The sequence below is a fragment of the Cucurbita pepo genome, chromosome 14 (assembly GCF_057944985.1).
Source record: "Cucurbita pepo subsp. pepo isolate OVF chromosome 14, ASM5794498v1, whole genome shotgun sequence".
In the NCBI taxonomy this organism is placed as follows: domain Eukaryota; kingdom Viridiplantae; phylum Streptophyta; class Magnoliopsida; order Cucurbitales; family Cucurbitaceae; genus Cucurbita; species Cucurbita pepo.
The window spans coordinates 7,474,164-7,546,252 of NC_141811.1; the positions used below are offsets into that span (position 1 = coordinate 7,474,164).

The 72,089-nt window shown below is 38.1% G+C and overlaps 2 protein-coding genes and 1 pseudogene across 2 annotated transcripts; 1 reads left to right on the top strand and 2 right to left on the bottom strand.

Annotated features, from left to right (window-relative positions):
* Window positions 1–22,277: 22,277 nt before the first annotated feature.
* LOC111810485 (uncharacterized) lies at window positions 22,278–23,990 on the bottom strand. Its single transcript, XM_023697192.2, has 6 exons — window positions 23,767–23,990; window positions 23,275–23,387; window positions 23,024–23,068; window positions 22,849–22,922; window positions 22,683–22,732; window positions 22,278–22,603 (listed from the first exon to the last, which is right to left on the bottom strand). The coding sequence occupies exons 1-6, from the start codon at window positions 23,942–23,944 to the stop codon at window positions 22,506–22,508; spliced, it is 558 nt and encodes a 185-aa protein (XP_023552960.2). The 5' UTR covers window positions 23,945–23,990; the 3' UTR covers window positions 22,278–22,505.
* Window positions 23,991–47,162: 23,172 nt separating this feature from the next.
* LOC147789431 (uncharacterized) lies at window positions 47,163–50,815 on the top strand. Its single transcript, XM_087117594.1, has 3 exons — window positions 47,163–48,445; window positions 48,548–49,576; window positions 50,740–50,815. Exons 1-3 carry the CDS (start codon window positions 47,163–47,165, stop codon window positions 50,813–50,815), a joined length of 2,388 nt encoding a protein of 795 aa, XP_086973720.1.
* An 8,744-nt stretch (window positions 50,816–59,559) lies between these two features.
* Window positions 59,560–60,341, bottom strand: LOC147789432 (secreted RxLR effector protein 161 pseudogene; annotated as a pseudogene).
* Window positions 60,342–72,089: the final 11,748 nt, after the last annotated feature.

Genomic DNA, 72,089 nt, shown 5'->3' on the forward strand with positions numbered 1-72,089 from the left:
TGGCAGCTGGTTCTTTACCTAAGTGATCCTTGATGGTGTCTCATATCGTAGATTCAACTAGCTCTTTGTCCTAACAATTGAGAGCTTATCTCCTCTTGATTTCTTCAACAAATGTAACTTTTTTTTTTTTTTTTTTTTTTGAAAAGTTCAAGAAAAATGGGACTAAATTGAAATTCATTTAGGTACATCTATCCAGACATTATGATCGGATCATAATGAATAGTATGAGAATCTTTTGTACTAAAGTTAGTTGATAGAAAGTGGAATTGTAATCCAACTCTAAGCATAGTAAAATTTTATAAAATTGTGAGGTAAGAGGAGAAAACAAGACTATATTAGATATAGTCACGTATTAGAAAAAAAGAATTATACGTCATTACCGAACTCTTGTTAAGATATGCAATACGGATTGCATAGTGAACACTATTGCCTTTAAAATTGTCTATGAGATAAGTGTAGTCTACTCCTAAATAGAAACAAAATAGTCTTTTATTGAATTATAAATAGAAAAACATATTTGTAGGATAAATGTAATTTTCTAAAAGTTCAAATAAAAGGACATACCTTATTTAATTAAATAGTTCCAGCTAAAGCCGTTAACAAAAGTGGATAACAATTTAATTTTACTTGATAGTCGAGTGGATCCTAGTCATTAATTGAATAAGCGTCACCTTATTAAGACAATTATGAGATGTTTGTAGATATGTTCAATAGTTCCAAGTGAAGCCGCTAATAGTTAACAAAAATTGTTAACAATTTAGTTTCATTTGATAGTCAAGTGGATCATAGTCATCAATTGAATAAGGTAAAGTCATAAAATCTATGGATTTGTAGATGTTATTGATGAGGTTAAATTCATCCGATATGAATGGATCTACAAAAGAAAAATTGGGTATAGATAAGAAGTAGGGGTGTACAATGTCCGGGTTGGATCGGGTTGGGGGATTTTTTTGACCCAACCCAAAAGTTCGGGTTGGTTGGATTGGTAACCCAACCCAACCCAACCCAACCCTCTATGTTCGGGTTGGGTTGTCAATTTTTTTTTTTTTAAGTTTTATTTATCCACAATCTATAATTAATTCGGATACAGTCTTAAATAAAATATATTAAAAGTTCTCAAACAAACACAAATCAATCTATAATTATTGACAAAAAAAATAATAAAAAATCAATAAAAAATAACGAGCGAAAATTGTAACAAATTAACATAGTTCAATATTGTCATAAAATTAAAGACAACTAAATACCGACATTTTTTAGAATTGGTTAAAGTAACAAAAATACAACAGTAGATCAGTATGAAACAAAAATACAACGGTAGATCAGTATGAAATATTAAGGTATTTTTTAAAAAATATCTATATAAATAAAATTAAACAAAGACAAAGAAATTAAATAATAAAATAATATAAACAAAACAAAGAAATTGAACCCGGGCGTAAATGTTCATGGACTAACTTCAGTACCACTCTAGCAAACCCATTAATAAGAAAGAATCTTCATAATAATTCTATATATTTTATTTAGCTCGGGTCAACTCGAGCGTTTTGCCCATGAACTCGAAACCGAACCGATTCAGTTCGGGTTCAGAAAAATGAACCCAACTCTACCCGAAATACTAATCCAACCCAACCCAACCCTTATAGTTTCGGTTGGGTTGGTCCGGGTTGTCGGGTTGCCGGGTTGAATGTACACCCCTAATAAGAAGATATAGTTCTTCAAAATAGGACTTAGCTAGAAGTACTCTCTCCGGTTGTTATTTTAGAATCTATTATTATTCTCTAATTTATTTTTGCATATATAAAATATGTTAAATGAATATTTAGAAATCTTTTGTGAAAATATATCTAAGAAAATGTATGTACACGTGTTATTATATGGATTTATTGTTAAAGATCAAAAGCAAAAGGTTGGTTAAAAGAGTAAAAGTTCATTTCTGAAATGAATTTAACATATAGATGTTTGAATAGAAGGTTTGATAACCCATAACTTTGGATAAATTGTAATGAGAAAACAAGAAAATTATTAATTACTTAGTGGATTTTCTTAATTTTTTTTTTAGGTTGACAACGTATTACTTATTAGGAATGATGTAATCTTTCCATCTAAACATAAATGAATGACTACCTAACTAATTCCAAATAAATGATTTGGAACCAATTCCAAAAAAATGATTCGGGATAATTCTATAGGTCTTAAAAATAGAGATTTAAAGATAAACATTAATATTGTCTCATATATCTTGCATTGACAAAATTGTTGTCAAATATTTCATGCCAAACTTTAAAGAAGGATAATGATCCTTCAAATATGAAGTTAAAGGAATAGTATATCATAAGTAATTTCAAATGTTACGAGTATATAATTAATTATTTTTTCTGAGTGGGAGACATACATAGATGAGAATTAATTTTAGAAAAATTAAAGCATTCTAGTATGTATTTGATATTTAACCATCACAAAAAGACCTTAGAGTAGACAAATTTAAACAGGAATTGAGTGAATTACAAGTTATTAACAATGCGAAGTTAATGCAAAATCTAATCAAAATCTGCATTTCGGGACTACATATATCAACCGGTGAGAGCTGTAGCATATTTGATCCATTGAAGGACATGAGTCAAGCGCGTTATGGAGGAATGTGTCTGGTGCTGAAAAAGACACGTAGCGTACCTTTTTGGCCAACCTAACACGCGTTCGACCCACAACCTATATGCACAAACGAGAAACCCTACATACGAACCAGAACCGCGACCTGAACCTGACACAACGACCCGACTAGCTGACCCGCGAGTGTTGCACTTGCTCCTGCATGAAACCATCATCTAACGTAGGAAAGCGTACATAAACATTGAATGCGTACGCTAGTTTTTCATCCTGAATTTTATACTAATCTTATTTTAATTAGGTCCCACCCCAAGAAAATTAGAATATTTAGACACCTCCTTGGTAAGAAATCTTACTCAAGAAGGTAGTGACAAACAAGTAACCACACTAATTTAGGTAAGCAATTGTAACGACCCAAACTTTTCTACTTAATTTAAGGTCGCTACTGTATACGTACTATAAACATTGAATGCGGAAGATTTCATTTAAATTCCATAAAACATAACGTTTAACTTAAAACACAGTCATGGACTTACGTGTTTCAAAAACATCTTTAAAACGACACAACAAAAGACCCGAATTAAAATAAATAAACGTTTAAGTTTAAAACATCCTATTTTATCCCAAGTCTAAGAAAATAAATGTCATTATCCTATGCATGTACCATGATCTTGAGTTGTAATGCCGTCGTCAACCATACAGGAATGTCTTGCCTTAACCTGAAAAATGTAGTAGCACATGGCTTGAGTATTTAAAGAAATATTTAGTAAGTGACCTCACTATTGAGATTAAATGCAACCATCACATGCAATGAAATGATGGGACCTATCTTTCGTTTCGTTTCGTTTCGTTTTCCCTACAGTGCTGTCCTAACGGGTAATCGTGGACGTGTACCATATACTCTACACACAGCCCATACGCGCGAGTATGGGCTCACCAGCTAGTTCGCACACCGCTGGGCCACTGTCATTATCCGGTGGGCATACTCTGGGAGCCCCTTATGCCGGGACCCGTTAAAACTAGAACCGTCACGGCAGTGCTATGCATTGCATAACGATCGTTGTCCTGCCATTGGATGTACGCGTCCGTACCCTCGTGATGGGATGGGGGTATCCCCCCAGATGCATGAACACACATAATGCATGAGGTTCCCCTATTTCTACATTTATCTTTAATGACCATAACCCCCCTATCATGTTTCAGGCTTCATGTCATTCTCATTTTCATTTCACATTTCATACACATTTCTATCGGTGTTATGGTTCCAGACAGTTTACCGTATTTCATGTCATACAATTCATGCGGTTCACATTCACATATTCCATACAAACATGTCATAATCATCTAAGGACCTCATATCATTACATGCATTACACATCACATCAGACTAAAAGCATACATAGCATACATTTACTTTCACAGAACTAGGTACGTTCTATAACGTAAACATAGCACACATAATCTAGCATACAATGTATCATATCATAAACAAGTCATAACGTAAACACTTTATAGTCATATCGTTCTCTAACTTACCATAGCCTTAACGTTCTATACCTATCACAGACATATCATTACGTAACGTACCTTAGTCATATCGTCACAAGGACGTACCCTAACGGTATCGTTCTATCAATCTATCACGAACCTACCCCTTTCTACCCATAACCTAACCGTATTCTTTCATCAATCTCTCCTATCCATAGCACTCTGGTATGTAACCTAACCTTAACGTTTCATGAACGTATCTTACTCTTATCGTTACATTTCGTTTTGTGCATCCTTCTCGTATCCTATCTCAAACATATCCTTGAGCACATCGTACCATAATTATTATCATACAAACCACATATTATAACATAACATAACATATAGGAAGCATATCGATCCACAAACAATTCACACATATCAATATATATGACACGTGTAGAACCACAGGCTAGTAAGGTCACTTACCTGGCTAGCTTAAGTCATTGTCACGAATATATCTTTAATTAAAGTTCGATTCCGTCCTTTGAAATCCGAGTCAACCTATATGAGCCCATGACATTAGTTTCAGGTTCGAACTCTACAACATTATTTCTCTAATTTACACTGGTCCATTGTTAAAAGTATGAAATGTTATATATCTATAATTATATTTTTATTAAATATCTTATTTTTCATACTGTTGTATAAGAAAGTAGATACAGCTATTTCAAGTTATTCTCGGCTTTACTACTCTCTGTATTTACCCTCTGTGTTTACCTTTGTGGTTTTTAATTCCCTAATCTTCTTTCCTTTTAATTCTGTTCTCATGCATTACTACTCTCTGTATTTACCCTCTGTGTTTACCTTTGTGGTTTTTAATTCCCTAATCTTCTTTCCTTTTAATTCTGTTCTCATGCATTACTACTCTCGTATTTACCCTCTGTGTTTACCTTTGTGGTTTTTAATTCCCTAATCTTCTTTTTTTTTATCTGTTTCCTTATAATTCTGTTCTCATGCAATTTCTAGGGATCTCTGTTTCCAAATTTTTCCTTATTTTAGTGGTTCCTATTCAGAAATTTTCTTGGTCATTCTATTTTAATCTATTCATTTGGCTACTGATAAAAATTTAATCTAATATTACTAATTTGAGGTGATTGACTAGAATTGTATAAGTGATTGACATTTAGTTTCTAACTTAAGCTAGATCATTGTAATAATTCAATCAAGATCTAACTATAATTGGTTGTGATTTCTAAAAAATAAAATAGGATAAAAGAAAATGAAGATTTAATATATACCTTATTGATCATATCTATGTTCACGTAAATCTCCAAGTGAATCTCAACTCGGTAAAGGTCATTCTCATTTTTTTTTCTAAGTAAATCTGAGGATTATTGACTTTCTATTTCTTTTTGCAGTAATTGTTACTTTCGGTGTAAGATGGGTTGAGGAGAGATAATTATGGGAAGGGATGAGAGGTTACTGGAGAGAAGTGGGGAAAGATTGTTTTTTTTTTTTTCATTTTTAATTGTTTATGTATTTATTTATTTTTGGGCTATTACAGCTATACCTGTAGGAATCACTTGCTTTTCATGCTTGCTAATAAATCTACTTTTAACTCCAATTTGATAAGAACTTATAAAAAACAGATAAATATGTGAATAGTTGCACTTGATTTAGGAACTATAAAGTTGTATATTTTTAATTCTAGAAAGAAGGATGAGACGTTTGTAATTTGCGCTCTGGGTGTTTGATGGATGTTATTGCCTCACTGAGCATGTGTAACTATTTACATGACTTAATGTATGATAGCTCCAAGTGTAAGAATATGTGTACTCCCTATTAAAAGAATAATATAAAAAAAACTAGTTAAGACTAGTGTGGTACGGATAGGTTGGCTTGATGAAGAGTCAGGTTAGGACGCCTCCAGTAGACCGAGTACCATAGGATCATGAACGACGATTAGAGGTAAGAATCCTAGTGCTCTAAGAGAAACAAAAGGCCATGAGGACTAAATAGAGTAGACTTGGAGAGGAGGGTCCCTCAAAAGCCACCTAAACGACCCTAGAAGCTTAGCAGACTACCACGGCCTAAATATGGCCATGGAAGCTCCTAGCTACTGAGTAGTGGGAACGATGTCAACAAGTGCTCCACTATCCCTTCCACACCGATAAAAATCAAGCGTATCCGATGTCACGAAGTAACTAGTATCTCCCATCACGAAGTGTAACACGAGGCCCCTGTTCCACTTTAGGTGGGATGCCCTGTTATATGTACCATTAGCAGGATGCCATGATGGACTTATTATTTCCCTCAAGATGCCCTAAATCGCGATTTGCCAGCAGGACACCACCATTATGACGACGCCACCTATGACATGATAACCTTTGAGGTTTAGTTCCTAAAAATGAAACAAGAAGTCATATCTTAGCTCAAGGTCCAGACATGCTCCAAATTAACAATTATTTTCTATAAGGTCTATTCTATATGACAGGATAAGTTCAAGATTTCAAGTTGATTGGAGCAAGTTTGGAACCTAAACCAAGATAGAATTTAAGAAATGCTTAAAGGAAACACCTCAAGATTCAAGACCCTTCTAGAACCCTCTAAGGGATCCATTATGATTCTATGATGTTCTAGAATAACTCATGCTAGTTATTATGATAGGTTTATATGATTACGAATGTCTGTGAAAACTTATGCCTCAAGGAATTATGAACCTTAGGAACTTACAAGATTGTGAACCAAGAATAAACAAAACAAGCCCTACAACCACCAAAGCAAGAAGAATGCTAGTCCTCCGACTTAGAAACTAAAAAATGCTAGGTAATATTCTAAGAATGCTTCCTGGACATAAGTTGTCATAGGCATGCTTAGAATATTACCTAGCATTCTTGCACCATGGGATGAGATGCCCTGCACCATGTTATGGGTACCAAAAGATTTGCAGGATGCTATGTTCATGCATGCTGTAACGACCCAAATCCACCGCTAGCAGATATTGTCCTCTTTGGGCTTTCCCTTTCGGGCTTCCCCTCAAGGCTTTAAAACGCGTCTGCTAGGGGAAGGTTTCCACACCCTTATAAAGGGTGATTTGTTCTCCTCCCCAACCAATGTGGGACATCACAATCCACCCCCCTTCGGGGCCCAGCGTCCTCGCTGGCACTCGTTCCTTTATCCAATCGATGTGGGACCGCCCCCAAATCCACCCCCCTTTGGGGCCCAGCGTCCTTACTGGCACACCGCCTCGTGTCTACCCCCCTTCGGGGAACAGCGAGAAGGCCGGCACATCGTCCGGTGACTGGCTCTGATACCATTTGTAACGACCCAAATCCACCGCTAGCAGATATTGTCCTCTTTGGGCTTTCCCTTTCGGGCTTCCCCTCAAGGCTTTAAAACGCGTCTGCTAGGGGAAGGTTTCCACACCCTTATAAAGGGTGATTTGTTCTCCTCCCCAACCAATGTGGGACATCACACATGCGTCAATCATGTGACCTTTATGGTCTATCATGGGGAGTAATCAAGGGCCACGATGGAATAAGAAGAGTGTAAGTTACCTTAGCCAAGAATCAAGAACCTCCTAAGACCTCCCACGGTACATTATACTCATGACTTAGACCACACTGCTTGGAACGCATGAAACTTTGAGCGTAGGTACTAAAATTGTGTCGCTTGAAACGCATGAAACCTCGAACACAGTTTGACATGTTTATGACTAGTACCGTAAATCCTAAGGGGGAGTGTTTTGGAGAACGAATTAAGAAACAGAACAAGAGCCTAGAAAGAACCAAGAACAAGAGAAAGATCAAAGACTTGAACATGGATCAAGATCCAAGTTCTAAGGACAAGAGCCAAGAACCATAGTACTAAGGCCCGTAGAGGATAACCAAAGTTTCAGAGTCCAAGGACCAAGGTCCTCAGGATAAAACATGATAAGAACCCACAAGTCAAGAATGAGAACTAGAGGGCTTAAGTACTTGCAACAAGATCAAGAACAAGAAAAGAAAGACTGGGTACCCTAGCATATCAAGGATACGATTAAGAGTCTACAAGTAGGCTGCTTACTGAGTTTTTGTACTCATTCCTTATTTTCCATCTTTTTCAGGTAATAAGGAGCTGGTCGAGGTTGGGAGCGGACTCTGGAGCCGGTGTCATAGACATACCTCACCCATCGTCCTTCAACCCTTTTTATGTTAAAATATTTTGTGTTATTCCTTATTTTGTGTTTTAACTATTGTGTTGTGTTTTAAATACTTATGTATGAATTTTATTTTGATATAATGTATATTATGTTTTAAATTCCTTTGTTTTTATTTTACGAAAAATGTACTTGTCTCTTCAAAGTCATTCAGTCAGTCTGGTTCTTACAAAAATAGAACTTTGAAACTAGTGTCAAGACCAGAAGATATCAAACCTGTCTCTTGCAAGTGGATTTACAAAATAAAGTGTGACTCAGATGGATTAATCGAGAGATATAAGACTTAGATTGTAGCTCCATGGTTATCTCAATAATATAGACTAGACTATGAAACGCTTAGTCCAATGACAACAATCACTATATACAGGTTCCTCCAGCACATGTGCTTAGTAAAGATTGGAAATTATGGCAGATAGATAAGAAGAAAGATTTATTTTATGGAAAGTTAGACAGGAAGATTTATATAGACCAACCAAAGATATTTGAAAATGGAGTTGGAGTCATTAGTCGATACATGTAATGTAACGCCCCCGGTAGGTTTAATATATATATATATATATATATATATATATATATATGTGTATTAAAATAAAAATAACAAAATAAAGAAAAGAAAAAAAAAAAAAAACTAACCACCTCCTTTAAAGAATTAGATTTAAATGGCAGAGAGTGATTAAAAGAATTAGATTTAAATTGCCTCAAAGAATTAGATTTAAATTGCAGAGAGTGATTAAAAGAATTAGATTTAAATTGCTTAAAATAATTAAATAGGGAGGTAGAATTGAATGATTAAAAGATTTAGATTTAAATTGCTTAAAATAATTAGATATGGAGGTAGAATTGAATGACTTAAAAGAATTAGAGTTCAAAGAAAAAAAAAAACAAAACAGAGAAGATTTTAGGAAAGAAAAGAAAATTAGAACGAGTTGAAAATGGCAAGCACTGCTCATATGGCAAGTACTGTAAACAGAATTAAAATATAATATAGAAGAGAAATAAGTGAAGGAAGGAAAATGGAAAATATGAGAAATTATTATATTTGTATCTCTAGGATATAACATTAAAGGTTGAATTATACAAGCCACTTGAAATATTAATAATATTGACATATTATTAATTTAAGTTTTAAGTTTTATTATTCTATATAATTTAGAAACAATGAAAGCATGGAATTCGATTTTTATTGAGACCGTTTAGAGCCGTATTTCACACGGTTAGTTGGATTATTAATTAAAATGTGAAATACTAACAAAAGGTGACGAACGATGCGATAGGAAGCAAACCTTGGCAACATTTGGTGTAGTTCTGTAAGTGGTCTTACTATAGGATAGGCTAAAAAATTATATGAGTTATGATGATGTATAAACTATGTCGTACGATGCGGTATATGAGTTATAATGATGTATGAGTTATGATGATGTGTGAGTTATGATGCTTGATGATATGCGTAATATATATATATATATATATATATATATATATATATATATATATATATATATATATAGATTTCGATGATTGACGTACTTGATATGTTTGATGCACTTTGTGGCAATATGATGAGTATGATGATTGCGTGACGTTTACCTTAATATGATGATGTTTTCCATATTGAGCATGCTATATGATGATGAGTGTCATATTGCATCATGTCGTTAGATCGACATAGGACACAACTCTAAGAGCGTGAAAATGATATTAATATAAATATCCACGAGTATGTGTTACCTAGAGTAATAAAGAGATGAGACTAGAGGATTTTGTCAGAAGAGACATTACGATGGATTTAGAAGGACCTCATGCATATTGTATGTTCATAAGCATAGGGCTACTTCCCCTAGAGATGATGAGTGCGGACGCGCACCATACGATGAGCGCAAATGCGCACAGGTGCGAAAGCACACAGATGAGGGTGTTCATGAGGCGCATGACACTATGGGGTTCCGCTGACCTCCGGACGTCGCTACAGATTAGCTTGACCAGAGGGTCCAGGGGGTGTGCGAGCGCCCTGGGGATTCACACTCGCACGTGTGAGTCGTGTGTAGGGAAGTACTACACATCCAATTTATCCGAGACTGGAGGCCACCCCTAAGATGATTAGAGATAGGTCCCTAAATCATGATTGCATGTGTTTGCATTTGCATGACCCCTATAGTGTGGCCACTTACTGAGTATTCTTTGAAATACTCAGGCCGTGTGCCACATCATTTTTCAGGTAAAGGCAAGGCGCACTTGTACGGAGGACGGCGGCATCGCGAGCAGAGACTGTGGCACGTGCATAGGGTAGATTCATATTTAAATTTCTAGTCTTAAGTTAGAATTGGTTGTTTTGCATTTCATTGTTTTAAATTATTTTGTATTTGTTTTTGTTTTCTCTAAATTTTAAGTATTTCATATTTAAACACGCATATCATCAAGCATCATAACTCACACATCATCATAACTCATACATCATCATAACTCATACATCATCATAACTCATATACCGCATCGTACGACATAGTTTATACATCATCATAACTCATATAATTTTTTAGTCTATTCTATAGTAAGACCACTTACCTAGTTGGCCTTAACCGAAGTATTCCCTAATTTATTTAACGTAAGCTCCCGTTCCTCCAGAACTACACCAAATGTTGCCAAGGTTTGCTTCTTATCGCATCGTTCGTCACCTTTTGTTAGTATTTCACATTTTAATTAATAATCCAACTAACCGTGTGAAATACGGCTCTAAACGGTCTCAATAAAAATCGAATTCCATATTTTCATTGTTTCTAAATTATATAGGATAATAAAACTTAAAACTTAAATTAATAATATGTCAATATTATTAATATTTCAAGTGGCTTGTATAATTAACATTTAATGTTATATCCTATAGATACAAACATAATAATTTCTCATATTTTCCATTTTTCTTCCCTCACTTATTTCTCTTCTATGTTATATTTTAATTCTGTTTACAGTACTTGCCAGATGAACCGTACTTGCCATTTTCAACCCGTTCTAATTTTCTTTTCTTTCCTAAAATCTTCTCTCTTTTGTTTTTTTTCTCGTTCAATTCTACCTCCATATCTAATTATTTTAAGCAATTTAAATCTAATTATTTTAATCACTCTCGTGTAGGAGTTTAATTCTATAATTGTTTTAAGCAGTTTATTCGGAGGGGTATAATTTTACTACTATATCTAGTTTAATTCTGTTCACCAGTTTAATTCTAATTCCCAGATTGATTTTTTTTCTTTGTCTTTACTATTTCCAAATCTAATCTTCTTCTCTCTCCATGTATTACTCCCATATCTAAATCGTTTAATTCTCACATTTGTTTAATTCTGTTTAGAAGTTTAATTCTATTCCCAGATTTTCTTTAGCTTTACTATTCCCAAATCTTAGTTTTTTTTTTATTTGAATATGTTTTCCTGATCTTCCTTTCAATCATGTTTGCCAAATCTTAGTTCTTTTTTTTTTTTATTATTATTTATTTGAAACCAGATCTTCTTTTTCCCTATCTTCCTTCTCATCCTGTTTTCCAAATCTTCTTTTTATTATTATTATTTTTTATTTGGATATGTTTTAAAGATCTTCCTTCTCTTTCCAAATCTTCGTTTTTTTTTATTTGAATACTTCTTCCATCTTTCTTTTCTCTATCTTCCTCTCTTTCTATCTATCCTGGACCAATTTTAATGGATATCTTACTCTCTTTCTTATCTATCTATTCCTGGACCAATTTTAATGGATATCTTCCTCATCTTCCTCTCTTCCTTATCTATCTATTCCTGACCAATTTTGATGGATATCTTCCTCATCTTCCTCTCTTTCTTATCTATCTCTTCCTGACCAATTTTAATGGATATCTTCCTCTCTATCCCTGGACGAATTTTAATGGATATCTTCCTCTCTTTCTTATCTATCTATTCCTGGACCAATTTTAATGGATATCTTCCTCATCTTCCTCATCTTCCTCTCTTTCTTATCTATCTATTCCGGATCAATTTTATTCCTCATCTTCCTCTCTTCCTTATCTATCTATTCCCCACCAATTAATGGATATCTTCCTCATCTTCCTCTCTTTTTTATCCATCTATTCCTGGACCAATTTTAATGGATATCTTCCTCTCTTTCTTATCTATCTATTCCTGCACCAATTTTAATGGACTCTAACTAGATAGATAATTTCTAATTCAGATCATTCAACAGATAATTTCTAAATTTCAAACTCAAATCTGAATAATTGCTAATATCCTTTGTTAGATAAAACCTTTGTTTTTCCTTATTTAGATTCACACGTTTACATTTAATTCTCCATTTGACCATTTGACAAACACGTCGAATGGATTAGCTAATTCTTAGACGGCAATTTTCTAGGAAGTGGCACAGATTCAGTTGGCCACTCTCCACCCATTTTTAGGATAGGTTATATTTAAATAGGAAATCTGTTCAAAAGATTTAACAACCTGATTTTGAGCTAATTCTTAGACGGGATTTTGAGCTAATTCTTAGACGGCAATTTTCTAGGAAGTGGCACAGATTCAGTTGGCCACTCTCTACACAATGTTAGGATAGGTTATATTTAAATAGGAAATCTGTTCAGAAGATTTATAGGTTATATTTAAATAGGAAATCTGTTCAGAAGATTTAACAACCTGATTTTGAAGAGCAGTCAAACTTTCCGTCATTCTCTCTGTTATTTTACGCATTTTATTTTTCTTCCAACAACCCTGTCGACAATTTCCTCTCACCGAAAATAAAGGATTTCCCAGGCGATTATCGAGATCCAACATCCTTTGTATAAAAGGAATTTCAAACTCAAATCTGAATAATTGCTAATATCCTTTGTATAAAAGGAAAAGGTAAATCTGACTACTAACCTTTTCAAATGGCATCTCTCTTCCTCTGTCTACCATCTCTCCATTATCTGCCTTCCTTCCCAATCTCTCCATTATTGTATAACCATCTCTCCATTATATGCATTTTTTTCCTCCAGAAAACCATCTCTCCATTATCTGCCTTCTCCCCAAGCTCTCCATTATTGTATAACCATCTCTCCATTATCTGTCTTCCTTCCCAATCTCTCCATTATTGTATAACGATCTCTCCATTATATGCATTTTTTTCCTCCCGAAAAATATTTTTTTTCTATTTCTGTTTTTTTTTTTTTTTTTTTTTTTTTTTTTTTTTTTTTTTTTTTTTTTTTTTTTTGCTGAATTATTGATACTAAATAAAAGAGGTATTTTAGGGGATGGACCGAGAGATTAAAGGAGGTGGTCAGTTTTTTTTTCTTTTCTTGATTTTGTTATTTTTATTTTAATACATACATATATATATATATATATATATATATATATTAAACCTAACGGGGCGTTACATTATCTACCCCTAAAAAGAACTTTCGTCCTCGAAAGTCTCCAACTCGTATACTAACTCAGAGAATTTTTCTTTTATTTCGTCCTTACACTCCCACGTGGCCTCTTCAGTGTGGTGATTTTGCCCCAACACCTTAATGAACGCAATGTTTCTGTAGTATAATGGTTTTACTTCTCTTGCTAAGATTCTTATTGGTTTTTCCTCATAACTCAGATCTTCATTGAGTTGGAGTGGTTCATAGTCTATTACATGGATAGGGTTCGTAATGTACTTCCTCAGCATCGACACATGAAATGCATCGTGTACTCTTGAGTGGGCTAGAGGTAGGGCTAACTTATACGCTACTGGACCAACTCGCTCTAGGATCTCGAATGGTCCAATGAATTTAGGACTTAACTTGCCCGTACGTCCGAATCTCCAGACACCTTAAATAGGTGCCACCTTGAGGAATACTAGGCCCATTGTCTCGAACTCTAAGCTTCTACGCCTTACATCGGCGTAGCTTTTCTGTCGACTTTTAGCGATACGCATCCTCGCTCGAATTTTTCTGAACAGCCTCATTGGTGAGTCGAACCAGCTCGGGTCCTACTAACTCTCTTTCACCTACTTCGTCCCAACATAGTGGGGACCGACACCGTTTCCCATACAAGGCCTCAAATGGTGTCATACCAATAGTGGCTTGGAAGTTGTTATTATACGAGAATTCCATGAGGTGGAGTATGGAATCCCAACTTCCCTTAAAATCTAGTACGCAAGCGCGTAACATGTTCTCTAGAATTTGGTTTAAACACTCCGTTTGTCCATCTGTTTGGGGGTGGAAGGCGGTACTAAAGTCGAGGCGGGTACCCAGCGCTTTTTGAAGTCCAAGCTAGAACGCTGACGTAAAGCATGGGTCCCGATCTGACACTATAGATACTGGGACTCCATGTAGTCTTACTATTTCTTTCACATACAGCTATGCCCAATTGTCAACTGTATATGTAGCTTTCCCAGGTAGGAAGTGTGCCGACTTGGTCAACCTATCGACAACTACCCAATCATTGTATAGCTTTTAAGCGTTTTGGGTAATCCTACTATGAAGTCCATTGCTATGCTTTCCCACTTCCGCTCTAGTATGCTTAGGGGCTGCAACAACCCTGCCGCCTTTTATCTAGGAGCTTTCACTTGTTGACAAACTAAGCACTTGCTCACAAACTCGGCCACGTCCCTCTTCATGCTCTTCCACCGAAAGTGTTGTTTTAAATTCATCTTTGTATCTCCTGGGTGCATGGCAAATGGCGAGTTGTGAGCTTCGTTAGTATTTCTTTCCTTAGCTCCTCTATTGTCGAGACATATAGGCGTCCCTAATACAATAGCCCTTCATCTGAGGTCTTTGAGAATCCATTACTAGACTCTCAACTAGCTGGCTTAAGACTTTCTGTAGGTTTGGATCCTCTCGTTGAGAGGTAACATTTCTTTGCCTAAGTGTAGGTTGCACTGTAAGTTGGGCCAGTTGTGCCATGACTCTCTCGGTCGCTACAACTATGTTGGCTCCCTCGAATTTTCTTTGTACCCTTACTTCCTCGTAATGAGGGGCGAAGAGTGGGCCGCCTTTCTACTCAAAGCGTCTGCGACCACATTTTGCTTTTCCAGGGTGGTACTAGATATCTACATCGTAGTCCTTCACCAATTCTAACCACCTTCTCTGTCTCATATTTAACTCTTTCTGGGTGAAGAAATATTTAAAATCTTGTGGTCGGTTAAACTTTGAATTTTCTCTCCATACAGGTAGTGTCACCAAATTTTCAGCGCGAACACTACAGCGGCCAACTCCAGGTCATGGGTAGGGTAATTATCTTCGTATTCTTTTAGTTGACGGGACGTGTATGCAACAACTTTAACGTGTTGCATTAACACACATCCTATTCCATTCTTTGAAGGCATCACTATAGATTATATACTCTTCTGAGATCTTGAGAACCGTGAATACCGGGACGGTTACCAATCTCTCTTTTAGGTTTTGGAAGCTTGTCTCACAAGCATCATTTCATATAAATGGTACCCCTTTTCTCGTTAGCTGTGTCAAAGGCGAGGCTATTCTAGCGAAGTCCTACACAAATCTTCAATAGTATCTCGCTAGTCCCAAGAAACTCTGTACTGATGTTACCGAAGTTGGGCGTTCCTACTTCGTGACCGCTTTGACCTTAGTAGGATCTAGGATACTCCACCCTTTGTCGCATGTATCCTAAGAAAGAGACTTATCGTAACCAAAATTCACACTTTGAGAACTTGGCATACAACTTGTTCTCTCTTAGGGTGGCTAGGTCTTTTTAGAGGTGTTCCTGGTATTCCAAGTCTGTTTTTGAGTACACTAGGATGTCATCAATGAGCACGATCACAAAAGTGTCTAGACAGTCCTTGAACACTCGGTTCATTAACTCCATTAACATAGCTGGAGCATTGGTGAGGCCAAATGACATCACCATGAACTTGTAGCGATCATACCTTGTCCTAAACGCTGTTTTTGGTGCATCTTTTTCTTTACTCTTTATTTAATGGTAACCTGACCGCAGATCTATCTTAGAAAATATCGTTGCTTCTCTTAGTTGATCGAATAAGTCTTCTATTCTAGGCAGAGGGTATTTGTTCTTTATGGTTCTCTTATTTAATTCTCTGTAATCGATGCACAAACACATCGATTCATCTTTCTTCTGAACAAACAACACTGGCGCACCCTAGGGGAATATGATAGGTCAAATGAACCCTTTATCCCGTAAGTCTTTTAATTGCGCCTTGAGTTCTTTCAACTCTGCTAGCGCCATGGGATAGGGTGCTTTAGAAATAGGCCCAGTTCCCGGCTCGAGTTCGATGATGAAGTCGACCGCTCGGGAAGGGGGTATTCCAGGTAGGTCATCCGGATACACATTTGGGAAATCGTTTACGATGGACATGTTTTCTAGGGTCTTTTCTTTTCCTCTTATGTCTACGGCACATGCTAATATAGTTCAACAGCCTTGTTGGACTAGTCTCTTTGCTTTCATCATCGAGACTACCTTTGGGGTAGCCCCGACATTTGTGCCTTTAAATTTAAAGCTAGGTCCCACCGATGGTGAGAATATCACTTTTTTTTTTTTTTTGTGACATTCTATAATAGCATGGTTTGCAGCTAGTCAATTCATGCCTAGTACTACGTCGAAGTCGGTCATCTTTACTACTATTAGAACTACGCTTAGAGTTTGGTCGGCTACTATTGCTTGGTCATTCTTTACTCTATCCTTAGTTACTACGTCTACCCTCTCAGGGCTGCTTGCCGACCATACATACAATAAGGGTTCTAATTCAAACCCTGTCTCTAATCCCTCTCGAGGTGGGCTCTCTTCAGCCACACCTCGTCCTCTATCTCTAACAGGAGGTTGTCCCCTGCCTCGTCTTACTCTTTCGCATGGTCTAGGCAGCATGGTTCTAGAAACAAAGATAGCATCTCTTAAGTCTAAGGATCATTACCTATGAAATTATGCTATGCATCACATCTACTAAGTTCACATCATATTGCAAACAAAATCACTCAGCATGCAACACATCACATCATGCTCTTAAAAAAATACGTGAAATATCACAACAATTTCAGTAACATTAACATAAAAATGCATGCGAGTTTGAAAACGTTTCTCTTTTCTTATCTTGTGCAAGGCGTACCTGACAGTGACGGGGCATCGACGTTGGGACCATGGAACGTGCCAAGCCTACATTGTAGGCTAGTCTACAGAATCTAAAACCTAGAGCTCTGATACCAACTGTAACGACCCTAAATTTCCACATACTCAGAGTCGCTACTAATGTCTCATGCTCATCTATAATGGAGAAATATAACTCTTACATGAACATAATTGATAACATAAACTTCAAAAAACGTTCAAAACAACTTGTTTTCTGAAAAACACAGTCATGGTCTTACGTGTTTAAATATGAAATACTGAAATTTAGAGAAAACAAAAATAAATACAAAATAATTTAAAACAATGAAATGCAAAACAACCTATTCTAACTTAAGACTAGAAATTTAAATATGAGTCTACCCTATGCATGTGTCACAGTCTCTGCTCGCGATGCCACCGTCCTCCGTACAAGTGCGCCTTGCCTTTACCTGAAAAATGATGTGGCACACGGCCTGAGTATGAGTATTTCGAAGAATACTCAGTAAGTGGCCCCACTATAGGGGCCATGCAAATGCAAACACATGTAATCATGATTTAGGGACGTATCTCTAATCATCTTAGGGGTGGCCTCCAGTCTCGGACAAATTGGATGTGTAGTACTTCCCTACACACAACTCACACGTGCGAGTGTGAATCCCCAGGGCGCTCGCACACCCCCTGGACCCTCTGGTCAAGCTAATCTGTAGCAACGTCCGGAGGTCAGCGGAACCCCATTGTGTCATGCACCTCATGAACACCCTCATCTGTGTGCTTTCGCACCTGTGCGCATTCGCGCTCATCGTACGGTGCGCGTCCGCACTCATCATCTCTAGGGGAAATAGCCATATGCTTATGAACATATAATATGCATGAGGTCCCTCTAAATCCATCGTAATGTCTTTTCTGACACAACCCTCTAGTCTCATCTCTTTGTTACTCTAGGTAACACATACTCGTGGATATTTATATTAATATCATTTTCACGCTCTTAGGGTTGTGTCCTATGTCGATCTAACGACATGATGCAATATGACACTCATCATCATATAGCATGCTCAATATGGAAAACATCATCATATTAAGGTAAACGTCACGCAATCATCATACTCATCATATTGCCACAAAGTGCATCAAACATATCAAGTACGTCAATCATCGAAATATATATATATATATATATATATATATATATATATTACGCATATCATCAAGCATCATAACTCACACATCATCATAACTCATACATCATCATAACTCACCGCATCGTACGACAGTTTATACATCATCATAACTCATACAATTTTTTAGCCTATTTATAGTAAGACCACTTACCTGGTTGGCCTTAGCTGAAGTATTCCCTAATTTATTTAACGTAAGCTCCCGTTCCTCCAGAACTACACCAAATGTTGCCAAGGTTTGCTTCCTATCGCATTGTTCGTCACCTTTTGTTAGTATTTCACATTTTAATTAATAATCCAACTAACCGTGTGAAATACGGCTCTAAACCGTCTCAATAAAAATCAAATTCCATGTTTTCATTGTTTCTAAATTATATAGAATAATAAAACTTAAAACTTAAATTAATAATATGTCAATATTATTAATATTTCAAGTGGCTTGTATAATACATTTAATGTTATATCCTAGAGATATAAACATAATAATTTCTCATATTTTCCATTTTCCTTCCCTCACTTATTTCTACTTGCCATATGAACTGTACTTGTCATTTTCAACCGGTTCTAATTTTCTTTTCTTTCCTAAAATCTTCTTTCTTTTGTTTTTTCGTTCAATTCTACTTCTATATCTAATTATTTTAAGCAATTTAAATCTAATTCTTTTAATCACTCTCTAAAACAAGTTTAATTCTATAATTCTTTTGAGCAGTTTATTGGGAGGGGTTTAATTTTACTCCTATATCTAAATAGTTTAATTCTATTGACAGATTTTTTTTTCTCTTCCTCTCTCTCCATGTATCTACTCCCATATCCAAATCGTTTAATTTAATTCTATTCCCAGATTTTTTTTCTTTGTCTTTACTATATCGTTTAATTCTCACATCCATTTAATTCTTCGTTTCTTTTTTATTTATTTGAAACCAGATCTTCCTTTTCCCTATCTTCCTTCTCATCTTGTTTTCCAAATCTTCTTTTTTTTATTATTATTCTTTATTTGAATATGTTTTAAAGATCTTCCTTTTCCCTATCTTCTTTCTCATCCTGTTTTCCAAATCTTCTTTTTTTTATTATTATTCTTTATTTGAATATGTTTTAAAGATCTTCCTTTTCATCCGGTTTTCCAAATCTTAGTTTTTTTTTTATTTGAATACGTTTTCCAAATCTTTCTTTAGATCTTTTTTTCTTTTCATCCTATTTTCCAAATTTTAGTTTTTTTTATTTGAATACTTCTTTTCATCATGTTTTCCAAATCTTAGTTTTTTTTAGGTCTTACAGATCTTTCTTTTCCCTATCTTCCTCTATTTCTTATTTATCTATTCCTTCTAGATCTTTCTTTAGATCTTTTTTTCTTTTCATCCTATTTTTCAAATCTTAGTTTTTTTTATTTGAATACATCTTTTCATCCTGTTTTCCAAATCTTAGTTTTTTTTTATTATTTGTATACGTTCCTCTATTTCTTACAGATCTTTCTTTTCCCTATCTTCCTCTAGTTCTTATTTATCTATTCCTTCTAGATCTTTTCATCCTGTTTTCCAAATCTTAGTTTTTTTTTTTATTATTTGTATACGTTCCTCTATTTCTTACAGATCTTTCTTTTCCCTATCTTCCTCTATTTCTTATTTATCTATTCCTTCTAGATCTTTCTTTAGATCTTTTTTTCTTTTCATCCTATTTTCCAAATCTTAGTTTTTTTTTATTTAAATACATCTTTTCATACTGTTTCCAAATCTTAGTTTTTTTTATTATTTGAATACATCTTACAGATCTTTCTTTTCCCTATCTTCCTCTCTTTCTTATTTATCTATTACTGGACCAATTTCCATCTTAGTTTCGTCTTACACAGATCATTTCCATCTTAGTTTCGTCTTACAGATCTTTCTTTTCCCTATCTTCATCTCTTTCTTATTTATCTATTCCTGAACCAATTTCCAAATCTTAGTTTTTTTTATTTGAATACGTCTTATCTTTTCCCTATCTTCCTCTCTTTCTTATTTATCTATTCCTGGACCAATTTCCATCTTAGTTTCGTATTACAGATCTTTCTTTTCCCTATCTTCCTCTCTTTCTTATTTATCTATTCCTGAACCAATTTACAAATCTTAGTTTTTTTTATTTGAATACATCTTAAAGATCTTCCTCTCTTTCTTATTTATCTATTCCTAGACCAATTTCCAAATCTTAGTTTTTTTTATTTGAATATGTCTTACATATCTTTCTTTTCCCTATCTTCCTCTCTTTCTTATCTGACCAATTTTAATGGACTCTAACCGGATAAATAATTTCTAATTAGATCATTCAACACTTCCTCTCTTTCTTATTTATCTATTCCTGGACCAATTTCCAAATCTTAGTTTTTTTTTATTTGAATACGTCTCACAGATGTCTCACAGATCTTTCTTTTCCCTATCTTCCTCTCTTTCTTATCTGACCAATTTTAATGGACTCTAACCGGATAAATAATTTCTAATTCAGATCATTCAACACTTCCTCTCTTTCTTATTTATCTATTCCTGGACCAATTTCCAAATCTTAGTTTTTATTTTATTTGAATACGTCTCACAGATCTTTCTTTTCCCTATCTTCCTCTCTTTCTTGTCTATCTATTCCTAGACCAATTTTAATGGATAGATAATTTCAGATCTTTCTTTTCCCTCTCTTCCTCTCTTTCTTGTCTATCTATTCCTAGACCAATTTTAATGGATAGATAATTTCAGATCTTTCTTTTCCCTATCTTCCTCTCTTTCTTGTCTATCTATTCCTAGACCAATTTGAATGGATAGATAATTTCTAAATTTCAACTCAGATCTAAATAATTGCTAATATCCTTCCTATAAACAAAGAGGTAAATCTTACTACTAACCTTTTCAAATGACATCTCTCTTCCTCTATCTACCATCTCTCCATCATCTGCCTTCGTTCCAATCTCTCCATGATTGTATAACTCTTCATTATATGCATTTTTTTCCTCCAGAAAACCATCTCTCCATTATCTGCCTTCCTTCCCAATCTCTCCATTATTGTATAACCATCTCTCCATACTAAACGAAGGAGGGGATGGACGAAGAGATTAAAGGAGGTGGTCAGTTTTTTTTCTTCTTTTCTTTATTTTGTTATTTTTATTTTAATACATACATGTATATATATATATTAAACCTAACGGGGCGTTACAACAAGAACACTTGTTTGAGATTCGAATCACTCCACAAGCAAGATTGATCATGTCGAGCTTGAATGGTTGTACATGTAACCTAAACTATACAGAATTGCAAAGAAACTTAGTCATCAGCTAAAGAAAGCACAAAGGCTCCTTTTACTATCTTTTCCAAGTCTACTTATAAATACAACATACATGGCTTTATATCGCCTCAAAATGAAACTATTAAAGGCACTAACATTAATGACCATAATTAACCATTATGGAACTGTAATCTAATGTAAATAAAAAGTCCTAAAATACATTAATAAAATACAATAACTCTAAATTACTCTAAATTGCAATCCACCCAAAATTTATAACATGAAACTTCATTCATTCTTCTTCAATGTGGCATGAATTGAAATATCTTTTCATAATTTTATCATTCATTCTTCTTCAATGTGGCATGAATTGAAATATCTTTTCATAATTTTAACAATATTTTCTTCACATCTTCATTGAAGTATATTGTATGATTGATGTCTCTTGGTTAGTCTTTAGTATAATTAGAATGAAATAAAAACAAAAGAAATTAATTAATCAAAAATTTTGCTGGAGTAACCATGATAGCATGAGAAAGGCCCCACACAAAACAAGACAACAATATCTTTTATTTTCTCCATTTCCACAGCTTAAAAAGCATATGTCCATGAGATAATAAAATTATTACAATAATGTTGGTAACAACGAGCAACAAACCCTCATCTAATTTGGGATCTTCCTTTAGCCATCTCCAACTTATTAAATTTAGAACCATACTAATATATCACATTCTTCAAAACCCCTCACACGCTCATGTCACGTCGAGGTACTATAGTTTAAACCACAGCTATTGCATCGATTTCGATCTTAGCATTTTTGGGCAATGCTCCAGCCTGAAATGTTGACCGAGCTGGAGCAGGGTACTCGGAAAAGTCTGTAAAAAAGACCAAAAACTCCTCAATTTCATCTTCTTCACTAAAAAAGTTACAAAAATATGAAAGAGAAGAACTTACATTTAGCATAAATTTCATTCACTAATGCAAAGTCTGCTACATCAGCCAGCCTGCAACAAAGAATTGTTGTAAAAATGTAGGTTTGAAGACTAAAAAAAAAAAAAAAAAAAAAAACGACCATTTTCCAAAAAAAAAACCTCAAAATATACGAAAAAGGATTTCATACATAATAGTTGTCTTAACCACTCTATTATAGGCCGCACCTCCAGCTTTCAATATTGCACCTATATTTTTGAGGGCCTGCATAATCGTATTTCATTTCATTTTCTAACATTTTTTTTATAAAACTTTTGGGTCTACAAAGCACAACAAGATCTAATGAAAAAAATAATAAATAATACCTGCTCAGTTTGGTCTCCAACATGATCGGAAATTAATTCTCCTGTCTGTATTAAATCATAAACATACACACTCAATTAGACCTCATAGAAAGTGCATACCCATACACGAAATTCGAAACTACGAATCTACAAGTACATGTAAGTGGACCTAATCATTTGAGTTATGTTGGATTAGACATTTAAAAAATTCACATAATCTACACGTAAAGTAGAACATAACAATAAATAAAATCATAAAATGATGAAGCTACCTCAGGAATCAGACCTAGGGAGCCAGACACAAATATAAAGTTGTTGGCTATGATGCCTTGAGAATATGGCCCTAATGCTTCTGGAGCCTCTTCGGTTGCAATAGGTGTGATATCTGTCACAGAAGACGTTGATGGCCATTGATATTATGATAGAAAACTATTTGGGAGGAAAAAACCAATTTTTACTCTTGGATTTGAAATTTATTATATTGGTCTATTTTTATCCTCAAATTCAACATTAGACTTGATTAAGGAATTGTAATGTTTTTGTCTGCATTTATGTAGTTAAGTGTTGAAATGAGATTCAAACCTTCTACAAATGGTAAAATTAGACTTGCAAAGACACTTGTCGAAAAACATCAATTGTTAATACCAACATAATTCGACTATTAAAAAACATTATATATCTCTAATCTAATCAAAAGATTGAAAATCCCGTTTTAAAAAACGAAAAATTAGAAAAACATATCGATGTAAGTGAGACCGTAGTACCATCACACTTGGAAATGGCGTGGCATTTGAAGGACATGTTGCGGTTTGAAATAGATGGAATAGATGAAGGGCGGCGCCACAAGGACACGGCGGCGCCGACAGAGGGAGTGACAGTGCGCGGCCGTGAAATGACGTTGGAGGCCGGAATTTGGAAGGTGTGAGCCGTGCAGTAAGCCATACGTCTACAGTTTAATTGGCAGTGGGTGAGTGGATGAGATCGGAGCTTTCATTTACGCACCTTTTTATGGAGGTTGAGGAGGACCACTCCAATAATTTGCATTTTGTTTCGGAGTCCCTATAGTTTTGCATTATTGTACCACCACCCCAAAATTAAAATTATTTATTTAATTTAGAATTTTTATATTTAAAGATTAAAATACTGAAACACGCTGCTAATTTAGGGAATGATCATGCATTTATAATCAACGAATACTCCCTTCATTTGTATGAGGCCTTTTAAGAGTCGAGCTTCCTTAAAAGTATAATAAAAAATGACTAAGACTCCAAAAAAAAGGTCGAATCTATTCAAAATTAAAATTAAAATTAAGATAAGAAAGAATCTTTTATAACTTAAAACTATTTTTTATTTTATTTCCTTTCCACAATATATCTTCACATGTTTTATTTTTGTTTCCTCATTTTCCTCGATGCATCGATTTGTGGTCCTTTCTTTGTCTTATCTGATGTTTATATTCAATTCATCCACGTAAGTTTGAATTATGGACTAAGGAAAAAAATAATAATAATAAACAATACTTTATTGTTAAATCTTTAAAAAAAAAACAATTAAAAAAATGGATGGATTTCTCCACTACAAATTTCTTATAATAAATAATTTAGAAACGCATTAAACGATGAACGTGAGAAATTCGATTAAAAATCGCCCAATGAATCTTAGTAGGATTATTTTTTTCTTTTCTTTTTTCATTCATAATTAAATTTTTGTTGATACGAGACGTAGCTTTTCAAGTTAACGATGATGGGATGGAGTTCGAGTTTTTTTTCAGATTTTTTTTTTTTTTTTTTTTTTTTTTTTTGAAGAAGAAGAAGAGAGTGACACTGATGTGGAACAACGACATTAACATTGATGTGTCAAAGAACGGTCGTAGGGAACGGAGAGGAGAGGTTGTAACGACCCTAAATTTTCACATATTTAGAGTCGTCACTAACGTCTCATGCTCATCTCTAATGCAGAATAAAAATCTAAGAATGCTCATCTTTATTAGCGGAAAAATTTAAAACTTCAGAATACATTTAAACATTGGAAAACACTGCCGGACTTACGTGTTTCAAACATCGTGCTGGAGTTCAAAAAAATAAAATAAAACGATTACAAATTAATTAATATAAATGAATGAAATGCAAACGCCCTATCCTAACCAAGACTAGGAATTAAATATGCAACTATCCTATGCACGCGCCACAGTCTCTGATCACGATGCCACCGTCAACCGTACATGGGAGCCTTGCCTTTACGTGAAAAACAATATGGCACACGACAGAAATACTCAGTAAGTGACCCCACTATAGGGGCCATGCTAATGCAAACACATGCAATCATGAATAGGGACCTATCTCTAATCATTTTAGGGGTGGCCTCCAGTCTCGAACAAATTGGATGTGTAGTACTTCCCTACACACGACTCACACGTGCGAGTGTGAGTCCCCAGGGCGCTCGCACACCCCCTGGACCCTCTGGTCAAGCTAATCTGTAGCGACGTCCGGAGCTCAGCGGAACCCCATAGTGTCATGCGCCTCATGAACACCCTCATCTGTGTGCTTTCGCACCTGTGCGCATTCGCGCTCAACATAAGGGGCGCGTCCGCACTCATCATCTCTAGGGGAAGTAGCCCTATGCTTATGAACATACAAAATGCATGAGGTCCCTCTAAATCCATCGTAATGTCTCTTCTGACACAACCCTCTAGTCTCATCTCTTTGTTACTCTAGGTAACGCATACTCGTGGATATTTATATTAATATCATTTTCATGCTCTTAGGGTTGTGTCCTATGTCGATCTAACGACATGATGCAATATGGCACTCATCATCATCTAGCATGCTCAATATGGAAAAACATCATCATATTAACGTAAAAATCATGCAATCATCATGCTCATCATAATGCCACAACGTGCGTCAAACATATCAAGCATCACTCAACAAAATATGTATATACTGCACATATCATCAATCATCATAACTCATGCAATTTATTTAGCCTATCCTATAGTAAGGCCACTTACTTGGTTGGCCTTGGCCGAAGAACTCCCTAAATAGCTAAATGTAAGTTTCCGTTCCGTGAGAGCTGCTTCCTACGTCGCCGGGGTCTGTTTCCTATCACACCGTTCACCACTTTCGTTAGTATTTCACAATTAATTTACATATAATTTAATAAATGTGAAATACGGCTCTAAAACGGCCTCGGATACCTTAATCGGGGCCGAAAACAGATTCGGGAGGGTCGGAACAGTGGAAACCAGGCTGAAAATAGGTGAGCCAAGCCGAGCAGCCGCTGGAAGCCGCCGGAACGTCGTCGGAGGGAGCCCGAGCCGTTTGCGCCGAGCCGAGCTGAGGGACCGCCTGCGCCGCTGTGACACGTGGCAGCAGCAGAGCGAGCCACGTCGCGCACTAGCGTCGGGTCGCAGTCTGGTTTGGGTCGTGGTCCGGGTCGCGGGCTGCGGAGGCTACTGGGCCAAGACTACAGTTGGGCCTCGGCTTATTGGGCTGGGCCGAAAGTTTTTTTTTTTTTTTTTTGGGTTGTAGGCCGGCTCGATTGGACCGTGGGTCTGGTCTCGGGTTGGTTCAATTGAACCGTAACTTCTGGGCTGGTATGAGGTTTGGGCCGTCGTAGTTGGGCTGGGCCGAAGGCAGAGGCCGAGGAAAGAATGGGCTGACCCTCTCGGGTTCTGGGTTCGGGTTGACCCAGATCCGTGGGTCTCGTCTTCCTTACCCGACTTCGGCCGATTTTCCGGCGAGCTTTCTCTCTCTCCTTCCCGCGGCGTTTCCGTTGCCGATTTCGGTCCTCTCTCTTCCTCTTCCTCTTTATTTGTCGTCCTTCTTTCTTTTCTGGAAGTCTTGCGACCTAAAGGTTCCTAAAACAACAGATGTATGAACGATTAGGAAAAACCCAATTTTCTGACCTCGGTTACCGACGACGGCGTTTACGAAGAAGCATAGAACGCACCTTGAGTTATCGTGCTTTCGTTAGGGACCCTTCTCGTGGTGGTAACAGGTCGTTTGGTGTCGGTTTGAGGGTGGTTTGAGGGTTCGTCGGAGAAACTGGACACTCGCCGATTTTTTTTCCGAAATCTCTCTCTCTCTCTCTCTCGTAGTTTCTGTCTTTTCTCTCTTTGCAGGTATCCTGATGGTGCTGGGTGTCTTGGGCTGAGGGCTGAGCGTGCTGTGGCCGTCGTTTCACGTGGGTTCCGCGAAACTCGGCGGTCGCCGGAAAACTCGCGGGTTTTCTGGCGACTGAGTTTTTTTTTTTTTTTTTTCTCGTTTTCCTTTTTTTTTTTTATTATTTATTATTATTTTTTTCTTTCTTTCCGGAGTCGTTACAGAGGTCTAAAGAGAAGAGGAGAGAGAATTTCTACTCGAATTATTATTATCATCCTCACTATTATTATTATTATTATTTATTAAGAAATTTACCATTAATTATTTTTTAAATGTGGGAGACTCTAATGGTTGAATTATAAAATTTAATTATAAAATTTACTAACTAAATTTGTGAGTACGATCTTTATTTTCTTCTCATTCCCTTTATTGATACATGCAACTCTTCCAATGAAGTGTTTGTCGAGAGAAATTAGTATATTAAAGACGATTATTGAACAAAATTTAGTTATAATAATATTAATGAGAGAAACTAATAAAATTATTAGGTAGATGAAATGAAACGTTTAAATAAAATAATTTCAGTATCATACTGATGAGATAAGAGTTGATGTCTTCGAGGAGAGGGGTAGTAACATATTAAATGTGCATTATTAAATTATGCATGGGTTCGTCCATACCAATCTATCAAATAAAGAAATGGAGAAAGAGGAATTTAATCTCTTATTTTTTTTAATCTTCTCCCCTAACATCAGATGATCTCTTCTATTTGAAGAGATGTGAACTTCCTTTGCTTCCTACGAGCTAACTTGACGCTTTCGACTATTTTCTAAACATCTTATGATGTGTTAGGGTGCTCTCTTTATACATTTTTTTAAAACTAAGAAATACTCGTTCCATTCATCATCTGAGTTTTGGCTTAATTACATTGGTGATGAAAGTTATCCAACTATTAGTATTACATCCAACAGAGTTGCTTATGCATACTCATTTTTGTTCAACGTATTCATACAAATAAAAACATCGGTTGTCATGAATGTCCCTGATTAATTACACATCACGGAAGGAGTATTGTGCACTCTAATGTCTTAAGATAGACGCTTAGTATCACTCTATAACAATCCAATTTTTTTATTAAAAATAAGATGATCTCTACATGCATGACATGACTATTAAGTGTAGAATCGTTCATTTAAAATATTTTTAAAACGATGTTATGGACTTAAATGTTTGTAATAAAAACTTTAAAGCAAAACAGGAAAGCAAAACAGGAGAAAATAAATAAAGTGAAATTTAAATAAAACACAGAAAAGAATAAAACAATGTGATATGAATTAAAGCATATGTAACACTCCAAAGCCATTTGAAAACTAAATCTGTAAACTTGATACACATTAGGGAGTTGGTTAAAATAACTTGTAAACTTGATACACATTTAGGCTATTTGAAAAGGAGTTGGTTGAAGTATTTTAGGCAAGGAGTAGTTGGAGGTTGATGGATTAGTTGTTATTATTATTAGTATTAATTAACTTATTTTCTTTATATATTTATTTTTTACTTTTTACTTTTAACGTTGTTACCATTCAAAATAAATGTTAAATTTCGAGGGTTGAAATTTAGATCTATCTAAGAAGACGAAATGTGTTACTTAATATATAAATATAAATGATATTAATATAAATGAAAATGATAAGATGAGACTAGATGGACTAGAGGGTTGTGTTACTTAATGTCCAATGAGCATGTGTTACTTAATGTAAAAAAGAGATGAGACTAGAGGGTTGTGTCAGGAGAGATGATAAGATGAAAATTAGAGGGACCTCATGCATATTGTGTAACGACCCGGGAAAGAAAAAAGAAAAAAAAAAAAAGAGACTCAGTCGTCGGAAAACTTGCGAGTTTTTCGGCGACTGCCGAGTTTTGCGGACCCCACGCGAAACAACGGCCACACCACGCCCAGCCTTCAGCCCATGACTCCCAGCACCTATCAGAATACCTGCAAAGGGAGAAAAGAAAGAAAATACGAGAGAGAGAGATTTCGGATAAACGTCGGCGAGTATCCAGTTTCTCCGACGAACCCTCAAACCACCCGAAAACCGACACCAAACGACCTGTTACCACCACGAGAAGGATCCCTAACGAAAGCACAATAACAAAAGGTGCGTTTTGTGCTTTTTCGTAAGCGCCGTCATCGGTAACCGAGGTCGGAAATGTAACGACCCGGGAAAGAGAAAAAAAAAAAAAAAAATATATATATATATATATATATATATATATATATATATATATATATATATATATATATATATATATAAATAAATAAAGGAAAACGAGAAAACGAAAAAAAAAAAAAAAAAAAAAAAAACTCAGTCGCCGAAAAACCCGCGAGTTTTCCGGCGACCGCCGAGTTTCGCGGAACCCACGCGAAACGACGGTCACAGCACGCCCACCCTCAGCCCACGACACCCAGCATCTTCAGAACACCTGCAAAGGGAGAAAAGAGAGAAAATTTCGAGAGAGAGAGAGAGATTTCGGACAAACGTCGGCGAGTGTCCAGTTTCTCCGACGAGCCCTCAAACCACCCTCAAACCGGCACCAAACGACCTGTTACCACCATAAGAGGGATCCCTAACGAAAGCACAATAACTCATGGTGCGTTTTGTGTTATTTCGTAAGCGTCGTCGTCGGTAACCGAGGTCGGAAAATTAGGTTTCTTAATCGATTCTTAGATGTGTGGCTTTTAGGAGCTTTTAGGCCGAAAAACTCCCAGAAAGGAAAGAAGGACGAAGAACAAAGAGGAAAAGGCCGAAGTCGGGTAAGGAAGACGAGATCCACGGATCCGGGTCAACCCGAACCCAGAACTCGGGAGAGCCAGCCCGTTCCTCCCTTGGCCTTTGCCTTCGGCCCAGCCCAACTACAGCGGCCCAAACCTCAAACCGGCCCAGAAGCTACGGTTCAGTTGAACCAACCCAGACTAGACCCACAGTCCAATTGAGCCGGCCTGCAAACCAAACACTTGCGGCCCAGTCCAGTAAGCCGAGGCCGAACGATTAGTCTTGGCCCAGTAGCCTTCCACAGCCCGCGTCCCGAACCACGACCCGCGCTTCGACCCGACACTACTGCTCGACGTGGCACTCTCTCCTGCCGCCACGTGTCACACAGCGGCGCAGGCAGTCCCTCGACTCGGCTCGGCTCCCTCCAGTGACGCTCCGGCGGCTCCAGCAGCTGTTCGGCTCGGCTCACCTGTTTTCAGCCCGGTTTCCACTGTTTCGACCCTCCTGGATCTGTTTTCGGCCCCGATTAAGGTATTCGAGGCCGTTTTAGAGCCGTATTTCACATTTATTAAATTATAGGTAAATAAATTGTGAAATACTAACGGAAAGTGGTGAACGGTGTGATAGGAAACAAACCCCGACGACGTAGGAAGCAGCTCTCACGGAACGGGAGCTTACGTTTAGCTATTTAGGGAGTACTTCGGCCAAGGCCAACCAAGTAAGTGACCTTACTATAGGATAGGCTAAATAGTTGTATGAGTTATGATGATGTGTGGATTATGATGCTTGATGATATGTGCAGTATATACATATTTTGTTGAGTGACGCTTGATATGTTTGACGCACGTTGTGGCATTATGATGAGCATGATGATTGCATGATTTTTACCTTAATATGATGATGTTTTCCATATTGAGCATGCTAGATGATGATGAGTGCCATATTGCATCATGTCGTTAGATCGATGTAGGACACAACCCTAAGAGCATGAAAATGATATTAATATAAATACCCACGACTATGCGTTACCTAGAGTAACAAAGAGATGAGACTGAGGGTTGTGTCAGAAGAGACATTACGATGGATTTAGAGGGACCTCATGCATTTTGTATGTTCATAAGCATAGGGCTACTTCCCCTAGAGATGATGAGTGCGGACGCGCACCTTATGATGAGTGCGAATGCGCACAAGTGCGAAAGCACACAGATGAGGTTTTTCATGAGGCGCATGACACTATGGGGTTCCGCTGACCTCCGGACGTCTCTACAGATTAGCTTGACCAGAGGGTCCAGGAGGTGTGCGAGCGCCCTGGGGACTCACACTCGCACGTGTGAGTTGTGTGTAGGGAAGTACTACACATCCAATTTGTCCGAGACTGGAGGCCACCCCTAAGATGATTAGAGATAGGTCCCTAAATCATGATTGCATGTGTTTGCAGTTGCATGGCCCTTATAGCGGGGCCACTTACTGAGTATTCTTTGAAATACTCAGGCCGTGTGCCACATCATTTTTCAGGTAAAGGCAAGGCGCACTTGTACGGAGGACGGCGGCATCGCGAGCAGAGACTGTGGCACGTGCATAGGGTAGATTCATATTTAAATTTCTAGTCTTAAGTTAGAATAGGTTGTTTTGCATTTCATTGTTTTAAATTATTTTGTATTTGTTTTTGTTTTCTCTAAATTTCAGTATTTCATATTTAAACACGTAAGACCATGGCTGTGTTTTCTAGAGAAGAAGTTGTTTTCAACGTTTTTTTGAAGTTTACGTTATCAACTATGTTCATGTAAGTGTTATATTTCCGCATTATAGATGAGCATGAGACGTTAGTGGCGACTCTGAGTATGTGAAAATTTAGGGTCGTTACAGGAAAATTGGGTTTTCCTAATCGTTCTTAGATCTGTGGTTTTAGAAACTTTTAGGCCGCAAAACTCCCAGAAAAGAAAGAAGGACGACAAATAAAGAGGAAAAGGAAGAAAGATGACCGAAATCGGCAACGAAAACGCCGCGGGAAGGAGAGAGAAAACTTGCTGAAAAATCAGCCGAAGTCGGGTAAGGAAGACGAGATCCACGGATCCGGGTCAACCCGAACCCAAAACCCGAGAGAGCCAGCCCATTCTTTCCCTCGGCCTCTGCCTTCAGCCCAGCCCAACTACAGTGGCCCGAACCTCAAACAAGCCAAGAAGCTACGGTTCAGTTGAACTAACCCGAGACCAGACCCACGGTCCAATCGAGCCGGCCTGCAACTCAAACTACAGTGGCCCAAACCTCAAACCAGCCTAGAAGCTACGGTTCAGTTGAACCAACCCGAGACCAGACCCACGGTCCAATCGAGCCGGCCTGCAACCCAAACTACAGTGGCCCAAACCTCAAACCAGCCTAGAAGCTACGGTTTAGTTGAACCAACCCGAGACTAGACCCACGGTCCAATCGAGCCGGCCTGCAACCCAAACACTTGCGGCCCAGCCCAGTAAACCGAGGCCCAACGATAGTCTTGGCCCAGTAGCCTCCGCAGCCTGTGACCCGGACCACGACCCGAACCGGACTGCGACCCCCGCTTCGACCCGACGCTACCGCACGATGTGGCTCGCTCTGTTGCCACGTGTCACATAGCGGTGCAGGCAGTCCCTCAGCTCGGCTCGGCGCAAACCACTCGGGCTCCCTTCGGTGACACTCCAGCGACTCCTCGAGCAGCTCCCAGCGGCTGTTCGACTTGGCTCACCTATTTTCAGCCCAGTTTCCACTGTTTCGACACTTGGCTTGGCTCACGTAGGAAGCAGCTCTCACGGAACGGGAGCTTAGTTTAGCTATTTATGGAGCGGCTGTTCGACTTGGCTCACCTATTTTCAGCCCAGTTTCCACTGTTTCGACACTTGGCTTGGCTCACGTAGGAAGCAGCTCTCACGGAACGGGAGCTTACGTTTAGCTATTTATGGAGTACTTCGGCCAGCCTTACTATAGGATAGGCTAAAAATTGTATGAGTTATGATGATGTATGCGTTACGATACTTGATGATGTGTAACAACCAAGATCCACCGCTAGTAGATATTGTCCTCTTTGGGCTTTCCCTTTCGGGCTTCCCCTCAAGGCTTTAAAACGTGTCTGCTAGGGGAAGGTTTCCACACCCTTATAAAGGGTGATTTGTTCTCCTCCCCAACCAATATGGGACATCACAATCCACCACCCTTCGGGGCCCAGCGTCCTCGCTGGCACTCGTTCCTTTATCTAATCGATGTGGGACCGCCCCCAAATCCACCCCCTTTGGGGCCCAGCGTCCTTACTGGCACACCGCCTTGTGTCTACCCCCCTTCGGGGAACAACGAGAAGTCGGGAAATAGTGAGAAGGCTGGCACATCGTCCGGTGACTGGATTTGATACCATTTGTAACGACCCAGATCCACCGCTAGCAGATATTGTCCTCTTTGGGCTTTCCCTTTCGGGCTTCCCCTCAAGGCTTTAAAACGCGTTTGCTAGGGGAAGGTTTCCACACCCTTATAAAGGGTGATTTGTTCTCCTCCCCAACCAATGTGGGACATCACAATCCACCCCCCTTCGGGGCCCAGCGTCCTCGCTGGCACTCGTTCCTTTATCCAATCGATGTAGGACCGCCTCCAAATTCATTCCCTTTGGGGCCCAGCGTCCTTACTGGCACATCGCCTCGTGTCTACCCCCCTTCGGGGAACAACAAGAAGTCGGGGAACAGCGAGAAGGCCGGCACATCGTCCGGTGACTGGATCTGATACCATTTGTAACGACCCAGATCCACCGCTAGCAGATATTGTCCTCTTTGGGCTTTCCCTTTCAGGCTTTCCCTCAAGGCTTTAAAACGCATCTGCTAGGGGAAGGTTTTCACACCCTTATAAAGGGTGATTTGTTCTCCTCTCCAACCAATGTGGGGCATCACAATCCATTGTAACGACCCAAAATTTTCTACTTAATTTAAGGTTGCTACTGTATACATGCCATAAACATTGAATGCGGAAGACTTCATTTAAATTCCATAAAACATAACATTTAACTTAAAACACAGTCATGGACTTACGTGTTTCGAAAACATCTTTACAACGACAAAACAAAAGACTAAATAAAATGAATAACAGTTTAAGTTTAAAAAAACATCTTATTCTAGCCTAAGACTAAGAAATAAATACCACTACCCTATGCATGCGCCATGGTCCCGAGTTGCGATGCCGTCGTCAACCGTATAGGAGTGGCTTGCCTTAACCTGAAAAAGTAAAGTAGCACGAGGCTTGAGTATTTCTAGAATACTCAGTAAGTGACCCCCACTATTGGGTTAAATGTAACAATCACATCCAATGAAATGATGAGACTAATAGCCCAAAAATAAATAAAGAAATAAAGAATAAAAATAATTATAAAAATAGTTAAAATTATAATAATAAAAAAATAATTTTAATTAATTAATTAATTAAAAAAATAAAAAAATAGACATTTCCCACCCCTCTCCACTGACCTCTCATCCCTCCCCACAATTATCTCTCCTCTGCCCATCTACACTGAAAAAAAAAAACAGAAAACCTGACAAAAAAAAAAAAGAGAAAGAAACAGAAAACAACAGATTTGAGAAGAAGTATTTGAATAGATTGCAGATTTAGAGATTTTTGTCCGTTATTACGATAAAATTCTATCTCAGAACTTCTTTTCCTTTATAGTTATGCTTATAAGAAATTAATTTAGGATCAAATCTTCCTTCCTATCTTACCGTATGTAATAATTAGATCCCATGTTCAATTAATTAATTTTTTTTTAGCATCGAAAGTTATAGGAACTAAGATTAGAATCAATATAATTTTAGCTGGCAGATCCATAATCTGTAAGATAGTAGCCAAATTAAAATTGGCCAATAATATTGGTCTACAGAATGAAAATAAATATAGAATTAGAGTAATATCTTATTTACAGATGTTTACAAAACTATTGAGGGAGGAGGGAGGAGGGAAGAAAATAATTACAGAAAATAATTTCAAAACTTCTGAGAATCTATTTACAGAATGCGAATGAAAATAATTACCATGAGGGAGGAGGGAAGATTGAGGGAAGATTTGTTAAACAGAATTTAAAACTATAACAGGAGATATAGACGGCATGAAACTCCATTAAATTCTGTCTAACAGTAAATATCAGAATTTTAACAAGGTAAATTAGAGAAATAATTGTATAGAGTTCAAACTTGAAACGGATGTTATGGGCTCACATAGGTTGGCTTGGATTTCAAAGGACGGAATCGAACTTTAAGTAAGGATATATACGTGACAACGACTTAAGCTAGCCAGGTAAGTGACCTTACTATCGGCATGGTTATATTTGATGTTGACACGTGCCCTGTGGTTCTGCACGTGTCATATGTGTGAATTGTCTGAGGATCGATATGCTTCCTATATGGTACACGTCCACGATTACCTGTTAGAATTACACCGTAGGGAAAACGAAACGAAACGAAATGAAATGAAACGAAACGAAACGAAAGATAGGTCCCATCATTTCATTGCATGTGATTGTTGCATTTAACCCCTATAGTGGGGTCACTTACTGAGTATTTCTTTAAATACTCAGGCCATGTGCTACTACATTTTTCAGGTTAAGGCAAGGCATTCCTGTACGGCTGACGACGGCATCGCAACTCGAGATCATGGCACATGCATAGGGTAGTGGTATTTATTTTCTTAGACTTAGGATAGAATAGGATGTTTTAAACTTAAACGCTTATTTATTTTATTTCGGGTCTTTTGTTGTGTCGTTTTAAAGATGTTTTCGAAACACGTAAGTCCATGGCTGTGTTTTTAAGTTAAAGGTTATGTTTTATGGAATTTAAATGAAGTCTTCCGTATTCAATGTTTATGGTATGTATACAGTAGCGACCTTAAAGTAAGTAGAAAATTTCGGGTCGTTACACTATCTGATAAGCGCCTACACTGCTGGAATTTGCAAAGCTAGAGGTCCTTCTAGAATCCTTGCAAAACGTTCACAGAGAAAGCTAACTTAACGGGTTGATTCCAACCAAGAGCTGGTTAGAAGATGAATGACTCTTAGATCGAACTTGGAATCTATGATGGTCACTCTTAGATACCAAGACAATTCACTCCAGAATTAGCTTGATCAAAACTAATTCAATGAATCGGTTTAAACATCAAACCTAAAGCAAGGTTTGAAAAAGAATAACACCAAAAGGGTATCAAGAAAACACAAAGGTTTTTTTTCTGTATTCAACAAAATCCCCCAAACATGAATATTACATGCCTTTAAATAGGCTCAGAAGATAACCCTAACAAAATAAAGTTCAGCCACCAACTACTAATAAATGCTAATAAATGCTATTAAATACAAATTAAAAATATAAGGCAATTCATACAAACTATTAATAAATGCTATTAAATATAAAATGAAGCAAATAAGGCATTAATAATTTCCTTAATTGGTAATTCAACTATCAAAGGCAAGTCTTCTAATTACTTTCGAATATCAGCAACTCCATTATCTTCTTGATTTGATATGCTAATGCTATAAAGATTTTTGGGCTCAAAAGTCTTTGTTTCAACCGGTACACTAGCTAGCTTTTAAAGATGCAATGTATAGGCCTCTTGAATCTTCTTAACCTTGCTTCTTATAATCGGTCCTTCGGGTACATGCACGTGATCAGTTGTTTGATTCATATCACTATCTTTCGTTTCGTTTCCCCTACGGTGTAATCCTAACAGGTAATCGTGGACGTGTACCATATACTCTACACGCAACCCATACGTGCAAGTATGGGCTCACCAACTAGTTCGCACACCGCTGGGCCACTATCCCTAGCCGGTGGGCATGCTCTGGGAGCCCTTATACCGGGACCCGTTAAAACTAGAACCGTCACGGCAGCGCTATGTAAAGCATAACGATCGTTGTCCTGCCATTGGATGTACGACCCGGGAAAGAAAGAAAATATATATATATATATATATATATATATATATATATATATATATATATATATATATATATAATAATAATAATAATAATAATAATAAATAAATAAACGAAAAAAAAAAAAAAAAACTCAGTCGCCGGAAAACCCGCGAGTTTTCCGGCGACCGTCGAGTTTCGCGGAACCCACGCGAAACAACGGCCACAGCACGCCCACCCTCAGCCCAGCATCTTCAGAACGCCTGCAAAGGGAGAAAAGAGAGAAAATTTCGAGAGAGAGAGAGAGAGAGTTCGGACAAACGTCAGCGAGTGTCCAGTTTCTCCGACGAGCCCTCAAACCACCCTCAAACCGACACCAAACGACCTGTTACCACCATAAGAGGGATCCCTAACGAAAGCACAATAACTCAGGGTGCGTTTTGTGTTATTTCGTAAGCGTCGTCGTCGGTAACCGAGGTCGGAAAATTAGGTTTCTTAATCGATTCTTAGATCTGCGGCTTTTAGGAGCTTTTAGGCCGCAAAACTCCCAAAAAGGAAAGAAGAACGACGAACAAAGAGGAAAAGGGAAGGAAGAGGACCGAAATCGGCAACGGAAACGCCGCGGGAAGGAGAGAGAAAGCTCGCCGGAAAATCGGCCGAAGTCGGGTAAGGAAGACGAGATCCACGGATCCGGGTCAACCTGAACCCAGAACCCGGGAGAGCCAGCCCGTTCCTCCCTTGGCCTCTGCCTTCGACCCAGCCCAACTACAGCGGCCCAAACCTCAAACCGGCCCAGAAGCTACGGTTCAATTGAACCAACCCAGACTAGACCCACGGTCCAATTGAGCCGGCCTGCAAACCAAACACTTGCGGCCCAGCCCAGTAAGCCGAGGTCCAACGATTAGCCTTGGCCCAGTAGCCTTCCACAGCCCGCGACCCGAACCACGACCCGAACCGGACTGCGACCCGCGCTTCGACCCGACACTACCGCCCGACGTGGCTTTCTCTGCTGCTGCCACGTGTCACACAGCGGCGCGGCAGTCCCTCGGCTCGGCTCGGTGCAAACGGCTCGGGCTCTCTCCGGTGACGCTCCGGCGGCTCCTCCGGCGGCTCCAGCGGCTGTTCGGCTCGGCTCAACTATTTTTAGCCCGGTTTCCACTGTTTCGACCCTCCTGGATCTGTTTTCGGCCCCGATAAAGGTATCCGAGGCCGTTTTAGAGTCGTATTTCACATTTATTAAATTATAGGTAAATTAATTGTGAAATATTAACGGAAAGTGGTGAACGGTGCGATAGGAAACAAACCCTGGCGACGTAGGAAGCAGCTCTCACCGAACCGGAGCTTACGTTTAGCTATTTAGGGAGTACTTCGGCCAAGGCCAACCAAGTAAGTGGCCTTACTATAGGATAGGCTAAATAAATTGTATGATGCTTGATGATATGTGCCAGTTTATACATATTTGGTTGAGTGACGCTTAATATGTTTGACGCACGTTGTGGCATTATGACGAGCATGATGATTGCATGATTTTACCTTAATATGATGATGTTTTCCATATTGAGCATGCTAGATGATGATGAGTGCCATATTGCATCATGTCGTTAGATCGACGTAGGACACAACCCTAAGAGCATGAAAATGATATTAATATAAATATCCACGATATGCGTTACCTAGAGTAACAAAGAGATGAGACTAGAGGGTTGTGTCAGAAGAGACATTACGATGGATTTAGAGGGACCTCATGCATTTTGTATGTTCATAAGCATAGGGCTACTTCCCCTAGAGATGATGAGTGCGGACGCGCACCTTATGATGAGCGCGAATGCGCACAGGTGCGAAAGCACACAGATGAGGGTGTTCATGAGGCGCATGACACTATGGGGTTCCGCTGACCTCCGGACGTCGCTACAGATTAGCTTGACCAGAGGGCCCAGGAGGTGTGCGAGCGCCCTGGGGACTCACACTCGCACGTGTGAGTCGTGTGTAGGGAAGTACTACACATCCAATTTGTCCGAGACTGGAGGCCACCCCTAAGATGATTAGAGATAGGTCCCTAAATCATGATTGCATGTGTTTGCAGTTGCATGGCCCTTATAGCGGGGCCACTTACTGAGTATTCTTTGAAATACTCAGGCCGTGTGCCACATCATTTTTCAGGTAAAGGCAAGGCGCACTTGTACGGAGGACGGCGGCATCGCGAGCAGAGACTGTGGCACGTGCATAGGGTAGATTCATATTTAAATTTCTAGTCTTAAGTTAGAATAGGTTGTTTTGCATTTCATTGTTTTAAATTATTTTGTATTTGTTTTTGTTTTCTCTAAATTTCAGTATTTCATATTTAAACACGTAAGACCATGGCTGTGTTTTCTAGAGAAGAAGTTGTTTTCAACGTTTTTTTGAAGTTTACGTTATCAACTATGTTCATGTAAGTGTTATATTTCCGCATTATAGATGAGCATGAGACGTTAGTGGCGACTCTGAGTATGTGAAAATTTAGGGTCGTTACAGGAAAATTGGGTTTTCCTAATCGTTCTTAGATCTGTTGTTTTAGAAACTTTTAGGCCGCAAAACTCCTAGAAAAGAAAGAAGGACGACAAATAAAGAGGAAAAGGAAGAAAGATGACCGAAATCGGCAACGAAAACGCCGCGGGAAGGAGAGAGAAAACTTGCTGAAAAATCAGCCGAAGTCGGGTAAGGAAGACGAGATCCACGGATCCGGGTCAACCCGAACCCAAAACCCGAGAGAGCCAGCCCATTCTTTCCCTCGGCCTCTGCCTTCAGCCCAGCCCAACTACAGTGGCCCGAACCTCAAACAAGCCAAGAAGCTACGGTTCAGTTGAACTAACCCGAGACCAGACCCACGGTCCAATCGAGCCGGCCTGCAACTCAAACTACAGTGGCCCAAACCTCAAACCAGCCTAGAAGCTACGGTTCAGTTGAACCAACCCGAGACCAGACCCACGGTCCAATCGAGCCGGCCTGCAACCCAAACTACAGTGGCCCAAACCTCAAACCAGCCTAGAAGCTACGGTTTAGTTGAACCAACCCGAGACTAGACCCACGGTCCAATCGAGCCGGCCTGCAACCCAAACACTTGCGGCCCAGCCCAGTAAACCGAGGCCCAACGATAGTCTTGGCCCAGTAGCCTCCGCAGCCTGTGACCCGGACCACGACCCGAACCGGACTGCGACCCCCGCTTCGACCCGACGCTACCGCACGATGTGGCTCGCTCTGTTGCCACGTGTCACATAGCGGTGCAGGCAGTCCCTCAGCTCGGCTCGGCGCAAACCACTCGGGCTCCCTTCGGTGACACTCCGGCGACTCCTCGAGCAGCTCCCAGCGGCTGTTCGACTTGGCTCACCTATTTTCAGCCCAGTTTCCACTGTTTCGACACTTGGCTTGGCTCACGTAGGAAGCAGCTCTCACGGAACGGGAGCTTAGTTTAGCTATTTATGGAGCGGCTGTTCGACTTGGCTCACCTATTTTCAGCCCAGTTTCCACTGTTTCGACACTTGGCTTGGCTCACGTAGGAAGCAGCTCTCACGGAACGGGAGCTTACGTTTAGCTATTTATGGAGTACTTCGGCCAGCCTTACTATAGGATAGGCTAAAAATTGTATGAGTTATGATGATGTATGCGTTACGATACTTGATGATGTGTAACAACCAAGATCCACCGCTAGTAGATATTGTCCTCTTTGGGCTTTCCCTTTCGGGCTTCCCCTCAAGGCTTTAAAACGTGTCTGCTAGGGGAAGGTTTCCACACCCTTATAAAGGGTGATTTGTTCTCCTCCCCAACCAATATGGGACATCACAATCCACCACCCTTCGGGGCCCAGCGTCCTCGCTGGCACTCGTTCCTTTATCTAATCGATGTGGGACCGCCCCCAAATCCACCCCCTTTGGGGCCCAGCGTCCTTACTGGCACACCGCCTTGTGTCTACCCCCCTTCGGGGAACAACGAGAAGTCGGGAAATAGTGAGAAGGCCGGCACATCGTCCGGTGACTGGATTTGATACCATTTGTAACGACCCAGATCCACCGCTAGCAGATATTGTCCTCTTTGGGCTTTCCCTTTCGGGCTTCCCCTCAAGGCTTTAAAACGCGTTTGCTAGGGGAAGGTTTCCACACCCTTATAAAGGGTGATTTGTTCTCCTCCCCAACCAATGTGGGACATCACAATCCACCCCCCTTCGGGGCCCAGCGTCCTCGCTGGCACTCGTTCCTTTATCCAATCGATGTAGGACCGCCTCCAAATTCATTCCCTTTGGGGCCCAGCGTCCTTACTGGCACATCGCCTCGTGTCTACCCCCCTTCGGGGAACAGCAAGAAGTCGGGGAACAGCGAGAAGGCCGGCACATCATCCGGTGACTGGATCTGATACCATTTGTAACGACCCAGATCCACCGCTAGCAGATATTGTCCTCTTTGGGCTTTCCCTTTCAGGCTTTCCCTCAAGGCTTTAAAACGCATCTGCTAGGGGAAGGTTTTCACACCCTTATAAAGGGTGATTTGTTCTCCTCCCCAACCAATGTGGGGCATCACAATCCATTGTAACGACCCAAAATTTTCTACTTAATTTAAGGTTGCTACTGTATACATGCCATAAACATTGAATGCGGAAGACTTCATTTAAATTCCATAAAACATAACATTTAACTTAAAACACAGTCATGGACTTACGTGTTTCGAAAACATCTTTACAACGACAAAACAAAAGACTAAATAAAATGAATAACAGTTTAAGTTTAAAAAAACATCTTATTCTAGCCTAAGACTAAGAAATAAATACCACTACCCTATGCATGCGCCATGGTCCCGAGTTGCGATGCCGTCGTCAACCGTATAGGAGTGGCTTGCCTTAACCTGAAAAAGTAAAGTAGCACGAGGCTTGAGTATTTCTAGAATACTCAGTAAGTGACCCCCACTATTGGGTTAAATGTAACAATCACATCCAATGAAATGATGAGACTAATAGCCCAAAAATAAATAAAGAAATAAAGAATAAAAATAATTATAAAAATAGTTAAAATTATAATAATAAAAAAATAATTTTAATTAATTAATTAATTAAAAAAATAAAAAAATAGACATTTCCCACCCCTCTCCACTGACCTCTCATCCCTCCCCACAATTATCTCTCCTCTGCCCATCTACACTGAAAAAAAAAAACAGAAAACCTGACAAAAAAAAAAAAAAGAGAAAGAAACAGAAAACAACAGATTTGATCTATTCAAATTTAGAGATTTTTGTCCGTTATTACGATAAAATTCTATCTCAGAACTTCTTTTCCTTTATAGTTATGCTTATAAGAAATTAATTTAGGATCAAATCTTCCTTCCTATCTTACCGTATGTAATAATTAGATCCCATGTTCAATTAATTAATTTTTTTTTAGCATCGAAAGTTATAGGAACTAAGATTAGAATCAATATAATTTTAGCTGGCAGATCCATAATCTGTAAGATAGTAGCCAAATTAAAATTGGCCAATAATATTGGTCTACAGAATGAAAATAAATATAGAATTAGAGTAATATCTTATTTACAGATGTTTACAAAACTATTGAGGGAGGAGGGAGGAGGGAAGAAAATAATTACAGAAAATAATTTCAAAACTTCTGAGAATCTATTTACAGAATGCGAATGAAAATAATTACCATGAGGGAGGAGGGAAGATTGAGGGAAGATTTGTTAAACAGAATTTAAAACTATAACAGGAGATATAGACGGCATGAAACTCCATTAAATTCTGTCTAACAGTAAATATCAGAATTTTAACAAGGTAAATTAGAGAAATAATTGTATAGAGTTCAAACTTGAAACGGATGTTATGGGCTCACATAGGTTGGCTTGGATTTCAAAGGACGGAATCGAACTTTAAGTAAGGATATATACGTGACAACGACTTAAGCTAGCCAGGTAAGTGACCTTACTATCGGCATGGTTATATTTGATGTTGACACGTGCCCTGTGGTTCTGCACGTGTCATATGTGTGAATTGTCTGAGGATCGATATGCTTCCTATATGGTACACGTCCACGATTACCTGTTAGAATTACACCGTAGGGAAAACGAAACGAAACGAAATGAAATGAAACGAAACGAAACGAAAGATAGGTCCCATCATTTCATTGCATGTGATTGTTGCATTTAACCCCTATAGTGGGGTCACTTACTGAGTATTTCTTTAAATACTCAGGCCATGTGCTACTACATTTTTCAGGTTAAGGCAAGGCATTCCTGTACGGCTGACGACGGCATCGCAACTCGAGATCATGGCACATGCATAGGGTAGTGGTATTTATTTTCTTAGACTTAGGATAGAATAGGATGTTTTAAACTTAAACGCTTATTTATTTTATTTCGGGTCTTTTGTTGTGTCGTTTTAAAGATGTTTTCGAAACACGTAAGTCCATGGCTGTGTTTTTAAGTTAAAGGTTATGTTTTATGGAATTTAAATGAAGTCTTCCGTATTCAATGTTTATGGTATGTATACAGTAGCGACCTTAAAGTAAGTAGAAAATTTCGGGTCGTTACACTATCTGATAAGCGCCTACACTGCTGGAATTTGCAAAGCTAGAGGTCCTTCTAGAATCCTTGCAAAACGTTCACAGAGAAAGCTAACTTAACGGGTTGATTCCAACCAAGAGCTGGTTAGAAGATGAATGACTCTTATATCGAACTTGGAATCTATGATGGTCACTCTTAGATACCAAGACAATTCACTCCAGAATTAGCTTGATCAAAACTAATTCAATGAATCGGTTTAAACATCAAACCTAAAGCAAGGTTTGAAAAAGAATAACACCAAAAGGGTATCAAGAAAACACAAAGGTTTTTTTTTCTGTATTCAACAAAATCCCCCAAACATGAATATTACATGCCTTTAAATAGGCTCAGAAGATAACCCTAACAAAATAAAGTTCAGCCACCAACTACTAATAAATGCTAATAAATGCTATTAAATACAAATTAAAAATATAAGGCAATTCATACAAACTATTAATAAATGCTATTAAATATAAAATGAAGCAAATAAGGCATTAATAATTTCCTTAATTGGTAATTCAACTATCAAAGGCAAGTCTTCTAATTACTTTCGAATATCAGCAACTCCATTATCTTCTTGATTTGATATGCTAATGCTATAAAGATTTTTGGGCTCAAAAGTCTTTGTTTCAACCGGTACACTAGCTAGCTTTTAAAGATGCAATGTATAGGCCTCTTGAATCTTCTTAACCTTGCTTCTTATAATCGGTCCTTCGGGTACATGCACGTGATCAGTTGTTTGATTCATATCACTATCTTTCGTTTCGTTTCCCCTACGGTGTAATCCTAACAGGTAATCGTGGACGTGTACCATATACTCTACACGCAACCCATACGTGCAAGTATGGGCTCACCAACTAGTTCGCACACCGCTGGGCCACTATCCCTAGCCGGTGGGCATGCTCTGGGAGCCCTTATACCGGGACCCGTTAAAACTAGAACCGTCACGGCAGCGCTATGTAAAGCATAACGATCGTTGTCCTGCCATTGGATGTACGACCCGGGAAAGAAAGAAAAAATATATATATATATATATATATATAATAATAATAATAATAATAAATAAATAAACGAAAAAAAAAAAAAAAAACTCAGTCGCCGGAAAACCCGCGAGTTTTCTGGCGACCGTCGAGTTTCGCGGAACCCACGCGAAACAACGGCCACAGCACGCCCACCCTCAGCCCAGCATCTTCAGAACACCTGCAAAGGGAGAAAAGAGAGAAAATTTCGAAAGAGAGAGAGAGAGAGTTCGGACAAACGTCAGCGAGTGTCCAGTTTCTCCGACGAGCCCTCAAACCACCCTCAAACCGACACCAAACGACCTGTTACCACCATAAGAGGGATCCCTAACGAAAGCACAATAACTCAGGGTGCGTTTTGTGTTATTTCGTAAGCGTCGTCGTCGGTAACCGAGGTCGGAAAATTAGGTTTCTTAATCGATTCTTAGATCTGCGGCTTTTAGGAGCTTTTAGGCCGCAAAACTCCCAAAAAGGAAAGAAGAACGACGAACAAAGAGGAAAAGGGAAGGAAGAGGACCGAAATCGGCAACGGAAACGCCGCGGGAAGGAGAGAGAAAGCTCGCCGGAAAATCGGCCGAAGTCGGGTAAGGAAGACGAGATCCACGGATCCGGGTCAACCTGAACCCAGAACCCGGGAGAGCCAGCCCGTTCCTCCCTTGGCCTCTGCCTTCGACCCAGCCCAACTACAGCGGCCCAAACCTCAAACCGGCCCAGAAGCTACGGTTCAATTGAACCAACCCAGACTAGACCCACGGTCCAATTGAGCCGGCCTGCAAACCAAACACTTGCGGCCCAGCCCAGTAAGCCGAGGTCCAACGATTAGCCTTGGCCCAGTAGCCTTCCACAGCCCGCGACCCGAACCACGACCCGAACCGGACTGCGACCCGCGCTTCGACCCGACACTACCGCCCGACGTGGCTTTCTCTGCTGCTGCCACGTGTCACACAGCGGCGCGGCAGTCCCTCGGCTCGGCTCGGTGCAAACGGCTCGGGCTCTCTCCGGTGACGCTCCGGCGGCTCCTCCGGCGGCTCCAGCGGCTGTTCGGCTCGGCTCAACTATTTTTAGCCCGGTTTCCACTGTTTCGACCCTCCTGGATCTGTTTTCGGCCCCGATAAAGGTATCCGAGGCCGTTTTAGAGTCGTATTTCACATTTATTAAATTATAGGTAAATTAATTGTGAAATATTAACGGAAAGTGGTGAACGGTGCGATAGGAAACAAACCCCGGCGACGTAGGAAGCAGCTCTCACCGAACCGGAGCTTACGTTTAGCTATTTAGGGAGTACTTCGGCCAAGGCCAACCAAGTAAGTGGCCTTACTATAGGATAGGCTAAATAAATTGTATGATGCTTGATGATATGTGCCAGTTTATACATATTTGGTTGAGTGACGCTTAATATGTTTGACGCACGTTGTGGCATTATGACGAGCATGATGATTGCATGATTTTACCTTAATATGATGATGTTTTCCATATTGAGCATGCTAGATGATGATGAGTGCCATATTGCATCATGTCGTTAGATCGACGTAGGACACAACCCTAAGAGCATGAAAATGATATTAATATAAATATCCACGATATGCGTTACCTAGAGTAACAAAGAGATGAGACTAGAGGGTTGTGTCAGAAGAGACATTACGATGGATTTAGAGGGACCTCATGCATTTTGTATGTTCATAAGCATAGGGCTACTTCCCCTAGAGATGATGAGTGCGGACGCGCACCTTATGATGAGCGCGAATGCGCACAGGTGCGAAAGCACACAGATGAGGGTGTTCATGAGGCGCATGACACTATGGGGTTCCGCTGACCTCCGGACGTCGCTACAGATTAGCTTGACCAGAGGGTCCAGGAGGTGTGCGAGCGCCCTGGGGACTCACACTCGCACGTGTGAGTCGTGTGTAGGGAAGTACTACACATCCAATTTGTCCGAGACTGGAGGCCACCCCTAAGATGATTAGAGATAGGTCCCTATTCATGATTGCATGTGTTTGCATTAGCATGGCCCCTATAGTGGGGTCACTTACTGAGTATTTCTTCGAAATACTCAGGCCGTGTGCCATATTGTTTTTCAGGTAAAGGCAAGGCTCCCATGTACGGTTGACGGTGGCATCGTGATCAGAGACTGTGGCGCGTGCATAGGATAGTTGCATATTTAATTCCTAGTCTTGGTTAGGATAGGGCGTTTGCATTTCATTCATTTATATTAATTAATTTGTAATCGTTTTATTTTATCTTTTTGAACTCCAGCACGATGTTTGAAACACGTAAGTCCGGCAGTATTTTCCAATGTTTTAATGTATTCTGAACTTTTAAATTTTTCCGCTAATAAAGATGAGCATGCTTAGATTTTTATTCTGCATTAGAGATGAGCATGAGACGTTAGTGGCGACTCTAGATATGTGGAAATTTAGGGTCGTTACAGTTTGTATCAGAGCCAGGTTTTAGATTCTGTAGACTAGCCTACGATGTAGGCTTGGCACGCTCCACGGTCCCAACATCGACGCCCCGTCACCATCAGGTACGCCTTGCATAAGATAAGAAAAGAGAAATGTTTTAAAACTCGCATGCATTTTCTTTTATGTTGACATTACTGAAATGGTTGTGATATTTCACGTATTTATTTAAGAGTATGATGTCATGTGTTGCATGCTGAGTAATTTTGTTAGTAGCATGATATGATGCTTAGCATGATGAATGTTTACTTCTTTGGCGTTACGATGTATTGTATAGTGTGCGTATTGTTATATATATATATGCATAGTATTAAGGCCTTAGACTTAAGCAACCTTATATTGGTTTATAGAACCATGCCCCGAGGACGAGGAAGAGAAAGAGGAAGAGGAAGAGGAAGACGAGGAAGGGGGCGACCTCGTCGTAGAGAAGTAGGACGAGGTGTGGCGGTAGAGGGCCCACCTCAAGAAAGATCAGAGACTGGGCCGGTAACAGTTACGCCGCCCCCAATCTTACCTCCAATTGAGCTACCTCCTCTAGCTCCACTACAAGCTGAGCCTCCACCACTAGTACTGCCTCCACCACAAGTAGAACCTCCACCCCAGCCTACCCTACCACTCCAAGTCGCACCTGAAGCTGCACCCCCAGTGGGTGGAGTAGATGCTAATACTAGGTTAATGTGTGACTCCATTCAAGCCCTAATTCAAACCTTGGTAACCAACCAGCAAGCCAGTCTACAACAGGCCCAGGAACAAGCCCAAGCACAGGCCCAGGCACTGGCACAGGTACAGGCACAGGTACAGGCACAGGCACAGGCACAAGCACAGGCACAGGCCACTGCTCAGGCCAATGCCCTAGTAAACCCTCCACAACCTGTTAGATGTTCAAACTGGATAAGGGATTTCAAGAGATACGACCCTCGACCATTCACTGGTTCCCTAGTAGACCCCATAGAAGCCCAAATGTGGATTGCAGCGGTGGAAACCACCTTTGAGACTATGGAGTGCCCAGAGAACCAAAAGGTCGCCTGTGCAACCTTCGTCCTACAAAAGGACGCAGAGATATGGTGGAGAGATAACAAAACCCTCCTTAACCCAGAAGGGGGACCAATGAACTGGGAACGATTTAAGGAGGCCTTCCTTAAAGAATATTATCCTAAGTCAGAGCGACTTAAAAGGCAGCAGGAGTTCGCCCACCTGGTACAGGGAGGACTCACAGTAGAGAAGTACAACCGAGAGTTTAATAAACTCAAGAGATTTGCACCGTCCATGGTGGACACTGAGGAAAAGATGACAGAGAAATTTATATTGGGTTTGGAACCAAGAATCCACCGCATGTTGGAGGCGTTCAACCCAAAGACCTATGAGGAAGCCTTGAGAACTGCCAAGGCTTTAGAGAAACCAAAGGATGAGAAACGACGTGAAGAGCCAGTTATAATTGGGCAGAACTGTCCTCATGAATCAGGAGGCTCTGACCGTCCACCACCAGCACGTAGGCACCGTTCCAATAACAGACCCGCTCCTAGATGGGATGAGCGACGCCCTCCCCGACATACTGATAGGAACCCCAGGAATCAAGATGGGGCCAGAGGGAGGAGAGAGGAAGGGTGCACTATTTGTGGAAGACTACACGGTGGGAGGTGCATGGCTGGCAGCCGAGCGTGTTGTAGATGTGGTCAAGAGGGGCACATCGCCGTGAACTGCACGACCGGAAATGCTGCAGCATAAGCAAACCCGCCCAGAGTAGTAGAGCGAACGGATCAACCAGCACCACCGCGAGCTCAAGCTAGGGCATACGCGTCAACCAGTAAGGACACTGGGAGGTCCGATGCCGTGGTGACAGGTACACTATCCATTTTAGGTCATTTCGCTTTTACCTTATTTGATTCTGGTTCCACGCATTCCTTTATTTCCATGCCTTTTGTTGTACAAGCAGGGTTCGAATTAGAACCCTTATTGCATGAAATGTTTGTAAGCACCCCTGCGGGGGTAGACTTAGTGTCTAGGGATAGAGTAAAGGATGGCCAAGTAATCATAGGGAACCAAACTTTAAGCGTTGACCTGATAGTGGTAAACATGACAGATTTCGACGTCATACTAGGCATGGATTGGTTAGCTGAAAATCGAGCTAGTATAGACTGTTGCAGAAAGGAAGTAAAATTTTCACCACGGACAGGACCTACCTTTAAATTTAAAGGCACAAATACCGGGATTACCCCCAAGGTAGTCTCGATGATGAAAGCAAAGAGGTTAGTCCAACAAGGTGGATGGGCTATATTAGCATGTGCTGTAGACGTGAGAGGAAAGGAAGAGACCCTAGTAAACATGCCAATAGTAAACGAGTTCCCGGACGTATTTCCGGATGACTTACCTGGTATACCCCCTTCCCGAGCGGTCGACTTCGTCATCGAACTCGAGCCGGGAACTGGGCCTATTTCCAAAGCACCCTATCGCATGGCGCCAGCAGAGTTGAAGGAACTCAAGGCGCAACTGCAAGACTTACTAGATAAAGGATTCATTCGACCTAGCGTGTCCCCCTGGGGTGCGCCAGTGTTGTTTGTTAAGAAGAAAGATGGATCGATGCGTCTGTGCATCGATTACAGAGAGCTAAACAAGAGAACCATAAAAAACAAATATCCTCTGCCTAGAATAGAAGACTTGTTTGATCAACTCAGAGAAGCAACAATATTCTCTAAGATAGATCTTCGGTCCGGTTACCACCAAATTAGGATTAATGAAAAAGACGTACCAAAAACATCGTTTAGGACAAGGTACGGTCACTACGAGTTTGTAGTGATGTCATTTGGCCTCACCAATGCCCCAGCTGTATTTATGGAGTTAATGAACCGGGTATTCAAAGAATGCCTAGACATGTTTGTGATTGTGTTCATTGACGACATCCTCATATACTCGAGAACCGACCTAGAGCACGAGGAACACCTCCGAAAAGTCCTAACCACCCTAAGAGAGCACAAGTTGTACGCCAAGTTCTCCAAATGTGAATTTTGGTTACGACAAGTCTCCTTCCTAGGACACGTGGTGTCAAAGGACGGAATATCTGTAGATCCCACCAAGGTCGAAGCGATCACAAAGTGGGAATGCCCAACTACGGTAACGGAAGTAAGGAGTTTCCTAGGATTGGCGGGATATTATCGAAGGTTCGTGCAGGACTTCGCTAAAATATCCTCGCCTTTAACAAAGTTAACAAAAAAAGGGGTGCCATTTAGATGGGATGATGCTTGTGAGGCAAGCTTCCAGAACCTAAAAGAGAGATTGGTAACCGCCCCGGTACTCATAGTACCCGAGAGCTCAGAAGGATATGTGATCTATAGTGATGCCTCCATGAAAGGATTGGGATGTGTGTTAATGCAACACGGCAAGGTTGTCGCATACGCATCTCGTCAACTTAAAGAATATGAAAAGAACTACCCTACCCATGACCTAGAGTTGGCCGTTGTAGTGTTCGCGCTGAAAATCTGGCGACATTACCTGTATGGCGAGAAAACCCAAATTTTTACCGACCACAAAAGTTTGAAATACTTCTTCACCTAGAAAGAGTTAAACATGAGGCAAAGAAGGTGGTTAGAATTGGTGAAGGATTATGACGTAGATATCCAGTACCACCCTGGGAAAGCAAATGTGGTTGCAGATGCCTTGAGTAGGAAGACGACCCACTCGTCGGCCCTCATTACGAGGGAAGTAAGGGTACAAAGAGAGTTCGAGCGAGCCAACATAGCTGTAGCGACCGAGGGAGTCATAGCACAGCTGGCCCGACTCACGGTACAACCTACGCTTAGGCATGGAATTATTACCTCCCAACGAGAGGATCCTAACCTACAGAAAGTCCTAGGACAGCTAGACGAAAGTCCAGTAGATGGATTCTCGAAGTCATCAGATGAAGGACTATTGTATCATGGACGTTTATGTGTTCCAGCAATAGAAGATTTAAGGAAGGAAATACTGATGGAAGCTCACAACTCACCATTTGCTATGCATCCAGAAGGTACTAAGATGTACCAAGATTTAAAACAACACTTTTGGTGGAAGAGCATGAAGAGGGATGTGGCCGGGTTTGTGAGCAAGTGCTTAGTTTGTCAACAAGTGAAAGCTCCAAGACAAAAGGCGGCGGGGTTGTTGCAGCCCCTAAGCATACCGGAGTGGAAGTGGGAAAACATAGCGATGGACTTCATAGTAGGTTTACCCAAAACGCCCAAGGGCTATACAGTGATCTGGGTAGTTGTCGATAGGTTGACCAAGTCGGCACACTTTCTACCTGGGAAGGTTACATATACAGTTGACAATTGGGCACAGCTGTACGTGAAAGAAATAGTAAGACTACATGGAGTCTCAGTGTCTATAGTGTCGGATCGGGATCCACGCTTTACGTCAGCGTTTTGGCGCGGACTTCAAAAAGCACTGGGTACCCGCCTCGACTTTAGTACCGCCTTTCACACCCAAACAGATGGACAAACGGAGCGTTTAAACCAAATTCTAGAGGACATGCTACGCGCTTGCGTACTAGATTTTAAGGAAAGTTGGGATTCCAAACTCCACCTAATGGAATTCTCGTATAACAACAGTTTCCAAGCAACTATTGGAATGGCACCGTTTGAGGCCCTGTACGGGAAACGGTGTAGGTCCCCACTATGTTGGGACGAGGTAGGAGAGAAAGAATTAGTAGGACCCGAGTTGGTTCGACTCACCAATGAGGCTGTCCAGAAAATTCGAGCGAGGATGCGTACTGCTCAAAGTAGACAGAAAAGCTACGCCGATGTAAGGCATAAAAGCCTGGAGTTTGAGGTGGAGGACCCAGTATTCCTCAAGGTGGCACCTATGAAAGGTGTGTTAAGATTCGGACATAAGGGCAAGTTAAGTCCTAAATTCATTGGACCATTTGAGATCCTAGAGCGAGTTGGTCCGGTAGCATATAAGTTAGCCTTACCTCCAGCCCTCTCAGGAGTACATGATGTATTTCATGTGTCGATGCTGAGGAAGTACATTACGGATCCTATCCACGTAATAGACTACGAACCACTCCAACTCAATGAAGATCTGAGCTACGAGGAAAAACCAGTAACAATCTTAGCTAGAGAGGTAAAAACCTTACGCAACAGGAGTATTGCGTTTGTTAAGGTACTGTGGCGGAATCACCAGAGTGAGGAAGCCACGTGGGAGCGTGAGGACGAGATAAGAGAGAAATACCCCGAGTTGGTACAAGAGTTTGAGACTTTCGAGGACGAAAGTTCTTTTTAGGGGTAGATAATGTAACGACCCGGGAAAGAAAGAAAGAAAAAAAAAATATATATATATATATAATAATAATAATAATAATAATAATAATAATAATAATAATAAATAAATAAATAAACGAAAACGAAAAAAAAAAAAAAAAAAAAAAAAAGAAACTCAGTCGCCGGAAAACCCGCGAGTTTTCCGGCGACCGCCGAGTTTCGCGGAACCCACGCGAAACAACGGCCACAGCACGCCCACCCTCAGCCCAACATCTTCAGAACGCCTGCAAAGGGAGAAAAGAGAGAAAATTTCGAGAGAGAGAGAGAGTTCGGACAAACGTCGGCGAGTGTCCAGTTTCTCCGACGAGCCCTCAAACCACCCTCAAACCGACACCAAACGACCTGTTACCACCATAAGAGGGATCCCTAACGAAAGCACAATAACTCAGGGTGCATTTTGTGTTATTTCGTAAGCGTCGTCGTCGGTAACCGAGGTCGGAAAATTAGGTTTCTTAATCAATTCTTAGATCTGCAGCTTTTAGGAGCTTTTAGGCCGCAAAACTCCCAACAAGGAAAGAAGAACGACGAACAAAGAGGAAAAGGGAAGGAAGAGGACCGAAATCGGCAATGGAAACGCCGCGGGAAGGAGAGAGAAAGCTCGCCGGAAAATCGGCCGAAGTCGGGTAAGGAAGACGAGATCCATGGATCCGGGTCAACCCGAACCCAGAACCCGGGAGAGCCAGCCTGTTCCTCCCTTGGCCTCTGCCTTCGGCCCAGCCCAACTACAGCGGCCCAAACCTCAAACCGGCCCAGAAGCTACGGTTCAATTGAACCAACCCAGACTAGACCCACGGTCCAATTGAGCCGGCCTGCAAACCAAACACTTGCGGCCCAGCCCAGTAAGCCGAGGTCCAACGATTAGCCTTGGCCTAGTAGCCTTCCACAGCCCGCGACCCGAACCACGACCCGAACCAGACTGCGACCCGCGCTTCGACCCGACACTACCGCCCGACGTGGCTTTCTCTGCTGCTGCCACGTGTCACACAGCGGCGCGGCAGTCCCTCGGCTCGGCTCGGCGCAAACGGCTCGGGCTCTCTCCGGTGACGCTCCGGCGGCTCCTCCGGCGGCTCCAGCGGCTGTTCGGCTCGGCTCAACTATTTTTAGCCCGGTTTCCACTGTTTCGACCCTCCTGGATCTGTTTTCGGCCCCGATAAAGGTATCCGAGGCCGTTTTAGAGCCGTATTTCACATTTATTAAATTATAGGTAAATTAATTGTGAAATATTAACGGAAAGTGGTGAACGGTGCGATAGGAAACAAACCCCGGCGACGTAGGAAGCAGCTCTCATGGAACCGGAGCTTACGTTTAGCTATTTAGGGAGTACTTCGGCCAAGGCCAACCAAGTAAGTGGCCTTACTATAGGATAGGCTAAATAAATTGTATGATGCTTGATGATATGTGCCAGTTTATACATATTTGGTTGAGTGACGCTTAATATGTTTGACGCACGTTGTGGCATTATGACGAGCATGATGATTGCATGATTTTACCTTAATATGATGATGTTTTCCATATTGAGCATGCTAGATGATGATGAGTGCCATATTGCATCATGTCGTTAGATCGACGTAGGATACAACCCTAAGAGCATGAAAATGATATTAATATAAATATCCACGATATGCGTTACCTAGAGTAACAAAGAGATGAGACTAGAGGGTTGTGTCAGAAGAGACATTACGATGGATTTAGAGGGACCTCATGCATTTTGTATGTTCATAAGCATAGGGCTACTTCCCCTAGAGATGATGAGTGCGGACGCGCACCTTATGATGAGCGCGAATGCGCACAGGTGCGAAAGCACACAGATGAGGGTGTTCATGAGGCGCATGACACTATGGGGTTCCGCTGACCTCCGGACGTCGCTACAGATTAGCTTGACCAGAGGGTCCAGGAGGTGTGCGAGCGCCCTGGGGACTCACACTCGCACGTGTGAGTCGTGTGTAGGGAAGTACTACACATCCAATTTGTCCGAGACTGGAGGCCACCCCTAAGATGATTAGAGATAGGTCCCTATTCATGATTGCATGTGTTTGCATTAGCATGGCCCCTATAGTGGGGTCACTTACTGAGTATTTCTTCGAAATACTCAGGCCGTGTGCCATATTGTTTTTCAGGTAAAGGCAAGGCTCCCATGTACGGTTGACGGTGGCATCGTGATCAGAGACTGTGGTGCGTGCATAGGATAGTTGCATATTTAATTCCTAGTCTTGGTTAGGATAGGGCGTTTGCATTTCATTCATTTATATTAATTAATTTGTAATCGTTTTATTTTATCTTTTTGAACTCCAGCACGATGTTTGAAACACGTAAGTCCGGCAGTGTTTTCCAATGTTTTAATATATTCTGAACTTTTAAATTTTTCCGCTAATAAAGATGAGCATGCTTAGATTTTTATTCTACATTAGAGATGAGCATGAGACGTTAGTGGCGACTCTAGATATGTGGAAATTTAGGGTCGTTACAGGTATCCCCCTAAATGCATGAGCACACAATATGCATGAGGTCCCACTAGTCCTACAGTTATCATTAATGAACATAACCCCCTGTCACGTTTTCATGCTTACATGTCATTCCCATTCTCATTTCTTTACATATCATACATATTCCTAACGGGATTATGTTTCATGCAATTTACCATATTTCATGTCATACAATTCATGCAGTTACATTCAAATATTCATACAAACAAGCAATAATCGTTCAAGGACCACACATCGTTACATGCATTACACATCACATCAGACTAAAAGCATACATTCACGTTCACATAACTACGTAATTAAGCACAATAATCTAGCATACAATGCATCATATTATAAACAAGTCATAACGTAAACACTTCATAGTCATATCGTTCTCTAACTTACCATAGCCTTAACGTTCTTATACCTATCACATACATATCATTACGTAGCGTACCTTAGTCATATCATCACCAGAACGTATCCTAACGCCATCGTTCTATCAATCTATCACAAACCTATTCCTTTCTACCCATAACCTAACCGTATTCTTTCATCAATCTCTCATATCCATAGCACTCCGGTATGTAACCTAACCTTAACGTTTCATGAACGTATCTTACTCCTATCGTTACATTTTGTTTTGTGCATCCTTCTCGTATCCTATCTCAAACATCTCCTAGAGCACATCGTACCATAATTATTATCATACAATCCACATATTATAACATAACATAACATATAGGAAGCATATCGATCCACAGACAATTCACACATATCAACATATATGACACGTGCAGAACCACAGGGCACGTGTCAACATAAAATATAACCATGCCGATAGTAAGGTCACTTACCTGGCTCGCTTAAGTCATTGTCACAAATATATCTTTAATGAAAGTTCGATTCCGTCGTTTGAAATCCGAGTCAACCTATATGAGCTCATGACATCAGTTTCAAGTTTGAACTCTATAAAATTATTTCCCTAATTTACATTGGCCATCTTAAAATTTTGATCTTTTCTGTTAGACAAAATCTCACTGCTCTGGTCGTTTCTGTCAGACAAAATTTGAAGGAGCTAAAGGAGCTCCTCTGATATTTCCTTTTTAACAAAAATCTAATAATTGTATATGGGATGTGATTATTACAGACGGGAAGATAGGGGAGAAGATTTGATCCTAAATTTATTTGGCCATCTTAAAATTTTGATCTTTTCTGTTAGACAAAATCTCCTGGTCGTTTCTGTCAGACAAAATTTGAAGGAGCTGAAGGAGCTCCTTTGGTATTTCCTTTTTAACAAAAATCTAATAATTGTATATGGGATGTGATTATTACAGACCGGAAGATAGGGGAGAAGATTTGATCCTAAATTAATTTTTTATAACCATAACTAAATTAATTTCTTATAACCATAGGAAAAGAAGATCTGAGAGAGGATTTTACCGTAATAACTGACAAACTCTGAATCTGCAATGTGTTGAAAGTCATTCTCAAATGTGACAATTGTTGTTTTTCTGTTTCTTTCTTCTTTTTTTTTGCTGTTGGCGTAAGATGGGTAGAAGAGAGATAATTGTGGGAAGAGGAGGTTAGTGGAGAGAGGCGGGGAAAGATTTTTTTTTTTTTTTAATTTTAATTTTAATTTTAATTAATTAATTTATTATATTATTATTTTAACTATTTTTTATTTGTTTATTTCTTTATTTATTTTTGGGCTATTACAAGTCTAGAGTGGAGTGACCTATAGTTGAATGGAAATTGATTAATTCAAGAGTTTAATTAATTAATTTTGTATCATTGGAGCCCAATCCGTAGGTCCATAAGGTCCCCTTGCTAACTAGTAGTACTAAAAGGTTCAATTTATTTGAAAAAAATTTGAAGGGTTCAAATTGATATTTAATATATTAGATATATTAAATATAAAAGAGAAAATAAATTTAATTTAAAATTTCAAATTAATATTTTAATATATTAGATATGTTAAATATAAATGGAGAAAAATATATTAATTTGAACGGTTGAAATTAATATTTAATATATAGAAAAATATATTTATTGTATTTGATACACTTCCATATTAAATTAGTGCATGTATTTTGATACATTAAATAAAAATATATTTGAAATTTGAATGAGATTCCAATTAATTAAATATATATTAGGATATCTTATAATATTTAAATATGATTTGTATAAGGTATAATATCCTAATATATTAAATATGCAAATATATTATTTGGTAAATATTCTCCAAGAGTCCCTGTAAATAGGACTCTCGGGTTGAGCCAAAGATACAACGATCTCTCCCACTTTCTCTAGAGAATGAAATTACTTCTCTAGAGAATTCTCGAAACTCTCATTCTCATGGGATTTTCTTTCAAGAGGCTCCCACAAGCATTGACCTTGTGTTCGAGTCATAGTAAGGAAGATCTTGTGGAATGTTGAAGAACTTCTGCATGGTTGGAATACTTCGAGGAGTATTGCAAGCTAGTGTTTCTATAAAGTTAGAGTTCTTAATTTCGTATTTATTGTTTTTATTCATAATAAAATCAAAACGGTTCCCAATGCTTCCGCTACGTGGAGGAAGAGATCATAAACAAATTGTTTATTAGAGAATCAGTGGTACTTAAGGTACAAGATGTAATTACAAGAGTAAAACGGACTTTTGACCAAGCTGTAGTTACGAATAACTCAAGGATGTCTTTAATGATAATCCATGGACATAACTTGTCCTACAGTACATAAGAGTTCAACTATAAATCTACAGTGGAGTGTCCTATAGGTAATTAATGAAAATTAATTAATTAAAGAATTTAATTCATTAATTTGATGCCATTGGAGCTTATAACCCTCCGTCCATAAGGTCACATAATAATACCAAAAGGTAAATTAGTTGAAAGAATAAATTTGAAAGGTTCACATTAATATATTTGATATATTAAATATTAAAAGAAGAAAAATAAATTTAATTTGAAAAGTTGAAATTAAAAAAATATATTTATTGTATTTGATACTATATTATATACCTTAAATAAAAATATATATTCAAAAATAGAATGAGATTCCATATATATTGAGATAGATTGTGATATTTAAATATGATTTAAATAAAATATTGTTTCTTAATATATAAGATACTGAAATATATTATTTAGCAAAATATTCTTACACCGTCCTTATAAATAAGACTCTAGTCTTTAGAGTCATAGCACGGAAAATTTTGTGGAAAAGCTTCATTGTTAAAATTGAGAATCATAATCTACGGTTTCTACAAAGTACGAGTTATTGTTTTTCTATTTATTGCTTACGTTTTAATTCCTATTAAAATCAAGGTTCTCAATGCTTTTGCTACGTGGATGAAAAGTTCATTTCTTTCGATTGGTATAAAAGCGAAGTTGATTTTTAATAGGAATTAGAACGTAGGCAATAAATAGGAAAGGAATAACTCATACCTTTGTGGAAACCGTAGACACGATTCTCGATTTTAATAATGAAGCTCTTCCACACAATCTTCCGTGCTATGACTCTAACACCCGTAAATTGGCTTGTGGGAACCTTTTAGAATAATAGGAGAATTCTAACAGAGATTGATGTAAAACCATATTTTTGGCTCAATACAAAAGCCCTATTTTTAGGGACTTTGTAAGAATATTTTGCCAAATAATATATTCCAATATCTTATCTATTAGGAAGCAATATTTTATTTAAACCATATTTAAATATCACAATCTATCTCAATATATATTTAACGGATGGAATCTCATCTCATTTTCAAATATATATCTTTTATTTAATGTATTTAATATACATTAATATATTTTTAATATTTAATGTATCAAATATAATAAATATACTTTTCTAATTGGTACCTTTCAAATTAAATCTATTTTTCTCCTTCAACATTGAGTATATCAAATATATTAATGGGAAGTTTTCAAATTTATTCTTTCAACAAAATTTAACTTTTGGTGTTATTATGACCCAGTATAACATTATGGACCTATAAGTTATAATCTCCAATGACATCAAATTCATTAACTAAACTCTTTAATTAATTATTTTTATTCATTAACTATAGGTCGCTCTATTATAGACCTATAGTTGAACTCTTATGTAGACAAGTTATGTCCATGGATTATTATTAAAGACAAGTCAATCCTTCACGACTTATTCGTAACTACAGCTGGGTCAAAAGTCCGTTTTACCCCGTAATTACATCTTGTACCTTAAGTACCACTGATTCTCTAATAAACAATTCGTTTATGATCCAATCATAAATTGAGTCCCTTCATGTCCCGAATTAGCACTTAAGAGAATTACTCATCTACTTACCTTATATGGGAAGGAGTGAATTCCATCTTGTGAGGTTATGTTCCCAGCTCCCTATTTGGTAAGTCCCCAAAATGGTAAACATATGAATCGGATACAAAAGTCATTCTCACCCATGCAAATCAAAGGACAATCCCTCACAGGCAGGAGTTCATAACTCACTTAGGATTAAGGTCGAGTCGCATATGATCATCATGTGAAATATTAATCTTCTCAATTAACGGATTTATAAAGAGAGATTAAATATTTCTTGGTCGAGTCTTATACAAACTCATTGTATAGGATATCCCCACTTGCATCTCTCCACATGAACGATTTGGATCAAATCATTTGTAACGATTACAAAGTGGGCCGTATAGTGTTACCAGGATAAGGCACCCAACCTTATCCATATACTACTCTTTAGGTTATTACTTGAACACGATCCTTTTGTATGTCAATCACATACTGTTCAATATTACATTAATAACCTTGGATCTCATATGATTATTGGGTAATGTTTCACACAATAACAAATTACTTAATTCATGAATGAGAAAATGTTAAATTACAACAAAAATTACGAGCTTTAGGGCACAAATCCCAACAATCTCCCACTTGCACTAAAACTAGTAAGATATACAATATATGACCTAGGGCATAATATGTACCCAACATTTTCTCTCACTTGCCCTAGAGTAGGTACATATCTCGTAGTCTTAGACTCTCTATATGACCCTCAAACACTATAGCCTGGAGAGCCTTTGTAAATGGATCAGCATAGTTGTCTGCCGAGGCTATCTTTGTGACAATCACATCTCCTCTCTGCACTATCTCTCTAATAAGGTGATATTTTCTCTCTATATGCTTCCCTCTTTTGTGATTTCTAGGTTCTTTAGAATTTTCCACGGCACCACTATTATCACAATAAAGTATGATGGGTTTATCCATATTTGGAACTACTTCCAAGTTATTTAAGAACTTTTTAAGTCACATAGCTTCCTTTTCTGCTTCGCAAGCAGCCACATACTCAGCTTCTATTGTAGAGTCTGCGACACATCCTTGCTTGATGCTCCTCCAAACTATCGCTCCTCCACGTAGGGTGAACAGTGATCCTGATGTAGATTTTCTTGAATCCTTATCAGTTTGAAATTAGAGTCAGTGTATCCTGTAAGGATCAAATCCTTAGCTCCCTACACAAGCACATAATTCCTTGTTTTTCGCAGATACTTGAGGATCGTTTTAACTGCAATCCAGTGATCATATCTTGGGTTTGACTGATATCTACAAACAATCCCTACTACATAACACATATCAGGTATTGTACACAACATTGCATACATTAGACTGCCTACAGCTGAGGCATAAGGAGTCTTTTTCATATCCTCAACTTCTTGAGGTGTCTTGGGATATTGTTCGTTTGACAATATAATTCCATGCCTAAAAGGTAGATTACCCTTTTTGGAATTTTGCATCGAATACTTGACAAGAATCTTGTTGATATAAGATGCTTGAGACAAGCCTAGCGTTTTGTTCTTACGACCCCTTATAATGTGGATTCCCAAAATAAACTGTGCTTCTCCCAAATATTTCATTTGGAATTGATTAGCTAGCCAATTTTTTATATCAGTAAGATAGCCTACATCATTTCCAATGAATAGAATATCATCTACATATAAGACAAGAAAAGCTATTAATTTTCTATTGATTTTCTTGTATACACAAGGTTCAGCAACATTTTGCTCACAACCATATGATTTAACCGTACTATCAAATCTAATGTTCTAGGATCTCGATGCTTGTTTAAGTCCATAAATGGATCTTTTAAGCTTGCAAATCTTTTGCTCTTGACCTTGGCTTATAACCCTTCTGGTTAATTCATGTAGATGTTATCTTCAAGATTGTCATTTAGAAAAGCAGTCTTTACATCCATTTGCCATACCTCATAGTCAAAATATGTGGCAATGGATAAGAGAATACGAATAGACTTTAACATGGCAGCAGGAGAGAAAGTGTCCTCATAGTCCAGTCCCAATCTTTGGTTGAATCCTTTTGCCACAAATCTCGCTTTAAAGGTATGTACCTTTCCATCTACTCCTCACTTTCTCTTGTAAATCCATTTACAACCTATAGGTCTTACCCCTTCAGGAGGATCTACAAGTTCTCATACTGAATTTAAGTGCATTGACTCTATTTCAAGGCTCATAGCTTTAATCCATTCATCCTTGTCAACATCATCAATTGTCCATTTAAAAGACAATGGATCCTCGATGTTATCATCAGTTATGACAACTTGAGCTTCAGTCAAGCCCATATAACGGTTAGGTTGTTTTATAACCCTCCCACTATGACGAGGCATTCCCGATTCTTGGTATGGATGTATCCAACTATCAGAAGAAATGGAACTATCATAAACTCTTGTTGATGTATTAGTAGCTTCATTTAATTCATTTGTTACTATTTTGCTACTCAGGTTTATGATTTCTCATATGATTTTCTTCTTAAAAAATTAGCATTTGCAGATAAGTACTTTATTTTCTTCCTTCCTTCCTGTAGAAGTAACCACCTTTGTTCTCTCTGGGATAACCTACAGATAGGCATACTTTAGAATGAGGTTCCAATTTCTTTGGATTTGTATTCAACACATGTGTTGGACATTCCTAAATTCTGAAGTGTTGTAAACTAGCTTTACGACCCTTCCACAATTCAAAAGGTGTCATAGTGACACTTTTGGATGGAACTACATTCAATGTAATAGACCAAAAATAAATAAAGAAATAAAGAAATAAAAAAAATTATAAAGAAAAAAATAGTTAAAATAATAATAATAATAATAAATTAATTAATTAATTAAAATTAAAATTAAAAAAAAAAAATTCCCCCATCTCTCTCCACTAACCTTTCGTCCCTTCCCACAATTATCTCTCCTCAACCCATATTAAGCAACTGTAAATAAAAAAAAAAAAATGGTCAGATTTGAGAAGAATTCAGAGTTTGTCGGTTATTACGATAAAATCCTATCTCATATTTTCTTTTCCTTTATAGTTATGGTTATAAGAAATTAATTTAGGATCAAATCTTCTTTTCTATGTTACTGTCTGTAATAATCAGATCCCATATACAATTATTAGATTTTTGTTAGCATTTTAGTTATACGAAATAAGGTTATAAGGTTAGATTCAATAACTAAAAGATCGTAGCCTGTACTTAAAATTGGTAGTAATATCTGTTTACATAATTGAAAAACCTATTTAACAAATGAAAAAAAAATGAGAGAAAGAGGGAGGGAGATTGAGGAAAGATTTGTTAACCAGTATTTAACAATAAAATGAAATATCTAGTGAGCTCCTTTAGCTCCTTTAAATTTTGTCCAATAGAAAAGATCCGAATTTTTATGGGAGGGCAGTGAGCTTCCTTAAATTTTGTCCAACACAAAATATCAGAATTTTAAGAGGGCCAATGTAAATTAGAGTAATAATTTTACAGAGTTAAAACTTGAAACTGATGTCATGAGCTCATATAGGTTGACTCGGATTTTAAAGGACGGAATCGAACTTTCATTAAAGATATATTTGTGACAACGACTTAAGCTATCCAAGTAAGTGACCTTACTATCGGCATGATTATATTTGATGTTGACACGTGCACTGTGGTTCTGCACGTGTCATATATATTGATATGTGTGAATTGTCTGTGGATCGATATGCTTCCTATATGTTATGTTATGTTATAATATGTGGTTTGTATGATAATAATTATGGTACAATGTGCTCAAAGATATGTTTGAGATAGGGTACGAGAAGGATGCACAAAACGAAATGTAACGATAGGAGTAAGATACGTTCATGAAACGTTAGAGTTAGGTTACATACCAGAGTGCTATCGATAGGAGAGATTGATGAAAGAATACGGTTAGGTTATGGGTAGAAAGGGATAGGTTTGTGATAGATTGATAGAATGATAGCATTAGGGTACCTTCTTGTGACGATATGACTAAGGTACGTCATGTAATGATATGTCTGTGATAGGTATAAGAACGTTAAGGCTATGGTAAGTTAGAGAACGATATGACTATGAAGTGTTTACGTTATGACTTGGTTATGATATGATACATTGTATGCTAGATTATTGTGCTTAAGTACGAAATCATGTGAACGTGAATGTATGTTATTTATGCTGCTTAGTTGATGTGATGTGTAATGCATGTAACGATGTGTGGTTCTTGAACGATTATGGCTTGTTGTATGAGTATTGGAATGTAACTGAATGAATTGTATGACATGAAATACGGTAAATTGCATGATACATAACCCCGCTAGGAATATGTATGATATGTAACGAAATGAGAATGAGAATAAGAATGACATGTAAGCATGAAAACGTGACACGGGGTTATGTTCATTAAATGATGACTATAGGACTAGTGGGACCTCATGCATATTGTGTGATCATGCATTTGGGGGGTACCCTTATCCCATCACGAGGGTACGGATGCGTACATCCAAATGGCAGGACAACGATCGTTATGCCCTGCATAGCGCTGCCGTGACGGTTTTAGTTTTAACGGGTCCCGGTGGGCCCCCAGAGCATGCCCACCGGCTACGGACAATGGTCCAGCGGCGTGCGAACTAGCTGGTGAGCCCATACTCGCACGTATGGGCTGCGTGTAGAGTATATGGTACACGTCCACGATTACCAATTAGGATTACACCGTAGGGAAAACGAAACGAAACGAAACAAAAGATAGGTCTTATCATTTCATTGCATGTGATTGTTGCATTGAACCCCAATAGTGGGGTCACTTACTCAGTATTTAATACTCAAGCCATGTGCTACTACATTTTTCAGGTTAAGGCAAGGCATCCCTGTACGGCTGACGACGGCATCGCAACTCGAGATCATGACACATGCATAGGATAGTGGTATTTATTTTCTTAGACTTAGGATAGAATAAGATGTTTTAAACTTAAACGCTTATTTATTTTATTTCGGGTCTTTTGTTGTGTCGTTTTAAAGATGTTTTGGAAACACGTAAGTCCATGACTGTGTTTTAAGATAAAGGTTATGTTTTATGGAATTTAAATGAAGTCTTCCGCATTGAATGTTTATGGTATGTATACAGTAGCGACCTTAAATTAAGTAGAAAATTTCGGGTCGTTACATTCAATATGTATAATGCAGTCTCCACTGGCATATCCCAAAAAGAATTTGGTAGTGGAGCATAACTCATCATAGATCGAACCATGTCTAACAAAGTTCTAACGGTTCCCAATGAAATTTTATTTAATTTCATTAAGTAGGCTCATAATGTGATTAATTTTTAATAGTTTAAAAACTTGGTAATTCACGTTAAAAACAATCCAATCAACATAGGGTTATGAAAAGGATAGATTGGAAACTTAGATAAATGAGATTAGCCTAATTTGTCTGAGTAATAGAAAACCTTACATCTGTCATAAAGATATTAAGGACACATGTCAGGATATCCTACGTTCTCTATTATTGATTCACACCGTAAGATTCATGTGGGGCCTCGTGGCGGCTTTTGGAATGTCCCCCTACAGAAGGTGTTTGCATGAGTCAATATGAAGGTGAATATCTTGAGAAAGTATTTATAGTAAATGGGAGAAGTAAATGTGTCAACATTTCCTATGGTCTCCATCATTGGTTCATAACGTGATATCCATGCGGGGGCTCGTGACGGTTTTTGGATCATCCCCCTACGGAAGGTGTTTGCATGGGTCAATATTAGGGTGAACTCTTGAAAAGGATAAGATAGTTATTTTATTTCCAATACTTGACCTACTCTACGGCGGCACTTGTTGGGATAAAATTACAAGATCTAAAATGATGGATTACATTTACGAAGAGAGATTAAGGTTGTTAATGATGTTCTTGACCGAACTAATAGTAACTAAATATTATAGGAATAAGAGTTATTCTGTACAATGTTTGGTTGAGATTGTCTCGGTTTAGTAAAGGAACACTTGACCTACCCTACGGCGTCACTTGTTCGAAATCACTAAAGTACTAAGCATTAGAAATGGTTTATAAGATTCATATTATAAAATTGTTTGTTCTTATGTTGAAATTGAATGGATAGTTGATGGTTTGTAATTAAATAATATTTTATATATTTCAAATATTATGTCCTGGATCTCAATTGTTTAATTTTCACTACTGATAAGTCATATTGAGAAAATTTTAATACTTGGAAAAATAATATTAGCACTATAATACCATTATATAATTTATTATTATTATTATTATTATTATTATTATTATTATGATTATTATTATTATTGTCTTTATTGAGAAATGTTCTCAAGACCTCCGGTCAATGTGAATGGAATTATTCAAAGAGCACATGATTGGTGAATCAAAGGTCATGAGAAAACTTTGTTCATATATTCTAGTTGACATGTTAGATATCATGACTAAAAGATAAGAAAATGACAAAAAAACAAGATGTTTAAGTCGATGGAAGCTAAATTTAGATAATTATCTAAATGATTTCCCAATTAAGTATTATAAAATTCAAGAAAAATTTTATGACGAAGCTATTGATAGGAAATAGTTCCTAATTAGCCATTATAGTGAGAGAAATTTTAGAAATTACTCTAGGTAAATGAAAGTAAATTTGATTTGCTAGATTTTTTGTGGAGACTAGGTGACACCACCTGATAGTTGATATAAGATCTACTATCAAGATTTGTTTTTCATTACACTTATATGTAATTCTTGGAAAATACTTGATTTGCTAGATTTTTTCATTATACATGTTGGCACTAAGAAATCAATCTCAATTGGTGTAGTGGGAGACATTGAGATGTCGTTAAGTAAAAATTGTTATTAAATGATGAATATGGTGTTTTTAATAACCATAAAAGAAATTCATTTTCTTTAAACTTTAGTTTCTAGAGTATGAATTACTTTTAAATATTAAAACTTATATTTTCAAAATTGTTTGAAAATATGTTCGGCTCTAAATAATACTATGTGTTAAAATGTTAACACTTATTATGTACTACAAAACATTAAAATATTCATGATTAGAGAATCAAGAATAAAAAGACAAATTGTTTTCTCCAAATGATGATACTTGTCTTTGTTAGTTCATTTGATTAATGTCAAATTGAATACAATGAATAGACTAGTAAAAGGTAATTCTTTAACTGTTGGAGCTAATTACTTTACATGTCTATAGATCTCGCTTTTCATGCAAGATAATCATTGGGCTTTTATTGAATAAGGTTGCTAGACCAAAGAGCGTTTTTGGCTTATGCATTCTGACCCAAATGGTCTAATGAATGCAAAAGTCAAAGAATAGTGTTAGTATTTTATCAATGTGATTGATGATTATTCAATGTATAAGTATCCTTACCAAATGTAACTTACTCTTTCTTTCCTTCCTTCCTTCCTTCTTTCTCTCTTTTTTTTTTTTTTTTTTTTTTTTTTGAAAAGTTCAAGAAAAATGAGACTAGAGTTGAAATCCATTTTGGTAAATCTATCAAGACATTATGATTCGATCACAATGAATAGTACAAGAACATTGTGAAGTAAAATTAGTTGATAGAAAGTGGAATTGATTTCCTAACTCTAAGCATAATACAATTTTATAAAATTGTGAGGTAAGAGGAGAAAATAAAACTATATTAGATATAGTTACGTAATAAAAAAAAAAAAAACGCTATTATAGAACTCTCGTTAGGATATGCAATAGGGATTGTATGATTGCCTTCAAAATTGTCTATGAGACAATTTTTGAGATTATGTAAATGTAGTAAACTTAGTTTACAACACCTCAATAATTGTAATCAAACATATATACTTAGACAAATATGTTCAAAAATGTGATTTTCTAAAGAAGTTAAAATAAAAGACATACACCTTTAATAAGGTGAATAGTCTTAATTAAATAATTTCAAGTGAAGTCACTAATGGTTAACAAAAGTCGTTAATAATTTAATTTCACTTGAGAGTTAAGTGGATCCTTGTAATAGCCCAAAAATAAATAAAGAAATAAACGAATAAAAATAATTATAAAAATAGTTAAAATAATAATAATAAAAAAATTAACTAATTAATTAATTTAAATAAATAAATAAATAAATAAAAATCCTTTCCCCACTCCTCTCCACTAACCTCTCATCCCTTCCCACAATTATCTCTCCTCAACCTATCCTTATGCCAGCAAGTAACAGTTACAGCAAACAAGAAACAGAAAATCAATAATTGTAAGATTTACTTGAGAAAAAAAAAAAATGAGAATGACCTTTACCCAGTTGAGATTCACAGTAGATTTACGTGAAGAAGATCTGATCAACAAGGTATATATTAAATCTTTATTTTTTTTTTATCCTATTTTTTTTAGAAATCACAACTAGATCTTGATTGAATTATTACAATGATCTAGCTTTGAGTTAGAAATTAAATGTCAATCATTTATACGATTCTAAAAAATCACGTCAGATTAGTAATATTAGATTAAATTTTTATCAGTAGCGAAATGAATAGATTAAAGATATAATGGCCAAGAAAACTTTTGAATAGGAAACACTGAGATGAGATAAGGAAAGATTTGGAAACAGAGATCACTTGAAATTTGGAAGGCATGACAACAGAATTAAAAGGAAACAGATAAAAAAAGAAAAAAAAAAGATTAGGGAATTAAAAAACACAGACTAAATATAGAGGAAAAAAAGGTAAACACATAGGGTATACAGAGAGTAGTAAAGCCCAGGATAACTTGAAAAAACTGTATCTACTTTCTTATACAACAGTATGAAAAACAAGACTTTTAATAAAAATATAATTATAGATATATAATATTTCAGACTTTTAACAATCTTTCTTATACAACAGTATGAAAAATAAGACTTTTAATAAAAATATAATTATAGATATACGAGAAGGATGCACAAAACGAAATGTAACGATAGGAGTAAAATACGTTCATGAAACGTTAAGGTTAGGTTACACACTGGAGTGCTATGGATAGGAGAGATTGATGAAAGAATACAGTTAGGTTATGGGTAGAAAGGGACAGGTTTGTGATAGATTGATAGAACGATGGCGTTAGGATACGTTCTGGTGATGATATGAGTAAGGTACGTTACGTAATGATATGTCCGTGATAGGTATAAGAACGTTAAGGCTATGGTAAGTTAGAGAACGATATGACTATGAAGTGTTTACGTTATGACTTGTTTATGATATGATGCATTGTATGCTAGATTATTGTGCTTAAGTACGTAGTTATGTGAACGTGAATGTATGCTTTTAGTCTGATGTGATGTGTAATGCATGTAACGATGTGTGATCCTTGAACGATTATGGCTTGTTGTATGAGTATTGGAATGTAACTGAATGAATTGTATGACATGAAATACGGTAAATTGCATGATACATAACCCCGCTAGGAATATGTATGATATGTAACGAAATGAGAATGAGAATGACATGTAAGCATGAAAACGTGACACGGGGTTATGTTCATTAAATGATGACTGTAGGACTTGTGGGACCTCATGCATATTGTGTGATCATGCATTTGGGGGATACCCCTATCCCATCACGAGGGTACGGACGCGTACATCCAAATGGCAGGACAACGATCGTTATGCTTTACATAGCGCTGCCGTGACGGTTCTAGTTTTAATGGGTCCCGGTATAAGGGCTCCTAGAGCATGCCCACCGGCTAGGGACAGTGGCCTAGCGGTGTGCGAACTAGCTGGTGAGCCCATACTCACACGTATGGGCTGCGTGTAGAGTATATGGTACACGTCCACGATTACCTGTTAGGATTACACCGTAGGAAAAATGAAACGAAACGAAAGATAGGTCCCATCATTTCATTGCATGTGATTGTTGCATTTAACTCCAATAGTGGGGTCATTTACTGAGTATTTCTTTAAATACTCAAGCCATGTGCTACTACATTTTTCAGGTTAAGGCAAGACATCCCTGTACGGCTGACGACGGCATCGTAACTCGAGATCATGGCACATGCATAGGATAGTGGCATTTATTTTCTTAGAATTAGGATAGAATAGGATGTTTTAAACTTAAACGCTTATTTATTTTATTTCGAGTCTTTTGTTGTGTCGTTTTAAAGATGTTTTCGAAACACGTAAGTCCATGGCTGTGTTTTAAGTTAAAGGTTATGTTTTATGGAATTTAAATGAAGTCTTCCGCATTCAATGTTTATGGTACGTATACAGTAGCGACCTTAAATTAAGTAGAAAATTTCGGGTCGTTACAGTTGGTATCAGAGCTCTAGGTTATAGATCTTGTAGACTAGCCTACGATGTAAGCTTGGCATGTTCCATGGTCCCACCGTCGGTGCCCCGTCTCCGTCAGGTATGTCTTGCGTAAGATAAGAAAATGAAATGTCATTGATTGTGTATGTTGTTATTGCTTGGTCATTATAAAATATAACTCATAATTGGACTTTTACCCTATTGATTGTATTATAATTTACTGCATTAATGTTAGTTTAATTCTATATTTATTTTAATTTAGAATACGTTATGTTTACCTTGCCTGGAATGTGAATGTAAATTGTTGTATTGATGATGTTTAGATTTACTGAGATTGTTGCTAGCTTTAATTTTAGTAAGCTACTAAATGTTAGTGTATGCGTGAAAATGATTTTGCTAAGCAAGATCATATGTTTTAGTTAGACGTCTTGAATATAGATAAACTACACAGTCTTAAGACCATAGAGATGGGGAGGATTGTACCAATGTATATGGAAGAGTAAGTAGTTTTAGATAAATAAAATGACCTAAGAAGCTTGATAAATGTCAGTAATCCTATAATATACTATAGATATTAAAAGTGGTAGTGTGTGAAAGAACATTTTATAACTTTGAAGTAGGTAAAGATGAAATTAAAAGTATCAATAAAAAAAAAATGAGTTAAGATCATAAAAGTTTAAAACATGTATACTTAAATTGATTGGTGAATGACATAAGTGCCTTTAATGGAAGCTGAGCTTTGGAAGTACCGAGATGTAAAAAAAATTAAAAATTAAAAAAAAAAAACTTTCCTGCCTTAATATGAGCTGAAAATTAAAATAATAATAATAATAATAATAAATAATAATAATAATAATACAACAACTTAGGAAAGTTGTGACGTGATTTAAAAGTATCGAGCCACAGTTTGGACGAGGCATTACGATCATGGTCAAAATTTTAGAGGTATATGGAGAGGGACTACGGTATGAGATATGAGATTGTCAAGATACCTTAAATTTAAGAAACCATGATTTAAGATGAACTTGGGTGGGGGATACACGAGGATTAGAGTGGGACATTGTCTCTAAATCAACTAGAAGTTTTGTGGTAATCCTCCTTAGGGTATACGAATGCACTCAAGAAGCTCAGCATAAACAAATTGTTGTAGAAAATTACCAATCAATTTTTTTTTAGCAATGTCAACCTAGTTAAAAGGTATTACTATAATAAAAGTTTCAAAACTGTCATTTTAAGTTTGATTTTCAAGTATCCCAAGTTTTATGGCATCTAAGAATATCCTGCTTATATAATACCAATTTTTAGAAAAGAATTTTGTTAAGCCCATTTTTTATATTACAAAGGCCTTGAAAGGGTTGTGTTGTCTTTTCGTGGTTATGGTTATAGGAGTATTAGTTTTGGGCTATACTAGATAAGGTATACCAAGAGAAAAGCCTATTTGACAATGTTTCCTATGGAAGTTACCAAATCTTCAAACTCTAGCTTGACCACAAATCAAATATAGGAAGTTCTTGACAATGTTTCCTAGATCCATGTGATTTACTAGTGCATTCTATTTGCATTGGGATAGGGTGGAGTTCTTAACAAGTTTCATGTCATGATTTTGACTCCAAAAATTTACTGGAATTGGGGTAGGTAGCCAAAAGAGAAGAAGTATTACAAATTTCTTGATTTTGTATGGGAAAATAGGCAAATTTGTATATGGAATTCATCTACAAAGATGAGACATTAATGATGAACCAAATCAAGTGGACACAAATAATAATGAGGAAAGGAAAACAATTCTTTCTTTCTTTTTAATTATTAAAAATATAGAGAACGAACAATTTTAATTGAAAACATTCTTCTGGTGAATTCCCGAGGAACTCCTATAGTAAATGGACTATACAGAGTTGTGGTCAGTCAAATATTGCAAAGCCCCGGTATCTATTACTGGTCAGAATTAAACTGTAACGAAATTCGGTCTATACCAGCACCGTAATATTTTATTGGGGAGGAAGATTAAAATTAGAGATTGATCGAGAAACAAAGGTATGAGTGCGTGTGAGTAGGAAACATAAAAATATCTATTCTAGTTCCATCATCAGCTATGGGTTCGAATCTTAAGAGAAATTCTCGAGAAGGTTTCTACCCTGAAATTTTTCGTTGTCTTTCTTTAATGATAAGGAGAGGAAAAGTTTAGATCAAAAGAAAGTGACATTTTGGAGTTTTACCAACAATTTTCTTGTGTAGGCAGAGATCCCGTATTTTAAAATGAGATTTTGAGGATGTATGGACAAATAGTCAATTAGTGAACCTTTAGCTAAGTGTAAAAAATTTGATTTGGAGAACAATGTAAAGCAGAAACTAGTAAAACTATTGATCTAGTAGATGGAATTATGTAAGTTTTCCAACCTTATGGTACATAGGAACATTTATTTCAATGAAGTGCCAGAGCCACAAACCTTAGATGAATTATGTTGTCCATGACATTTTAGAAGAAGACCCTATATGACATGATAAGGCTATGTACGAAATTTGGTGACCATTAGGTTATGATAACGGGCTAAACCAAGTGTAGGTGTAAAAAGACTAAAATGCCCATATAATTACGTACCCCTAGTTTATGACCAAAGTGACCTCTAAATGACATGAAATTTGATGAGGAGCCTTATACCATGGTGTAAAGGGATTACACAAAGTTACAAGGCCATTGGAATATGCTGAAAAATTAAACCAAGATTTGGGGATAAATGACCCAAAAACCCTTTTGGAGTATGAATTAAGATTTAAAATACCTAACTATCTGACAAGACACCTTATAAAAATTCAAAGATTTTATGAATATAAAGTGATAGGCTTATGAAAGTTTTATGCATGCAAATAAATGTTATGACTCATACAAATTAAGGTATACTTGTTAAGAATTTTTACTTAGTGGAACTTGAAGACTTAATAAAGAACTCTTAGAATAAGGACCCA

What these genes read in the sequence shown, in the direction of transcription:
- LOC111810485 (XM_023697192.2), bottom strand. Translation starts at nt 23,944, where the DNA reads ATGGCTTACTGCACGGCTCACACCTTCCAAATTCCGGCCTCCAACGTC. An exon ending in GTGGTTAAGACAACTATTAT is followed by an intron (nt 22,733 to 22,848) that starts GTATGAAATCCT and finishes TCTTTGTTGCAG; the next exon opens with GCTGGCTGATGTAGCAGACT. An exon ending in GAATGAAATTTATGCTAAAT is followed by an intron (nt 22,604 to 22,682) that starts GTAAGTTCTTCT and finishes TCTTTTTTACAG; the next exon opens with ACTTTTCCGAGTACCCTGCT.
- LOC147789431 (XM_087117594.1), top strand. Translation starts at nt 47,163, where the DNA reads ATGCCCCGAGGACGAGGAAGAGAAAGAGGAAGAGGAAGAGGAAGACGA. An exon ending in GGAAGACTACACGGTGGGAG is followed by an intron (nt 48,446 to 48,547) that starts GTGCATGGCTGG and finishes AAACCCGCCCAG; the next exon opens with AGTAGTAGAGCGAACGGATC. An exon ending in AAAACATCGTTTAGGACAAG is followed by an intron (nt 49,577 to 50,739) that starts GTACGGTCACTA and finishes TATGTGTTCCAG; the next exon opens with CAATAGAAGATTTAAGGAAG.